At 45.6% G+C, this 62,276-nt stretch overlaps 1 protein-coding gene across 2 annotated transcripts; it reads right to left on the bottom strand.

The window, feature by feature from the left end:
• Window positions 1-38,185: 38,185 nt before the first annotated feature.
• On the bottom strand, window positions 38,186-60,417 carry ahr1a (aryl hydrocarbon receptor 1a). 2 transcript variants are annotated; one of them, XM_080540322.1, is made up of 12 exons: window positions 60,344-60,417; window positions 59,626-59,813; window positions 49,971-50,062; window positions 49,626-49,715; window positions 48,295-48,418; window positions 44,257-44,387; window positions 43,641-43,751; window positions 41,791-41,993; window positions 41,591-41,700; window positions 41,047-41,188; window positions 38,631-40,185; window positions 38,186-38,443 (listed from the first exon to the last, which is right to left on the bottom strand). In XM_080540322.1, the coding sequence occupies exons 1-12, from the start codon at window positions 60,394-60,396 to the stop codon at window positions 38,327-38,329; spliced, it is 2,916 nt and encodes a 971-aa protein (XP_080396448.1). In that variant the 5' UTR covers window positions 60,397-60,417; the 3' UTR covers window positions 38,186-38,326. The 2 variants fall into 2 exon arrangements, with proteins under 2 accessions (XP_080396448.1, XP_080396449.1); XM_080540323.1 differs by lacking the exon at window positions 43,641-43,751.
• Window positions 60,418-62,276: the final 1,859 nt, after the last annotated feature.

A 62,276-nucleotide genomic window follows, 5' to 3' on the forward strand; every position in this document is an offset into this window, starting at 1 on the left:
TACTATGCTAGCCGTGTGGATGTCTGTGTGGATGTCTCTAGATGCAGAGAGCTCAGACGACCTGCAGAGGAGGGCAGTGGGTAAAGACCGGTGCGATTTCAAAAATGATCTTTTTTTTGCCCCGGCCCTTACCGGTCAAACGTCGTAAAAGCACAAAGGCATTAGAACTGTTGATTTGATGTCAAAATCCAATTAGTGTGTACATCTGGACGCGTTATGGGAGTGGGTTTCCTTACTAATGATTGGGGGCGCTCTCACTTTTATTAGGTTACCCTGTCTGGCGTCCTGTGGTATTTCCTGTCGGACTTTCTGGGTGATAGAGTGCACTTTACAGGTTGGATCAAATAACGCACAAAAAGCTTTTTTAAAGGCAGTAATGTTTGGGTTCTTAAATCTAAAACAATATTTGGCAATGCAGCTAATTCTAATGCAATAAAGAGGAAACCCCGGGGATACAACCATTAGTGAAGTAACCGTTTAGTGTGGGATTTTTTTGTTTGTTTTTTTTGTTTTTTGTGTGTCTGTGTATATGCGAAAGAGAGAAAGAGAGTGTACAAATCCAAGTTATTATTATTATTATTATTAGAGAAAGAGGGAGAGAGAGAAAGAGAGAGAGAAAGAGAGAGGGAGAGAGGGAAAGAAAGAAAGAAAGAGAGAGAGAAAGGAAGAGAGAGAGAGTGAGAGAGAGAGAAGGAGATTGTAGGAATAATGTCGAAAAAAAGCTACAGTGCATCCTTTTTGGGAGGGGTGAGGGCTTGCTGGCTTGAGTCCCACATGCAATAATCAGCTCTTCTGTATTGCAAGTTTAAGAGGCTTTGTCTGAACCAATATTCAAATTCGAAAACAATCTCAATACATTTTAAAAGCACTGTGTGTTGTAGGCTGACCTTGGGGGTCAGTTCTCTATCTGTGAATAGGTCCCTGATGCTGTGCTTTCATCTGCTGCATAGGCATTCTATAAATAGCCGCAGAGCACAGAGGGACAGTGGAAACAGAGGCGGGCGCTCTCAGAACTCTAACTGATCAATGTGTTCATCTCTGTTGGAAACCATTGATCCACTGCTTCCATCAAATTGACCAGGCTGTTGCAACAACTACCCTACATTCAATTATCACTATTACTCTCTCTAACTCTACATTGTGTTGGGATCTAAGCTGGGCTTTGAATCCAGGATCTTAAGCAACAAGACTCAATTGTCCAATAGATCGACGGCATTCAAGAAATAGTGATGTCAAGTGCTATGGGGTATTAAACCACAGGCCAAAGATTGACACATGTGACCTTGTTCAACCCAAACCCAGCTTTTCTGAACTGTTATCAACCCACAAGGGATTAGTAACGACGCGTCTCATCTGGACAGCACAGCTCTGATCTCCTTTGACCGCTGACCTAAGCCTTTTATCAGTGGATAATCTCAATATCCCAAGGAAATCATGCCCAGACCTAAGCTATCACATCATTTGATAAATAAATAAAAACTATTTTTATGTGTTCTCCACATTGGCTGGCATGTTGGTATGAAAACAGATCATACAAAAATGTGGCCACTCACTTTCAATAAGAGCAAAATGTTTCTTAGTGCAAAGCTTTTTCGAAAGACAATTTTTTTCTTTTTTTTATAAATAAATAAATATATTTTTTATTAGAATTCATAGAATCAACATACACAGTGATACCGGAGTGACAATTCCCATGACATATACTGCAAAGTAAAACTGCACTGACCAGTTAATCTCTCAATGACATTTAAAGGGGCAAAAATTCCATTCATGGATTTCAAAGGTCGACTAAAAAAAAAAAAACGGCTGAGGAAATCAAATTGACCATCGGAAGGGCAGGCTGACGGTCATTGTCCTGGCCACTTCCACCTACGCCACTGCTTCTTTTCTTGACCATGGCTTGCGTGCCCCGTCTCCTCCTGTGATGTCTCAAAGGTCTCAGACACAACAATGCCACAGAAAAACAGCTCTTCCTCTGACTATTCAAACAGTGCAGACTCCACGTTACATGGGGAATATCCTTCTGCAGACCAGCCTCCACTCAAATAGTGTTCATGTCCAACCGGTTTATTGTAATGTAAAAACCTAGAGGGGCTTCTGAATGTGTTCACATACAGAGCTTTGCTGAGGGGACCTTGCAGAGGTTTCTGGATGTGTTTTGCAGTATCAAATATCGTGGTTACAAATGTAATCAATGTTGATGTTGAGCAACAGGCCCATATGAACTCTGTGTATAGTCGATTGCCAGGATAGCTTTCTGACATGACCCATATAGTTTCCTACTTCCTCTTCTCTTCAGAGAGGCTGAGACGCAGGTCGAAGGTCATCCCCACTGGTCTGGTAGAAGAACACAGCTGCTGCTCTTCCAGAACATTGGCTTCCACCACTGATGATGATCCCTGGTGCTCCTTCAGTCTCCATCCACCATCCCTCTCTCCCTCCATCACCATCCCTCTCTCCCTACATCACCATCCCTCTCTCCCTACATCACCATCCCTCTCTCCCTCCATCACCATCCCTCTCTCCCTACATCACCATCCCTCTCTCCCTCCATCACCATCCCTCTCTCCCTACATCACCATCCCTCTCTCCCTCCATCACCATCCCTCTCAGTACTCATCTCCTACAGCACAGAGACTGAGACCAAAGACAGGATTTTACAGGATTACATCCAATCTGGCAACACTCTGGCCTACAAACACTGATAGGCACTGTTGATAGGCAACATGAAGTACATGTATGTAACATGTATGTCATTCTAGGTCATTTCACTGTGCCCAATCTAAATTGTTTATATATTTAAGGCATGTGTTCTTTGTGGTGGACAAGACAGCATGACTTGTCATGGTAGGACTCCATTTGAGGTGCAAGCCCTGATGGATCTCACTGCAACAGTGCCCCCTGGAGGCAGACCAGGAACTGCAAGCAAAAAACAGAAACACACGAAACTGCAGAAAAGAACACATCCTCCGTTAGGTCTGTGTAAAAGCCTCGTGCTGTGAGGAGCACATTATAAATGGAGTTATTGGAGGACTATGAAGAAATCTGAATATGTTTCTTAAATATATACTGGTAGTTGGATTTAAGGGAAATCTTTTTTTTTAATAATCAATTATATCAACTATATCAGAGTAATGTCTCATATGACAAAAAATGCATACAGAAACACAGATACACACGCGCACGCACACACACACACACACACACACACACACACACAAACCACACACTACAAACACTACTACACGCACAGAAACAGCCCAACCCATACTGTGTCGGGGTGGGGCTAGAGGGCTCCTGACCTCTCCTTTCATCTGGGATCCAGTAACCACAGTGCTGCCTTCTAACCCAGCCCAGCAATAACACAGAGACTCACCAGCCTCAGCCTGATCTCCCTACTACAACATGCCAACACCAGGAGAAGAGGAATCATGACACTCATTTCAAACCTAAGGAGCTTTCTACAACGCATTAGTGACACATTACGTACTGCCTGAATCACATGTAACACATACATACCTGTTGGCCCGACGAAAAAGAAAAAGGACAACATCAAATACGGTAGGCCTGTTGATCTTATCTGAACACAGTTTCTTCTACATAACAAAGCCTTCAGGAAGGAGTAAGTCAGTGTACCTTTAAACATTCTTAAAATAGCTCTGAGAAATCAGACACAGACGAGGAGAAAGGCAAGACATCAAAAGGGCCGTGGGTCTTATCATGTTTCTCCTCCGCCTGCTGACGCTAACCGAGGTTGAAACACCGCATACCTGCCGTTTACGCAAAACCTTTATTCTGTCCATCCTAATCTGTTTGAGGTCTAGAAACAAAAACACTTTGCTTCTCCGACGTGATTGATTGACATTTTCCTTTGCCTTAATGCGAACATGCTGTACCCCCCCCCCCCCCCCCCAATAGGGTAGTAATCCGTTTCTGAGAATCATTCGGTTCTGTCAACAGCCATGTCCAGATAAGGCCCATTTCAAACGCACCATTTCAAGCTGAAAGGGAGAATTCAGAGTATGCTCCGAGGTTGTCACCTCAAAGAGGGAGTATGATTCTGTTGTGGAACCCAGATGGGCCTGGTAACCCGTTTCACACCTAATCTGGAGACAGAGGACTCCCTGTCCTTGGATCTCCAGTACAGTGTGTCCAATCCCTGTGTAATTCCCGGGCCGGTTTGTTCGGCACATTTCACGCTAGGTAGGGGAGGGGGGAGGGCGGAGGGGGGTACGGCTGTGTGCCCCCCCCTCCAGCCGATAACTCACAGGACGGGGGCTGGGGTGAGGTGGCAGGTACCCCCGCAGATGAAAGACCACAACAAAGAGGAGCTTTGGACGCGGAGCGTGGGGGCCGTGGGGGGGGGCAGTGGGATGGAGGGAGTGACACCTTGTCGGTCTGTGAAGTCTGTCTGTTTCTGCCATCAGGGAGCTGAGAGGCCTGCCCCTGTGACAGCTCTGTCAGCCCCGTCAGGGAGGAGACACCAGGAGACTGGAGCTCACAGCTCGTCCCTCACCAGGCCTGCGTTCACCATGCAGGAGGGACAGAGCAGGGTCTGACTGAGGCAGACAGACAGACAAGCAGGGTCTGACTGAGGCAGACAGACAGACAGACAAGCAGGGTCTGACTGAGGCAGACAGACAGACAGACAAGCAGGGTCTGACTGAGGCAGACAGACAGACAGACAAGCAGGTTCTGACTGAGGCAGGCAGACAGACAGACAAGCAGGGTCTGACTGAGGCAGACAGACAGACAGACAGACAGACAAGCAGGGTCTGACTGAGGCAGACAGACAGACAGACAAGCAGGGTCTGACTGAGGCAGACAGACAGACAGACAGACAAGCAGGGTCTGACTGAGGCAGACAGACAGACAGACAGACAGACAAGCAGGGAGGCGAGCCTACAGACATTACAACACATGACTTAGAAGAAATAAAGAATAATCAATGTGGAAAAAAACAGAACCAAAAAACCAAAACGTTCTTTTTTCTTTTCTAAGGTTTTAGTTGAATCAGACACACAGAAAAAAATGACACATGATTCATATCACTTCAAACTGTCAAGATAGACTTGTCATGAAGTAAATTAGCATGATTCATTCACACAGTGAGGGCCTCTCAGAGACGTGGGTGATTCATGAACAGCCCCAGCGTACACTTGCACAGGAAGTGGAAACAAATGGAGGCTGGCCTCCCCTCGGGGCCCTGGGGTCTGGTGTGGACCGGGCTGGGAGCAGCAGGCTCGGCCCAGAAGGCCCCAGCCCCCCGCCCCCTGAGGCTGTGCTCCCCCCCCTCCCCCCTCTGAGGCTGCCCCCCCCCCCCCTCTGAGGCTGGGCTCTCCCCAGTACAGCAGCACAGCAGTATCAACATTCCTCCTGCCTACAGCACTGCCCACTCCTTTATAAAGACAGCCGAGGTAGGAGCAATGTTCTCTTCTGTGAGGACCACTCTTACCTTGTCAGCCTACACTGTAGTTATAATAATAATAATAATAATAATAATAATAATAATACATTACACTTATATAGCGCTTTTCTAGACACTCAAAGACGCTTTACAAACTGAAAAGAGTTGTGTGTCCTGTACTGTGTGTACAGTAGTTGTGTGTCCTGTACTGTGTGTAGTTGTGTGTCCTGTACTGTGTGTAGCTGTGTGTCCTGTACTGTGTGTAGTTGTGTGTAGTTGTGAGTAAAATGGGGAAAACTGAAAGTGAGGAACAAGACTACCCTCTTTACAATGCTAAGCTGCTATTTACACACAACGACCACTAGTTGTTCACCACAAAAATGCAACAAGAATGTGTATTTTGTAAATATGTGTGGTATATATATTTCAAGTTTTAATGTTGAGCAGAGATCTCTCTAACAGAGCCAACAACCTGTTAGAAAACACTTTGTTGAGTGTGAGTGGAGAAAGGCTTACATAACGCAGACTATTTCTGTGGTACCAAGGGTATGTTCAGGTTGTCTGTACAGTGTTTCCAGTTTTCTCTGTTCCACGCAAGAAGCCAAGAGCAGCAGAATAAATAAAGGTGTGAACATGCCTCTGGTGTTCTTTTTCATGACAACACGCTGAGACAGAGTCCAGCGCTGGCCTCCACAGGGCTCTGTTCAGAATCACAATCACAATCACAATTCTTTTTATTGCCACGTATAATTTGCACATACAGGAAATTTACTTGGTAAGGTTGGTACATAGGACATGAAAATAATATATATATAAGCAACAATGGCAATAGATGTTGAGTTTATCTCATTCCTTGTGAGAGTAATCCGAGTGGAAGTGCAATAAACGTTAAAAGCTAAAAACAAACAAACAAACACGCACCAACACACCGAAGCAGCCATAGTAGGAGCCTCGCACACACGCACACGCACACACATATGCACATATGCACACACATGTACACCCACGCTCATGCAAACATACACACACACAGAGTAAAATGTCCAGTACTGAGCAGACCACGTTGCCAGCACAAGACGTAACGGGGGGGGGGGACTATTTTTATTTGCTAACACACTAAAATTACACATAAAGCACAATTGTTGAAACTGACACAGAGAGAGCAAAACCTCAGCCTCCAAAAATCTAAACAGACTTTCTGCTTTGCCCCCAAATTTGCAATTCAACATGACACTTTTTGCAACACACTGCACACGGTTCTCTACATAAGACACAAGAATCTGACATAAAGTCACTTGTTTGCCATTTCAAAACACTGCCAATCAAAATGCCACACCCAACTGGCCAATACACGGACCACCTGGCCAAACGCCTCATTGCTTCATTGTCGACTCATCAATCAGGATGTAAACTATAAAAAAGACCACAGGTGAGTACCTTTCTACAACCACAATGGAAGCCAACATAGCAGCGAGAGGTAAAGGTAGAAGTAGAGGTAGCGTTAGGTAGAGGTAGAGGTAGGTAGAGGTAGGTAGAGGTAGGTAGAGGTAGAGGTAGGTAGAGGTAGAGGTAGGTAGAGGTAGGTAGAGGTAGGTAGAGGTAGAGGTAGGTAGAGGTAGGTAGAGGTAGGTAGAGGTAGAGGTAGGTAGAGGTAGGTAGAGGTAGGTAGAGGTAGGTAGAGGTAGGTAGAGGTAGGTAGAGGTAGGTAGAGGTAGAGGTAGGTAGAGGTAGAGGTAGGTAGAGGCAGGTAGAGGCAGAGGTAGAGGTAGGTAGAGGTAGAGGTAGGTAGAGGCAGAGGTAGAGGTAGGTAGAGGTAGAGGTAGGTAGAGGTAGAGGTAGGTAGAGGCAGAGGTAGAGGTAGGTAGAGGTAGAGGTAGAGGTAGAGGTAGAGGTAGAGGTAGGTAGGGGTAGAGGTAGGTAGAGGTAGGTAGAGGTAGAGGTAGGTAGAGGCAGAGGTAGAGGTAGGTAGAGGTAGAGGTAGAGGTAGAGGTAGGGGTAGAGGTAGGTAGAGGTAGGTAGAGGTAGGTAGAGGTAGGTAGAGGTAGGTAGAGGTAGAGGTAGAGGTAGAGGTAGAGGTAGGTAGAGGTAGAGGTAGAGGTAGAGGTAGAGGTAGAGGTAGGTAGAGGTAGAGGTAGAGGTAGAGGTAGAGGTAGAGGTAGGTAGAGGTAGAGGTAGAGGTAGAGGTAGGTAGAGGTAGGTAGAGGTAGGTAGAGGTAGAGGTAGGTAGAGGTAGGTAGAGGTAGGTAGAGGCAGAGGTAGAGGTAGGTAGAGGTAGAGGTAGGTAGAGGTAGAGGTAGGTAGAGGTAGAGGTAGAGGTAGGTAGAGGTAGAGGTAGAGGTAGAGGTAGAGGTAGAGGTAGGTAGAGGTAGGTAGAGGTAGAGGTAGAGGTAGAGGTAGGTAGAGGTAGAGGTAGAGGTAGAGGTAGGTAGAGGTAGAGGTAGAGGTAGGTAGAGGTAGGTAGAGGTAGGTAGAGGTAGAGGTAGGTAGAGGTAGAGGTAGGTAGAGGTAGAGGTAGGTAGAGGTAGAGGTAGAGGTAGGTAGAGGTAGAGGTAGAGGTAGGTAGAGGTAGAGGTAGGTAGAGGTAGAGGTAGAGGTAGGTAGAGGTAGAGGTAGGTAGAGGTAGAGGTAGAGGTAGAGGTAGGTAGAGGTAGGTAGAGGTAGAGGTAGGTAGAGGTAGAGGTAGGTAGAGGTAGAGGTAGGTAGAGGTAGGTAGAGGTAGAGGTAGAGGTAGGTAGAGGTAGGTAGAGGTAGAGGTAGGTAGAGGTAGAGGTAGAGGTAGAGGTAGAGGTAGAGGTAGGTAGAGGTAGAGGTAGGTAGAGGTAGAGGTAGGTAGAGGTAGAGGTAGAGGTAGAGGTAGAGGTAGAGGTAGGTAGAGGTAGAGGTAGGTAGAGGTAGGTAGAGGTAGAGGTAGGTAGAGGTAGGTAGAGGTAGGTAGAGGTAGAGGTAGAGGTAGAGGTAGAGGTAGAGGTAGGTAGAGGTAGGTAGAGGTAGAGGTAGAGGTAGAGGTAGGTAGAGGTAGGTAGAGGTAGGTAGAGGTAGAGGTAGAGGTAGAGGTAGAGGTAGAGGTAGGTAGAGGTAGGTAGAGGTAGAGGTAGAGGTAGAGGTAGAGGTAGGTAGAGGTAGGTAGAGGTAGGTAGAGGTAGGTAGAGGTAGGTAGAGGTAGAGGTAGGTAGAGGTAGAGGTAGGTAGAGGTAGGTAGAGGTAGAGGTAGGTAGAGGTAGAGGTAGAGGTAGAGGTAGGTAGAGGTAGAGGTAGAGGTAGGTAGAGGTAGGTAGAGGTAGAGGTAGGTAGAGGTAGGTAGAGGTAGAGGTAGAGGTAGAGGTAGGTAGAGGTAGGTAGAGGTAGAGGTAGAGGTAGAGGTAGAGGTAGGTAGAGGTAGGTAGAGGTAGGTAGAGGTAGGTAGAGGTAGAGGTAGAGGTAGGTAGAGGTAGGTAGAGGTAGAGGTAGAGGTAGGTAGAGGTAGAGGTAGAGGTAGGTAGAGGTAGAGGTAGAGGTAGAGGTAGAGGTAGAGGTAGGTAGAGGTAGGTAGAGGTAGGTAGAGGTAGGTAGAGGTAGAGGTAGAGGTAGGTAGAGGTAGAGGTAGAGGTAGAGGTAGAGGTAGGTAGAGGTAGAGGTAGGTAGAGGTAGAGGTAGAGGTAGGTAGAGGTAGGTAGAGGTAGAGGTAGAGGTAGGTAGAGGTAGGTAGAGGTAGAGGTAGAGGTAGGTAGAGGTAGGTAGAGGTAGGTAGAGGTAGAGGTAGGTAGAGGTAGAGGTAGGTAGAGGTAGAGGTAGGTAGAGGTAGGTAGAGGTAGGTAGAGAGGTAGAGGTAGAGGTAGAGGTAGAGGTAGGTAGAGGTAGAGGTAGAGGTAGAGGTAGAGGTAGGTAGAGGTAGAGGTAGGTAGAGAGGTAGAGGTAGAGGTAGAGGTAGGTAGAGGTAGGATGTTCCTGGCCAATGTGGCGGCATCATCTTAATGTGTGCCATCATCACACATACTAATGGAGTCCTCCATCACCATGCCAACCTTGGTCCATACAACACAGCCCACGTAGTAACAGTTTTGGACAGACTGCTCAACGTTTTGATAGCGGCAGACCATGGATGAGGCAGAGCACAGCTGACAACATCAGTTTCCATGGTGCAGCCCTGGTCCAGAAAATCCCTACATTTTTTTCCTCAATGTTTTCTTTTCTGTTTACTGTATTCGATAGAGAACATGTTTTTTGTTCACACGACTGTAATGTACACTGTATGTGTCGTGCATATGTGCCATTGAGAAAAATAAAAAGATCTGAATGAATCATGACCGTTACAAATGATTCCTTTGGCGACAGCGCTGAAGTAGCAACGCATCAGGTATCCAGGCTCCATGCTAACCACCTGTAGTAGTAGTAGCATGCTAACCACCTGTAGTAGCATGCTAACCACCTGTAGTAGCATGCTAACCACCTGTAGTAGCATGCTAACCACCTGTAGTAGCATGCTAACCACCTGTAGTAGCATGCTGACCACCTGTGGTCTGGTGCTGGAGGTCCTACAGTATGCTCACCACATGGAGATCATGTGCAGAACATGAGTGAATATGCAGCATGTTTGAGTGGCATATGATAATGCATGACCACTAAATATGGCGCCATAAAACTGAGACTAGTTGAAGTACTAAACAAACTTGGAATCCTAACACAGATTCGGTCGTCTCACTCTCAAGATGAGCAGTAACAAGACAACACAGGCTTAGAACAGAGGCAGGAAACTTCAGAGAAAATAAAAATCAATCCACTGAAATATCCCTTCATCAATAACAGTGTTGTCTTCTCTAGTGCGCTGACTTTTACTGGGCCGTAGTGCGTTCTGGGCCGGTCCTCTGTGGATTTCCTCCAGCTTGTCAGTGTGGAGGCAGAGTAAGAGGATGGATGGGTTCTGAGGCATGTGTCAGGTCCAGACCTTGAAGACATCCCTCAGACGCAGCCTCTACAAAGCTACGCTGTCAGAACAGGGCAGCCAAATATAGCCAGGCCCAGTGCTCAGTGCTGCTGAGCTGTCTCAGCCTCCTGACACAGAGCATCTGTCTCCACCCAGCTCCCCCCTCCACAGCCCTGACCTGCCAAACACACACATCAAGAGTCTGAAGCCCCACCGCCATGCATACCTTCAATTGTAAACAGCCTCCATAAATAATTGACTATCACATTGTTTTCCAAAGTAGGTTAAATGAAACGGCAATGCAAGGTACCAATAACCAATACTGAGAGGTACATATATCAAGTTTAGATTCTCCTCAGGGTAGAATGGATGAGGAGATATTGTCTAAAGTACATAGACCACTAGCACGCTAAATTAAATAACTAGTAACTTGCTTTTTTGTGTATTTTTTGTGTATTAAGTATTTATATATATATGTATATTGCTGTTTCCAGTCTTTTCATTTTGGCTCTGTCCAGCCACATCACAACACAGGTTAATGCATGGAAATGGAATTGATGTACTTGGGTGCACACTGTTGCCTGGTAATGTCATGCTGAAAATTCATCTTGATATAGAACACAAAACACTAGTTGCCAGAGCCACAAATAGATATACTTCCAACAGCATTTAACTTGCTGACTTTACCATACATTCCTCCTCACACAATGTCAATTACAAACCTAACCCTACACACAATAAAATATAAACGTTTGATAGGAATTATAATGATCCAGCTTTGAACCTGTTAAATGTTGTTATTCCATTATTATGGACAACAGATACAAAATACATTGGTATTACGCAAACTGGTATAAATATGCATTGTCAAATTAGTCATTGTGAAAACTGAGATGCTAGAGAAATTGCCACACATTTTCAAAGTGAGATATATCTCAGATTTTGTCATGTGAGTTAACACTTCCCACATTCTCCATTAGTAAATTGTCTTTTGAGCGTTATTTGTTTCTAAATCAGGTTGTCTGAAGAATTCAGTTGTCTGAAGAATTCAGTTGTCTGGGGGATTCAGTTGTCTGAGGGATTCAGTGTGATTCCTGAGGTCTCTTTTGCAGATGCGCCCTTGCCTTTTTACAATACAAATATGACAAAACACCTTAAAAACACAAAAGTAGCAAACTCTGAGAGCATGTCTGATCATCACTAGGTCACTATAAAAGCAATGAGGTGTGAGGTAAAATGGGAGTTTTAAAAGAACTGCTTTATACAAATCCAATCCAATGATACCTTCTCAAAGAATGCCAACCCAGTGAACCCACAGACTGATACAAAATACATTGATGAGTGCAAACATATCTCTAGAAATAGTCTAGTGGTTTAAGAACCGAGAGGCTGCTGTGTGAATGTAAAGTGTGTCATCACCATAGTCGAGGACAGGGAGGAGTGTTGCCTGAGCTATCTTCTTCACAAAGGTGAAGCAGGACTTTCTATACAAAAAAAGAGTTAACTCTCAAATTCTTGATACATTTGTCACCATGCATTTTATAGGACAGTTTATCATCAATCCAAATACCCAGGTCCTATTACTGTAGTGAAGGACGTCAGACTACCAATATATAGATCACTGTAAACAATATTACAGGATTGGAGAACAGTATCATCAGCATAAAGATGTCATTTATAATTGTTCAAGGACATTATATATGTACTGTAAATGGTAAACAGCAATGGACTTACGGTTAAAACACACATCCAGCGTTACCTCATAGGTACGCGTTCCGGTTCGCGTTCGAGAACCAAGTCTGGCGTTCCGACCGGAAACAAATTGGTTCGGAGCCTGAAAAGTTGGTTCGCAGCGGGAACCAGAAAATAGTGGTTCTCAAGCGGGAACCAAAATGTAGAACAGTCACGTCGTCAGTGGGTGTGTCCTATTCTAGGCCGCAAAGACCAGCAAGAAGGAAGGAGACAAAATGTAATCTAATCTACATCTAATCATTAGTGATCAAAAGAATTATCAAAAAGTAAGCCATTTCTATTCCAGAAATGGAGCAGCTGGTTAGTAAGAGAATGCGTGTAGAAAGTGTCTTTTGTTTTATTTTATTTTAAAATTAATTAAAATTATTGTTTTGTTTCCTAGAAAATAGTGTTTATTTCAGATAGTGGAAGATATTATCCTCATTTCCAGTGAAGTAGCTGCACAACATCTAGTTGTGACATTTTAGTTTATCCCTATACACGTATACAGTGTTCTTCAGTGGCCTTCCCAGACACCAGATCTGAATCCAATAGTAGAACACCTTTGGGATGTGGTAGAACAGGAGATTCACAGCTTGAAAGTGCCCCTGAAAAATCTACAGGAATTGCATGATGCAATCATAACATCATGGACCAGAATCTCAAAGGAATGTTTCCAACATCTTGTGGAATCAATGCCACCAATAATTGAGACTGTTTTGAGAGCGATGGGAGGCCCTACCAGTATTAGTATAGTGTTCCTAATAAAGTGTTCAGTGAGTGTACATGGTTCTTGCTGTGTAATATAGAAATACAAATGATTAGTGTTGACTATCGTATACTTAGATAGGACTTGCTTTTGTTATGAATAATACATCATCTACAGAAGACGAACAATACTTGTAAAATACATTTGTGTCTTCCAGCATGTCTTTCCATGTCTTAAAACTTAAAGGAAGGAAAATCAGACATAATTTACATCTAATTAACACGCTAGCACAATGACAAGATGTGTCAACTCAAGTGCTATGAGTTGTTCATATGACTCTCTCCCTCCATGACACCATTCAGATGGTACCTGCCCCCTCAAGCCATCTGAGCAGTGTGGAGATATGTGAGCATTAACCTGCCAAGAAGTCTGATGTGAAAAATATCACAAATATCCTGGGGAAAAGACTTGAGAGGTCATTTGCACATTGCTGAGAGGGGCTTTCATGTCAAAACATTCCAACGTTTCCTTGTTTTGCTGTCACAGTCAAGATCTGGCATGGCTCTGGTTCCTGTATTTTCCCCATTACCTCGCTCAAGTTTGAAACTGTCAACATCTGACACCTCTGGACAGACATTGGCGTATATATCAAAGCCTAGCAATCGAGAATATAAAAGGTTACATTGGGGAACATGGCAACTAACTCAAGAACAGCGGTTGGTATGACGTGTCGAATACAGTCCTCTCAGCGACACCACTGCCATCACATCCCCACCACAGGTGTCACTTTTGATTGTCTGATTTTGATTGGCATCTGATTGCCGATGTGATCTCAGTCGAAATCTGAAGTAAGAACGCTGTGAGCGCAGCACATTGACGCATTTTGCATGGATACTCCACATGGAGTGCAACAACTTCAATCTGTTACACTTACCTAGTTCTTAGTTCCTTTTGAAGCTTTCTTTGTTGTGTTGTGGATCCCGCTTCGGCTCCACTCGCTTCCACCTCGGCGCCGCTCGGGGAGACCAATCAGGGGCAATCGGAGACAGCTGCGCCGGCTCCAGCAGGTGTCTACAATCTCCGGAGGAGAGACCTGCATAAAAGGCCCCGCAACCTGCCGTCTGATGCTTGATCAATCTGATCCTATGTGGTTAGTCGTCTCGCTCCCTCGTCTGTCTCCTGTGAACTCTAGATCCGAAATTACTTGTTTACTTTTCCCAGTCGTTTTATTTATTTTGTTTGTTTGTTTTCTCTCCTCCACCAGTCCACTCCTGCCTGCCCTGCCTACCCTCCTGCCTGCCTATCGACTACTCCTCCTGCCTAAGCCCCTGCCTGCCTATCGACTACTCCTCCTGCCTAACCCCCTGCCTGCCTATCGACTACTCCTCCTGCCTAAGCCCCTGCCTGCCTGCCGACTACCCCCTCCTGCCTAAAGCCCCTGCCTAACGACTACCCCTCCTGCCTAAGCCCCTGCCTGCCTAACGACTACTCCTCCTGCCTAACCCCCTGCCTGCCTATCGACTACTCCTCCTGCCTAAGCCCCTGCCTGCCTGCCGACTATCCCCTCCTGCCTAAGCCCCTGCCTGCCTATCGACTACTCCTCCTGCCTAAGCCCCTGCCTGCCTGCCGACTACCCCTCCTGCCTAAGCCCCTGCCTGCCTGCCGACTACTCCTCCTGCCTAAGCCCCTGCCTGCCTAACGACTACTCCTCCTGCCTAAGCCCCTGCCTGCCTAACGACTACCCTTCCTGCCTAAGCCCCTGCCTGCCTGCCGACTACCCCCTCCTGCCTAAAGCCCCTGCCTGCCTGCCGACTATCCCCTCCTGCCTAAGTACCCCTGCCTACCTGCCGACTACTCCCCCCTGCCTGACCCCCGCTTGCCCTACGACCATTCTCTGCCTAGCCCCTTTTAATAAATATTATTATTATTACCCAAGTCTCTGTGTCTGTCTGTTCTGGGGTACTGCCACATTTGACCGCTTGATTCAGGCCGTAACATTGTGGGTGTTTCACCACTGCAGAAAGGCCACTGCAACAGCAGATGAAACACTGTACAGTATGATGCATTTCTAGCTGTCTCACACACATACCATTTTTTTAAATGACACATTCAGGATTGGATAACAGCCTCATGAATTAAAATGATCCTTTACACCCACTTGTAAAGTCATTGTCTTAATACGATGTCTATCTGTGAAGAAGAGACAAGAAAGCAACTCATCGTTACTTCAGTCACGTCTGGTGAGCTCATACATGTGGGCAAGAGTCTATTTATACTGTAGATGGTAGTGGAACAGCTCGGAGGCAAAATCAATGAGCATTCAGTTGTGTCTGTCTCACACATAGGCTACTGGTAAAACAATAAGAATGATATAGGATAGTTAATGCGTAAGTAACTGTATCGGATGTGAAAAGGCAGAGTTGAAATACAGTAGGCCTACTTGGTTATGTCAATAATCTCACAATCTCTTGTAAAAGGCAGCTGAGAGACAGGTAGGCAATGACTGAAATGGAAGTCGGGCATGAGTTGTGATGAACACAATAACACTTTGAGTATAGTCTACACATCTCTTTAGAACAGGAATACAACTTGTTTATAACATTAGATGGATCTACTTCTAATGTGAGTTGTCCACTTTTTTTTTACTGGATTTACAGTAGCAGTTACCGTATCTCATGGCAACATCTTTGTTACTAACTTACCTTCTTTACAACAAACCCACGTTGAGAAAACTCAGTTCACCGGGGTGGCACTGTTGAGAGGATTGGTACCCTGCTGGAAGGCAGAGAGATGGGAGAGGACTTCTGATCAGTGTCTGGAGCGGTGTGACGAATGGTCTAAAAATAGCTTCGAGGGGAGCAGGAGCAACAGCATGAGAACCGTTAACCCGACACGGTGCAGCCGCAAGACACAGCAACAGTGTTCATTCTGCCATGTCTGTGTTCAAGGTGATGTTCTCCACAAACACGGGAATACTGATGTTCTCAAAATATCGTGTTCTTAAGTGATATCCGAGTCTGCCGTTCACAGGTGCACTGTAGAGGAAAACATATTTAAATATCATGCAGTGATGCATTGCATACACTTCCCTTCCATTCACCGAAGAAATGCCAGTGTAACCTATGGGTAACCTGGCAACCTAGGTAAGCATATTATAATATTAGCATATATTAAATTATATTCAAGCAATATTGTTTTTACCACTGGGGAGTTTTTTATTTTATTTTTTTATTCCAATCCATTTGCCATAAATAAGGACTATATTTTCACACTCTTACTGGTGATGTTTGGTGACTAAAACCAAGTGCAGTGAGAATGATGAAAGACTGCAAGCAGTCCTGTTACCTCTGGCTCTCTGAGAGTGTGGGGTTCACCCTGGGGCTCTGAGAGTGTGGGGTTCACCCCGGGGCTCTGAGAGTGTGGGGTTCACCCCGGGGCTCTGAGAGTGTGGGGTTCACCCCGGGGCTCTGAGAGTGTGGGGTTCACCCCGGGGCTCTGAGAGTGTGGGGTTCACCCCGGGGCTCTGAGTGCAGCCTGCAGAGCAGAGGGGATGAGAGGGGAGGAAGAATGAACATTACTCAGGAATCTGTATGATTTAGGACTCAAGTAAGTGTCAGTGTATACTGTATGTATGTGTGTGTAGTAAGTGTGTACTGTATGTATGTGTGTGTAGTAAGTGTATACTGTATGTATGTGTAGTAAGTGTATACTGTATGTATGTGTAGTAGGTGTGTACTGTATGTGTGTGTAGTAAGTGTATACTGTATGTGTGTGTAGTAAGTGTGTACTGTATGTGTGTGTAGTAAGTGTGTACTGTATGTGTGTGTAGTAAGTGTATACTGTATGTATGTGTAGTAAGTGTATACTGTATGTATGTGTAGTAGGTGTGTACTGTATGTGTGTGTAGTAAGTGTATACTGTATGTGTGTGTAGTAAGTGTGTACTGTATGTGTGTGTAGTAAGTGTGTACTGTATGTGTGTGTGGTAAGTGTATACTGTATGTATGTGTAGTAAGTGTCTACTGTATGTGTGTGTAGTAAGTGTGTACTGTATGTGTGTGTAGTAAGTGTGTACTGTATGTGTGTGTAGTAAGTGTGTACTGTATGTGTGTGTAGTAAGTGTGTACTGTATGTGTGTGTAGTAAGTGTGTACTGTATGTATGTGTAGTAAGTGTGTACTGTATGTGTGTGTAGTAAGTGTGTACTGTATGTATGTATGTGTAGTAAGTGTGTACTGTATGTATGTGTAGTAAGTGTATACTGTATGTGTGTGTAGTAAGTGTGTACTGTATGTGTGTGTAGTAAGTGTGTACTGTATGTGTGTGTAGTAAGTGTGTACTGTATGTGTGTGTAGTAAGTGTGTACTGTATGTGTGTGTAGTAAGTGTGTACTGTATGTGTGTGTAGTAAGTGTGTACTGTATGTGTGTGTAGTAAGTGTATACTGTATGTGTGTGTAGTAAGTGTATACTGTATGTGTGTGTAGTAAGTGTATACTGTATGTGTGTGTAGTAAGTGTATACTGTATGTGTGTGTAGTAAGTGTGTACTGTATGTGTGTGTAGTAAGTGTGTACTGTATGTGTGTGTAGTAAGTGTATACTGTATGTGTGTGTAGTAAGTGTGTACTGTATGTGTGTGTAGTAAGTGTATACTGTATGTTTGTGTAGTAAGTGTATACTGTATGTGTGTGTAGTAAGTGTATACTGTATGTGTGTGTAGTAAGTGTGTACTGTATGTATGTGTAGTAAGTGTATACTGTATGTGTGTGTAGTAAGTGTATACTGTATGTGTGTGTAGTAAGTGTATACTGTATGTATGTGTAGTAAGTGTGTACTGTATGTGTGTGTAGTAAGTGTGTACTGTATGTGTGTAGTAAGTGTGTACTGTATGTGTGTGTAGTAAGTGTATACTGTATGTATGTGTAGTAAGTGTGTACTGTATGTGTGTGTAGTAAGTGTGTACTGTATGTGTGTGTAGTAAGTGTGTACTGTATGTATGTGTAGTAAGTGTATACTGTATGTGTGTGTAGTAAGTGTATACTGTATGTGTGTGTAGTAAGTGTATACTGTATGTGTGTGTAGTAAGTGTATACTGTATGTGTGTGTAGTAAGTGTATACTGTATGTGTGTGTAGTAAGTGTGTACTGTATGTATGTGTAGTAAGTGTGTACTGTATGTATGTGTAGTAAGTGTGTACTGTATATGTGTGTAGTAAGTGTGTACTGTATGAATGTGTAGTAAGTGTATACTGTATGTATGTGTAGTAAGTGTGTACTGTATGTATGTGTAGTAAGTGTGTACTGTATGTGTATATGTAGTAAGTGTGTACTGTATGTATGTGTAGTAAGTGTATACTGTATATGTGTGTTGTAAGTGTATACTGTATGTATGTGTAGTAAGTGTATACTGTATATGTGTGTAGTAAGTGTGTACTGTATGTGTGTGTAGTAAGTGTGTACTGTATGTGTGTGTAGTAAGTGTATACTGTATGTATGTGTAGTAAGTGTATACTGTATGTGTGTGTAGTAAGTGTATACTGTATGTGTGTGTAGTAAGTGTATACTGTATGTGTAGCATCATATGTCAGAATCCACAGGGGTGTCATGATAAAAGAGTGTCTGAGAGGATTCCATTAATGTAACTTAGTGTGTCACACTGTGCATTAAACATATGCTTTGTGAGTGAAGAGGAAATGCATAACATAATGGTCATCAATACAATCTAGGGCTGGGTATGGGCTACGACTTCATGAGACAATGTCAACTGTACCATGTCACAATACTTGAGTCACAATTGACACAATAGTGTCACAATACTTGAGACACTATTGAGATCCATTGCGATACAATACATATGGTGATACATTGTGATACTCTACATATATTGCAACAATCAGATGAATAGATGTTATTGTACAGCCCAATCTATCACATATAATACATTATTTTTCCGTTATGTACATTTTGTTTGTATGAGAAGAGTTAGTGTCGGAATACACAGAGAAGTGCTTAAACACTTTTGCTGTTTTTCTGTCAGGTAATCTCAGCTAGATTTAGGGATAGTTTGAACCCCATAGCTAAACCCTCACTTGTGTCCACACTTAGAATAAACACATGGAAATAGCGCCACCTAGAGCTCATGGTTTAAGTTGCTCTGACGTTGAAGGTATGTCAGACCATTCTGACATTTAAAACCAGTATCTTTCACTACAATTTCCATAGTTGTAGTATGCTACTTTGCACTGGAGATGCCCCAGTTCATTCATGAATGTGTACATGTAAGTGAAGTGGTGGATGTGTGCAGTGAATCACAGATTACACTCTGTCTAATAAACTATGGGTCTCAATTTGCATGTGCAAAAATGTGTGGAAAATAAGGGTGAAATCAGTAATTTTTACCTTGATATTTCAAATAAACGCAATGAGTTGAATACTATGGCGTATTGCCATAAGATGCAATGTATTTTCAGACTGTTTAATTAATTAGTATTTTTTCCCAACACGATAGTTGAAATCAAGCTACAATAAAAAATAAATAAAAATAAGTCATGCTCTAGAGTTAGAAGCTATTTTTGGCTCTACTCAGCACTGTTTGCTGAATGAAATTGCGGCCCAAAGTCTTTGTATATTGAGTTGTTTCTGCTCTTCTATAGTGGCAGGTATCAGTGGTGAGTATCTCCTCTTATTCCCATGGGAGAATGGCTGGTGTGTAACTCCATAACAACGGCAGCCGGTAGCGTACTTCAAAGCCAGGAGGCAACCAGAAGCCCTGAGCCCTCAGACGCTGTTGCACTTTCCCACTCTCCTGGTTACATCACTGGTCATCGCTGGGAATGTTGGAGTGGGGGGAGATGCTTTTATCTTAACCAGGAGCAAAGGCATGTGCGATTAGCACAGATTATATGCAGATTTGTCATCGTCATAAATCCACAGCTGTCTAGGGCCTCACATTTTTATTTGTCACTTCAAAGCATTCTTCACTGTCTCTCCTTGGTTTATTGTTTGGCCCGGTGGACAAATGTCTTTTCAGTGTGAAAGGGACAAGGCACATTCTTCCTTCATTTCACTTAACTCTATTTCAATAATATCTTCTCTGAGAACATTGTTTTTGTTATCAGACATGACCATGGTTGGCCATAAATGATAGTTGTAAGGGTTGAATGAGAGTTGAATGTTTCATGGTGGTGTCTATCATACAGGTCCCTGCTGCAACGTGAGGTACATGACTGACGACTCCAAACCAACACGGGGGGAAGGCAGCGTCAGGCAAGATGAGATTTACCGAAGCACTGCACATTAAATATACTTTCTCTTCTCCAATACTCATAGGGCCGGTTTCAGAGACAAGGCTTAAGCCTAGTCCTGGACTAAATCACACTTTCAATGTAAAATCTCCATTGAAGATGTTTTTTAGTCTAGGATTAGGCTTAAGCCTTGTCTGTGAAACCGGCCCATAGTCTTTGGATTGGGTTTAACTTCGATGACACAGTCAAACTAAAGTCCTTCAAGACAACACACACAAAAAAACATCTTGAGGACAAAACCTAGTTCAAGAACCAGTGGATGAACCAGGTGTTTCAGTCTGGTGATTTGTAAACTCTTATACTGTTCTGCATCACCGCTAGCATGGCCGTGCTAGCCTAGCCCAGAGAACATCTGCGGCGGTGGGAAACGGTGAGACACTGCTGCGGCTCCTGTTCCTCTCTCCCCTCCTCACCATCGTCCTCCTCCGACAGCTGGGAATGACCCACCGGGTGACACCTCTTTCATCCTGGGATCTCAGCTGGCCAGCTGTTTGCTATTCCTCATTCTGACGGCCTGAGAGACAGAGACGTGGCCAACCCCAAACCCCCCCGCCCCCCCGCTGCGCCCATGGATGGAGGATCATACATGCATGTCACTGTGGCCCTAGTACCGGCACCCCCCTGGACACTGTGTCTAGTACTGGCACCCCCCTGGACACTGTGTCTAGTACTGGCACACCCCCCTGGACACTGTGTCTAGTACTGGCACCCCCCTGGACACTGTGTCTATTACTGGCACCCCCTGGACACTGTGTCTAGTACTGGCACCCCCCCCCCCCCCCCCCCTGGACACTGTGTCTAGTACTGGCACCCCCTGGAGACTGTGTCTAGTACTGGCACCCCCCCCTGGACACTGTGTCTAGTACTGGCACCACCCCCTGGACACTGTGTCTAGTACTGGCACCCCCCTGGACACTGTGTCTAGTACTGGCACCCCCCCCTGGAGACTGTGTCTAGTACTGGCACCCCCCCCTGGACACTGTGTCTAGTACTGGCACCCCCCTGGACACTGTGTCTAGTACCGGCACCCCCCCCTGGAGACTGTGTCTAGTACTGGCACCCCCCCCTGGACACTGTGTCTAGTACTGGCACCCCCCTGGACACTGTGTCTAGTACTGGCACCCCCCTGGACACTGTGTCTAGTACTGGCACCCCCCCCTGGACACTGTGTCTAGTACTGGCACCCCCCTGGACACTGTGTCTAGTACTGGCACCCCCCCCTGGACACTGTGTCTATTACTGGCACCCCTCCCCTGGACACTGTGTCTAGTACTGGCACCCCCCTGGACTCCTGGAGAGAGGCACTGCTCCTCAGTCAGTGAACCCCAATCGATAAAAAGAAGAAAGCTGTGCTGTGTGTATTCCATCACTCCCACTGTGTTGTATTCTATCAGCTATTTCCATGATGTAATATATATGTGAGAGGGTGGGGTGGTGTGGGGGGGGGGGCATCTGTTTTCTCCATCTATGTGTTTACTCCCTTCTCCCTCTGTTTTTTCCCCTCCTATTAATTCAATTTGTGGGAACCCCCCTCCCAGCCCAGCTGCCCAGGGAGAGTGCATTCCAGCTGGGGTTACGGGGGCCTTAGGGAGGCTTAGGGACAGAGCCTGGAGGATTACCTCCAGCTAAGGGGACCAACCCACCCAAAACCATCAGCACATAATGGCTGCCACTACCTTTCCTATCTGCCCCATCCCCCCCCCCCCCCTCTCTGCTTTCTCTCTCTCTGCTCTTTCTCTCTGCCTCTATCTCTCTCTCTCTCTCTCTCTCTCTGTGTGTCTCTCTCTCTGCCTCTATCTCTCTCTCTCTCTCTCTCTCTCTGCCTCTCTCTCTCTCTTTCTCTCTCTGTCTGCTCTCTCTCTCTCTCTCCCTTTCCTCCCCTTGAAATGTGAGACTTCCAGGCAAAGCTGTGGTGGGCATAATCCACATTCTTTCACAAGGGCTCTGCTAACCCTCGCTCTCTCTCTGTGTTACTCCTCTGTCCTGCCCTCGCCACCACTGTCTACTGGAACAGTTGCACATTCATTCATCAGAGTGATAATCACTTGTTTTCACTGTTTCCTCTCCTCAGATGGTGTAGGGTTAACAGCACTGGATGAGATAGCTGTTCATATTTCACATATTTGTGGAGGGAGGAGGAGAGTCAATGGCAATGACCACCCCAATGGAATCAGGGTGTAAGGGCAGGGCGTAAGGGCAGGGTGTAAGGGCAGGGCGTAAGGGCAGGGTGTAAGGGCAGGGCGTAAGGGCAGGGCGTAAGGGCAGGGTGTAAGGGCAGGGCGTAAGGGCAGGGTGTAAGGGCAGGGTGTAAGGGCAGGGTGTAAGGGCAGGGTGTAAGGGCAGGGTGTAAGGGCAGGGTGTAAGGGCAGGGTGTAAGGACAGGGTGTTAGGGCAGGGTGTAAGGGCAGGGTGCAGGGTGTAAGGGCAGGGTGTAAGGGCAGGGTGTAAGAGCAGGGTGTAAGGGCAGGGTGTAAGGGCAGGGTGTAAGGTGTAAGGGCAGGGCGTAAGGGCAGGGTGTAAGGGCAGGGTGTAAGGGCAGGGTGTAAGGGCAGAGGGCAGGGCGTAAGGGCAGAGTGTAAGGGCAGGGTGTAAGGGCAGGGTGTAAGGGCAGAGGGCAGGGTGTAAGGGCAGGGCGTAAGGGCAGGGTGTAAGGGCAGGGCGTAAGGGCAGGGTGTAAGGGCAGGGTGTAAGGGCAGGGTGTAAGGGCAGGGCGTAAGGGCAGGGTGTAAGGGCAGGGTGTAAGGGCAGGGTGTAAGGGCAGGGTGTAAGGGCAGAGGGCAGGGCGTAAGGGCAGGGTGTAAGGGCAGGGTGTAAGGGCAGGGTGTAAGGGCAGGGCGTAAGGGCTGGGTGTAAGGGCAGGGTGTAAGGGCTGGGTGTAAGGGCAGGGTGTAAGGGCTGGGTGTAAGGGCAGAGGGCAGGGCGTAAGGGCAGGGTGTAAGGGCAGGGTGTAAGGGCAGGGTGTAAGGGCAGGGTGTAAGGGCAGGGTGTAAGGGCTGGGTGTAAGGGCAGAGGGCAGGGCGTAAGGGCAGGGTGTAAGGGCAGGGTGTAAGGGCAGGGTGTAAGGGCAGGGTGTAAGGGCAGAGGGCAGGGCGTAAGGGCAGGGTGTAAGGGCAGGGTGTAAGGGCTGGGTGTAAGGGCAGAGGGCAGGGTGTAAGGGCAGGGTGTAAGGGCAGGGTGTAAGGGCAGGGTGTAAGGGCAGGGTGTAAGGTCAGGGTGTAAGGGCAGGATGTAAGGGCAGGGTGTAAGGGCAGGGTGTAAGGGCAGGGTGTAAGGGCTGGGTGTAAGGGCAGAGGGCAGGGTGTAAGGGCAGGGTGTAAGGGCAGGGTGTAAGGGCAGGGTGTAAGGGCTGGGTGTAAGGGCAGAGGGCAGGGTGTAAGGGCAGGGTGTAAGGGCAGGGTGTAAGGGCAGGGTGTAAGGGCTGGGTGTAAGGGCAGAGGGCAGGGCGTAAGGGCAGGGTGTAAGGGCAGGGTGTAAGGGCTGGGTGTAAGGGCAGAGGGCAGGGTGTAAGGGCAGGGTGTAAGGGCAGGGTGTAAGGGCAGGGTGTAAGGGCAGAGGGCAGGGCGTAAGGGCAGGGTGTAAGGGCAGGGTGTAAGGGCAGGGTGTAAGGGCTGGGTGTAAGGGCAGAGGGCAGGGTGTAAGGGCAGGGTGTAAGGGCAGGGTGTAAGGGCAGGGTGTAAGGGCAGGGTGTAAGGGCAGGGGCAGGGCGTAAGGGCAGGGTGTAAGGGCAGGGTGTAAGGGCAGGGTGTAAGGGCAGGGTGTAAGGGCAGGGCGTAAGGGCTGGGTGTAAGGGCAGGGTGTAAGGGCTGGGTGTAAGGGCAGGGTGTAAGGGCAGGGTGTAAGGGTAGGGTGTAAGGGCAGGGTGTAAGGGCAGGGTGTAAGGGCAGGGTGTAAGGGCAGGGCGTAAGGGCTGGGTGTAAGGGCAGGGTGTAAGGGCTGGGTGTAAGGGCAGGGTGTAAGGGCAGGGTGTAAGGGCAGGGTGTAAGGGCAGGGTGTAAGGGCAGGGTTTAAGGGCAGGGTGTAAGGGCAGGGTGTAAGGGCAGGGTGTATGGGCAGGGTGTAAGGGCAGGGTGTAAGGGCAGGGTGTAAGGGCAGGGCGTAAGGGCTGGGTGTAAGGGCAGGGTGTAAGGGCAGGGTGTAAGGGCAGGGTGTAAGGGCAGGGTGTAAGGGCAGGGTGTAAGGGCAGGGTGTAAGGGCAGGGTGCAGGGCGTAAGGGCAGGGTGTAGGGTGTAAGGGCAGGGTGTAAGGGCAGGGTGTAAGGGCAGGGTGTAAGGGCAGGGTGTAAGGGCAGGGTGTAAGGGCAGGGTGTAAGGGCAGGGTGTAAGGGCAGGGTGTAAGGGCAGGGTGTAAGGGCAGGGTGTAAGGGCAGGGCGTAAGGGCAGGGTGTAAGGGCAGGGTGTAAGGGCAGGGTGTAAGGGCAGGGTGTAAGGGCAGGGTGTAAGGGCAGGGTGCAGGGCGTAAGGGCAGGGTGTAGGGTGTAAGGGTAGGGTGTAAGGGCAGGGTGTAAGGGCAGGGTGTAAGGGCAGGGTGTAAGGGCAGGGTGTAAGGGCAGGGTGTAAGGGCAGGGTGTAAGGGCAGGGCGTAAGGGCAGGGTGTAAGGGCAGGGTGTAAGGGCTGGGTGTAAGGGCAGGGTGTAAGGGCAGGGTGTAAGGGCAGGGTGCAGGGTGTAAGGGCAGGGTGTAAGGGCAGGGTGCAGGGTGTAAGGGCAGGGTGTAAGGGCAGGGTGTAAGGGCTGGGTGTAAGGGCTGGGTGTAAGGGCAGGGTGCAGGGTGTAAGGGCAGGGTGTAAGGGCAGGGTGTAAGGGCAGGGTGTAAGGGCAGGGTGTAAGGGCAGGGTGCAGGGTGTAAGGGCAGGGTGTAAGGGCAGGGTGTAAGGGCAGGGTGTAAGGGCAGGGTGTAAGGGCAGGGTGCAGGGTGTAAGGGCAGGGTGTAAGGGCAGGGTGTAAGGGCAGGGTGCAGGGTGTAAGGGCAGAGGGCAGGGCGTAAGGGTGTGGTGCAGGGTGTAAGGGCAGGGTGTAAGGGCGTGGTGCAGGGCGTAAGGGCAGAGGGCAGGGCGTAAGGGTGTGGTGCAGGGTGTAAGGGCAGGGCGTAAGGGCAGGGTGTAAGGGCAGGGTGTAAGGGCAGGGTGTAAGGGCAGGGTGTAAGGGCAGGGTGTAAGGGCAGGGTGTAAGGGCTGGGTGTAAGGGCAGGGTGCAGGGTGTAAGGGCAGGGTGTAAGGGCAGGGTGTAAGGGCAGGGTGTAAGGGCAGGGTGTAAGGGCAGGGTGTAAGGGCAGGGTGCAGGGTGTAAGGGCAGAGGGCAGGGCGTAAGGGTGTGGTGCAGGGTGTAAGGGCAGGGTGTAAGGGCGTGGTGCAGGGCGTAAGGGCAGAGGGCAGGGCGTAAGGGTGTGGTGCAGGGTGTAAGGGCAGGGCGTAAGGGCAGGGTGTAAGGGCAGGGTGTAAGGGCAGGGTGTAAGGGCAGGGTGTAAGGGCAGGGTGTAAGGGCTGGGTGTAAGGGCAGGGTGTAAGGGCTGGGTGTAAGGGCAGGGTGCAGGGTGTAAGGGCATGGTGTAAGGGCAGGGTGTAAGGGCAGGGTGTAAGGGCAGGGTGTAAGGGCAGGGTGCAGGGTGTAAGGGCAGGGTGTAAGGGCAGGGTGTAAGGGCAGGGTGTAAGGGCAGGGTGCAGGGTGTAAGGGCAGAGGGCAGGGCGTAAGGGTGTGGTGCAGGGTGTAAGGGCAGGGTGTAAGGGCGTGGTGCAGGGCGTAAGGGCAGAGGGCAGGGCGTAAGGGTGTGGTGCAGGGTGTAAGGGCAGGGTGTAAGGGCGTGGTGCAGGGCGTAAGGGCAGAGGGCAGGGCGTAAGGGTGTGGTGCAGGGTGTAAGGGCAGGGTGTAAGGGCAGGGTGTAAGGGCAGGGTGTAAGGGCAGAGGGCAGGGTGTAAGGGCAGGGTGTAAGGGCAGGGTGTAAGGGCAGAGGGCAGGGTGTAAGGGCAGAGGGCAGGGTGTAAGGGCAGGGTGTAAGGGCAGGGTGTAAGGGCAGGGTGTAAGGGCAGAGGGCAGGGTGTAAGGGCAGGGTGTAAGGGCAGGGTGTAAGGGCAGGGTGTAAGGGCAGGGCGTAAGGGCAGGGTGTAAGGGCAGGGCGTAAGGGCAGGGTGCAGGGCATAAGGGCAGGGTGTAGGGTGTAAGGGCAGGGTGTAAGGGCAGGGTGTAGGGTGTAAGGGCAGGGTGTAAGGGCAGAGTGTAAGGGCAGGGTGTAGGGTGTAAGGGCAGGGTGTAAGGGCAGGGCGTAAGGGCAGGGTGTAGGGTGTAAGGGCAGGGTGTAAGGGCAGGGTGTAGGGTGTAAGGGCAGGGTGTAAGGGCAGGGCGTAAGGGCAGAGGGCAGGGTGTAAGGGCAGAGGGTAGGGTGTAAGGGTAGGGTGTAAGGGCAGGGTGTAAGGGCAGGGTGTAAGGGCAGGGTGTAAGGGCAGGGTGTAGGGTGTAAGGGCAGAGGGCAGGGTGTAAGGGCAGGGCGTAAGGGCAGGGTGCAGGGCGTAAGGGCAGGGTGTAAGGGCAGGATGTAAGGGCAGAGGGCAAGGTGTAAGGGCAGGGTGTAGGGTGTAAGGGCAGGGTGTAAGGGCAGGGTGTAAGGGCAGGGTGTAAGGGCAGGGCGTAAGGGCAGGGTGTAAGGGCAGGGTGTAAGGGCAGGGTGTAAGGGCAGGGTGTAAGGGCAGGGCGTAAGGGCAGGGTGTAAGGGCAGGATGTGCAGGGCAGGATGTAAGGGCAGGGTGTAAGGGCAGAGGGCAGGGTGTAAGGGCAGGGTGTAAGGGCAGGGTGTAAGGGCAGGGTGTAGGGTGTAAGGGCAGAGGGCAGGGTGTAAGGGCAGGGCGTAAGGGCAGGGTGCAGGGCGTAAGGGCAGGGTGTAAGGGCAGGGTGTAAGGGCAGAGGGCAAGGTGTAAGGGCAGGGTGTAGGGTGTAAGGGCAGGGTGTAAGGGCAGGGTGTAAGGGCAGGGCGTAAGGGCAGGGTGTAAGGGCAGGTTGTAAGGGCAAGGTGTAAGGGCAGGGTGTAAGGGCAGGGTGCAGGGCGTAAGGGCAGGGTGTAAGGGCAGGGTGTAAGGGCAAGGTGTAAGGGCAGGGTGTAAAAGCAGGGTGTAAGGGCAGGGTGTAAGGGCAGGGTGTAAGGGCAGGGTGTAGGGTGTAAGGGCAGGGCGTAGGGTGTAAGGGCAGGGTGTAAGGGCAGGGTGTAAGGGCAGGGTGTAGGGCAGGGTGTAAGGGCAGGGTGTAAGGGCAGGGCGTAAGGGCAGGGCGTAAGTGACATTTTCCAGATGTTCCAGGCGAGCCAAAAACCAAACATTGATTATAAGGATTGTATTGTGATGAGTCTTAATTCATACACTCTGATTGTTGTGATTAAGGATTTCAGTTCCTTTCACCCCTTGATATATAGTATCTCATCAAGACATTGATTGATCATGATATATTCACTCATTTTGGCCAAAAATGTAATTGAAGGCCTTTCCAAAGTATGTCTGTACTTGCTGTACCATTCGTGTAGGCTGAGTGTTATAGTTGTGTAACTAATAAACTATAGAAATGAATGATGACATCACTCATGCTTTCATGAGTTATTCAAGCAATATGAATTAGTTATTATTATGTACATTTTCATAATCAAGTATTATTTTCATAAAAGCATTCTTTGTCAGTCTTGAAAAGAAAAATCGAAATCACTACTTACAACATCATTAACCACTTATGACCGACGTTTTAAAAACATAGAACTGTCTAGTTCTGGAGCAACTGCAAATTTCCACAAAGCCAAATATGCCAAAGACATCTATGACAGGGATTTGGTTTTTTCTTCTTCTTCATTCTGGGAATGTGCCTTGGCCGTCGGGATCTCTGGGTATATTGGGGTTTGTGTCCGTGTGTGAGAACTGGCTCATTGTGTGTGAGAACTGGCTCATTGTGTGTTGCACAGACGGCCCGTCTTGTGGACAAGCCTTTGGCCCTGGTCCAGCCTGGCATCCCCGCCGGTCTGCTCTGAGGTATTTCCACCATCCAGGGAAGATTTAGTCTCCTGCATCATCAGCTGTTGTGGGTCACATTCCACCTCAGATATCTACTCACTGTGCTCCTCTTATCACCCTTCATATCATCATTAGCACCTTAATCTGCCTTCTTCCTGTTTATCAACATACATGTCCTCATTCTTGAGAGTATTATTATATATTATTATATATTAATATTATATATTAATATATTATATTACTGGATATTAAGGGGTAACCAGGCCCCGGTTGAAATACCCTGCGAACCGAGTGAGAAGGGGAGGACATTGCGGGGGGGGGTAGCGTGCACGTCAGGACTGCCAACCCAGGCCAGGGGGAGTCCGGTGCAGGTCCCACGTTAGCGTGCCTCCACTCACAAGGGGCGCTAAAAGAATGGTGTTACGAAATATTGTATGAAAATAATAGTGTCAGAAAAGGGATAGTTGAGTAAAGCGCCCCAGAGCAGCTGGTCTAGGCCGAGTGCTGCCTGGCATGGTATCACTCAAATATCACCTGCAAACTTTGTAATTTTTATTTTCTTACTATGCTCCTCTTGCTGTATTTTTAAATGTGCACTTTGAATTGCCCCTGTTGTATGAAATGTGCTATACAAATAAACTGTTGTATGAAATGTGCTATACAAATAAACTGTTGTATGAAATGTGCTATACAAATAAACTGTTGTATGAAATGTGCTGTACTAATAAACTTGCCTTGCCTTATAGGATGGGGGCCTAAACTAAGGTGATGCATATTTCAAAATTATTTTGGGGGCCTTTTAAATGGAATAAACTATACCCTTCTGTCTCAATCTGTTGGATAATTCCCATCGTCTTACCAAAGGAAGTGATATGACAGGACCATACCTGTTTCTGACATTCAACAGACCGTAAGTCATTACTCTATGACAGTATAGCTTTTGGAAAGTAGCTCAAAGACTTCCAAGGCTGTATCTGGATATTTTAAGGCCTTTCCATCACCACTGGATAGGGGACATGGTGCATGTATCTTTGATAACAGTCCTTTTACCACACACAACAAAACTGTCCAGTTGAGACTGTTCAGCAATATACATTACATTAAAAACATTTTGGCATTTAGCGACTGAAAACAAACACATTTGTCTAAGTAAGTGACGGGCGTAGCTCAGGTAGAGGTAGAGCTGGCGTCTAGCGATCGCAAGCTCGGTGGTTTGATCCCCGGCTGGCCACGTGTCGAAGTGAATGAGAGGCCATTGTAAAGCACTTTGGAATAAGGCGCTACATAAGTGCAGATCATTTGCCATTTTATCCAAGTCATCTAACTATCAGCCATCGCAAGAAGAGGTAATCTATGGCCAGGGGCCAGAGGCAGCCATAATGCTAGAAGAATTTATGTGATTTGATTATTTACTGTAGGGAAACTGTATAGCGGGGTAGAGGGGAGGGAGAGGTCTCGTTAAGGTGTAGTCTGAAGAGAAGGGTCTTCAGTCTACCACAGAAGATATAGTAACAGGCCTAGTTCCATTATCAGCAGTAGAACTCATTCGTTTGAAGTAGCTCTTCAGAACACAGAGAGAACACAGAGAGAACACAGAGAGAACGCAGAGAGAACGCAGAGAGAACGCAGAGAGAACGCAGAGAGAACACAGAGAGAACACAGAGAGAACACAGAGAGAACACAGAGAGAACACAGAGAGATACAGAGAGGACACAGAGAGAACACAGAGAGAACACAGAGAGAACACAGAGAGAACACAGAGAGATACAGAGAGGACACAGAGAGAACACAGAGAGAACGCAGAGAGAACACAGAGAGAACACAGAGAGAACGCAGAGAGAACGCAGAGAGAACACAGAGAGAACACAGAGAGAACACAGAGAGAACACAACAACACAAATGGAGCTCTACTGACACCAGTATACTGTCCATTCAGAAACTCTCTTGTTATGGGACAGCCATCACTAGAGGGCGCTGTTACACCACAGATCAGAGACATACATCCAAGGGAACATAAAAGAAAAGGATACACACGATGGACAAGAGTATTGGGACGCCCGAACATCACACCCGGTTTAAATACCATATACAGGTGCAACTCAAAAAAATGGAATATCGTGCAAAAGTTCATTTATTTCAGTAATTCAACTTAAAGGGTTAATTACTCATTACATGCAAAGCGAGATACTTGTTTTGTTATACAAAGCGAGATACCTTTATTTGTTATACATTTGATGATTATGGCTTACAGCTTATGAAAAATTAAATATCTCAGAATTTTTAAACATTACATGAAATCAATAAGAAAAGGATTTTAAATACAGAAATGTCAGCCCTCTGAAAAGTATAATCATGCATATGTACAATGCAATGAGTCTATATAATATTTAAGTTTAACCCTTTAAGTTGAATTACTGAAATGAATGAACTTTTGCACGATATTCTATTTTTTTTTGCACTTGTAGTGTATCTTGTTATTGTGATGAAAATACATTTTCGAGGGGCCATATAGAGGTGCGCTGTAATCAGTGTGGGAATGCCCTTGATCTAAGAACTAGGCTCAGTATCTTGTTGAAATGTTTCCATCATCATAAAAACAAATCCCAGGGCTGAGTTGTAAACATCATCTTATGCAGCAGGCAATGTAAGACACCGTCAGGAGTTTGATACTGTGTTAACACTAGAACAGCCATTTGACCCCTGTGACTAAAGAAACATGTTATATCTTTGCACTCAATCAAATTTCAGGACCCTCCTTTCATGACTTGTCCTAGATATGTGCGTTCTACCACCCAGTGTCCTTACATTTTCTAAATCAGAATAAGCTAGTATAAAGCTATTTTGCTGTTTTTCTGTGTAGGAAGCAGGCTAATTTACAAGCGGCCAACTAGTGTTCGTTGTGTGTAAGTAGCAGCGTGAGCATTGTAAAGAGGTGGCTCTTTTAGTAGGTCAAAAAGGCACGGCTGTTTTAAGGCCTGAGTCTCCTTCTCTCTGACACACTGAATTCATGATGGATGAGGAGGGCTTCACCCCTGTGCGATGCCTCATGTTACTTACCTTGTTACGAACAGTTACTCCAGGATGAAATCTATTTGACTAAGTATTCATATGTACATAAGTACAAATGACTGAATCAAGAACAGCAATATGTTTGATTGTTTCATCGGCCTTCGGAGGGAAACTATCCATGGAGAGAGTGGAGACCTGACAGGACTGGTAAATGAAACACAGAACTCTACCATGGGTCACGTTCTGGCCTCTAAAGCTGCTGTAATGTACTGTACTGAGCTACCTTCGTCTCTCTCTATGGAGTCTATTCAGCAGCATTCACCCTCCTGGCCGTGTGGCTGCGGGTCACACATCAGCGTGCGGGACAGAACACAACTTTCTTCTCTTGCAGTGTCATGAGTTTTGTTTATGATCAAGTTCATAACTCAATGAGTTATGCTCGTTGCATAAATTGTCATTAAAAAACATACAAAGAAATATAGTGAACACAATATGTTCATAAATTGTTCACAAAGGCTACGTGATCCAGCGCGATCACAGACATGAGCGGTCGCATCTCTCAACGCTCCTCCTGCTGCAACAATGCAACAGCAAGGATTATTCCACACTTTCTCCTGTTCCTTCTGTGGATTACGGATTTATACATTAAATCACCACAGAACTTACATCTTATGGAGAAGGAGACAAACTTTATTGGAAAAAATGAGACCCATAGCGACTTTTATCTCCACGCCGCAAAGAAGTATATAAACTTCGGAACGGCAGCTATTCACACAACGTTGACTGCTGACCTGACGCGGAAAAACAAGCCCCCTGCAGGTAGAATGGACCGAAGGACCATGATCTGTCTCTATCTACTTCTCTCGGGAGACATTCAGCTGAATCCCGGACCAGTCTCAACCAGGCAGGCTACACGTTTGGCCAGAGAACAGCTATGCCTTTCCCAGGCAAATGTTACTAGCGAAGCCATTGACGCCATTGTCGACAAACCGGTCAAACCGGCATCAGCAGCGGACTTCCTGGATTCAGACGAGGCTAACAAAACAATGGGTAGCTATGCTAATAACATTACCCCCCCACCTAACTTCCACCAGCTATCTAGTGAACACAGAGGCCTCCCCCACCCGGCGACGACCCCCCCCCCCCCCCCCCCTTCTCCACCCGGAGACTCTCTAACGAAACCGTTGAACAATGGGCGACCCCCCCCATCCCCCAATCCTCAACTTGACGATGACCTGAATGGTGGTGACTATTTCCAAGTCAAGGACATGAACTCTCTATTTGGACACAGCAGTAAGGGCCTGCATATTGTTCACCTTAATGTGAACAGTCTTGTGCCTAAAATGGACCAAATCAGAGAAATGTTCCATGACAGCAAGGTTCACATTTTGAGCTTCTCTGAGACCAAGTTTGATGAATCAATCAAAGACCCAGAGATTGAAATAGTTAACTACACAGTCATCAGAAACGACAGGAACAGGTATGGGGGTGGTGTCTGCATGTACATTCACAACGATATTATCTTTAACACCCGGTATGACCTGAATCGTGACAAATTAGAATCTGTTTGGGTTGAAATTATCTTTAACAAAGCAAAACCGGTGCTGGTTGGTACTATCTACAGACCTCCCGATCAGAATGATTTCTATGATATTCTTGAGGGGTGCTTGGATGACGTTGACTGTGTGGAAAAGATTCTTATTGGGGATTTGAACACGGACATGCTCAGAAATGAAGCATCCGTTTTCAAATCCTTCACTAGGTTTTCTGAATTACACGGTCTCCGTCAACAAATTACCAAACCCACTAGGGTGTGTATTTCTACTCAAACCACCATAGATCTCATTCTAACATCGGATGAGTCCAAAATCTCCAAGAGTGGGGTTATTGTATGTGGGCTAAGTGATCATTACATGATCTTTTGCACTCGTAAAAAACATAAACCCAAGGCTGGCGGTCATAAAACTGTAACCACTAGATCCCTTAAATCCTATTCTAGTGAGGCCTTAAACCATAAACTGGAGAATCAAGACTGGTTAGATGAACTAAAATGCACACAGGTTGAAGAGGCATGGCTAGGTTTCAAAACCAAATTCCTAAATATTATTGACAATATAGCCCCCATGAGAACCACCAGGGTTAAAGCCCGATCGGAACCATGGATGAATTCGGACATTCTAAATGCTATGAAAGTCAGAGACCTAAAATGCTCTGAAGTTCAAAAATGCAAATCAAAATTTGTGAAACACTTAAACGAAGATCACAAAACCCACTTTGAGAAAATTAAAAAACAATGCAACAAACTATGCAATCAGGTAATTACCATGACCAAATCTGCTAAGAAAGAATACCTCGATAACAAAATCGAAGAAAACTTAAACAAACCACGTGACCTTTGGAAGCTACTTAATAGCCAACTAGGTTGCAGTCAAAAACTCAAAACCAGGTCTACAAACATCAGCATAAAATCTGGAGATTCTCTCCTTACAGACAAGCTGGATGTGGCTAAGTGCTTAAACACTTTCTTTACAACCATAGCCACTAAATTAGTTAACAATCTACCACCCCACTCAGGGCGTTATGGTGTAGAGCACATCCGTGCGTTCTACAATAAACTGGGTGTACGCAAAGATGATTTTAAACTCTCCATGGTGTCAAACGATGAGGTGTTTAAAAAGCTGGGCGCTCTACACTCAGAAAAGGCCACGGGCCATGACAATATTCCAGCCAGATTTCTAAAAGACTCAGCTGCCTCCATTACCCCAATCATCACCCACATAATAAACCTCTCCATCAAACAGGGACACGTCCCCCTTGACTTTAAAATAGCAAGGGTAACCCCACTGTATGAAAAAGGAAGCAAATTAGACCCAGGCAACTACCGACCTGTTTCTATTCTTAATTCCATCTCGAAACTTATGGAAAAAATAGTTTATGAACAGGTTGATAGGTACCTTACCGAAAAAAATCTGATGTATGAATTTCAATCAGGATTCAGAACATCCCATTCCACTGACACATGCCTTCTCTATTTGAACGACCACATCAACCATGAGGTGGACTCGGGCAAGTACTGCGGCATGGTCATGCTGGACCTCCAGAAGGCCTTCGACACAGCAGATCACCACATATTGTTAGATAAACTGAAAGCAATTGGGTTCGATAGAACATCGGTGAGCTGGATGCAATCCTACTTAGAGGGGAGGGAACAGGTGGTTAGTGTGAACGGAACACTGTCCCCCCCCCTCCCAGTGACCTGCGGCGTTCCACAAGGAAGCATATTGGGACCTTTACTGTTCCTAATATATGTGAATGACATGTCATCAGCATGTGATTGCAATTTGTTCCTGTTCGCGGATGACTCGGCTCTGCTGGTCTCTGACAGGGACATATTGCAGGTGGAAAAAGCGCTAAGCACTGAACTGAGTAGAATCTGCATCTGGCTAGCTGACAATAAACTATCAATACACCTAGGTAAAACTGAAACCATCCTATACGGATCCCCATCTAAACTCAGAAAGGCTGAAAATTTTAAAATAAAAGTGGGTAACATTAATATCACAAGAAAAGAGGATATTACATACCTGGGCTCCATCTTAGAGGCAAATCTTTCCGGAGATAAAATGGCAGCAAAAGTAATCAAAAAAGTGAACCATAGAACTAGATTCTTGTACAGGATATCCTCACTTGTCAGTAAAAACACACTGAGGACCCTATCAGGAGCTCTCATTCAATGTCACTTCGACTATGCCGTAACATCATGGTACTATAGAACCACAAAGGCCCATAAAACAAGACTCCAGACAGCCCAAAATAAACTGGTTAGGCTTCTGCTAGGCCTCAACCCTAGGACACATCTAACCGCTGCTCATTTTTTGAGCCTTGATTGGCTACGAGTAGTTGACAGAGTGCAGCAGCTTGCACTGGGCCTGGTCTTCAAGATACGCTACACCACAAAGACACCCAAGTACCTGTCAACATACTTCCCAAAAGTGAACAACGTCCACACATACAACACCAGAGGAAGCTCCACGAACCACGTTCAACCGCGTTGCACCACAAACAAGGGGTTAAACTCGTTTGCAAACTATGCAGTAAAAATGTGGAACGCCCTTCCTATAATCTTAAAGGAGTGCAAAACACTGCCCACCTTCAAAACCACTCTCAAAAAACATTTACAGGAGGCTGCAATCCGTAACTGGACCCTCTAAATCAAAAATCAGATTAAAAGACCCGAACTACCCACTGTACATACTTTGTGTTTTGTCCCCCGCCCCCACCTGTGGTGTATGTCCCCACCTGTCCTACCCGCTGTACATACCTGATGTTTTGTTGTATTGTTCTTCCCATGATGGATGTATTTTTATCTTGTAGATAGTAATAGTTATTTGTCTGTATTATCTTGTAGATAGTACTAGTTTTTTTGTCTGTCTTACATGTAACGATGAATTGAGAATCAAGGACCCCAATTGAAATAAGCCAGTGGCTTTCTTGGGTTTTTATCCTGTTAGTTGACCTTGTATGTAATATGTACTTTCATGTACCTACTTCTGCAAATCTTCTAATAAATGTTTTCAATCAATCAATCAATCAATCAAGTTCACACTGCAGTGAAATGTGACCCAAATCCGATTTTTTTTGCCGGCACGCGACTCAGGTCTGATTTATGCATGACCGTGGGAACAGCGCAAGCCACATGAAATCGGACCTTTTTAAATCCGACCTGGGTCGTGTTCAGAGGTGGCATTACATCGGATACATGTCTGATATTTAGCAACGCGCCCCCGTCTGAACTGTCAAGTCGCTTTTAATGCGACTTTTATGTCACTCTAGCAGTGTTGGGATGGGATTGACAATTTACTGCCTAACCAGTCTATAACCGATAAATCCAGTAGCCCATTCGGCGGTACCCCTGCACGCACTTGCTCATATCTTGCTCATATCTTGCCGGCTTCCGCTGCACAAAAACTTGAAAATGAATCCGGTTGTAACGTTATCATGTTATCCTATATATGTTATCCTATATATTATATATCATAAATCTAGATATACTTGCAGAAAGCATACAGAGTAGACCTGTATCCTACAAAGACACTTAGATCTTTTCAGTTTGTAAAGCGTCTTTGAGTGTCTAGAAAAGCGCTTTATAAGTCTAATGTATTATTATCATTGTAAACAGTGCGCTGTCCTTCTGCACATGCGGGTCTGTTCAGGGCCATGGAATGTTCACACGGGAATCAATGTAGGCCTAGGTCAAATATAGGTCACATTTTAAAAGTAATGTGAACTGCCAAACAAAGAAATCGGATCTGTGTAAAAATTCGGAATTGAGCATCAAGACCTGCCGTGTGAACGAAGCCTTAACCATAAGTTTTACTGATTGATGTCAATGTTATTGTTAAAACAGGTTGTATACGCTGCTTTATTAAACAGGTTGTATACGCTGCTTTATTAAACGGGTTGTATACGCTGCTTTATTAAACAGGTTGTATACGCTGCTTTATTAAACAGGTTGTATACGCTGCTTTATTAAACAGGTTGTATACGCTGCTTTATTAAACAGGTTGTATACGCTGCTTTATTAAACAGGTTGTATACGCTGCTTTATTAAACGGGTTGTATACGCTGCTTTATTAAACAGGTTGTATACGCTGCTTTATTAAACAGGTTGTATACGCTGCTTTATTAAACAGGTTGTATACGCTGCTTTATTAAACAGGTTGTATACGCTGCTTTATTAAACAGGTTGTATACGCTGCTTTATTAAACAGGTTGTATACGCTGCTTTATTAAACAGGTTGTATACGCTGCTTTATTAAACAGGTTGTATACGCTGCTTTATTAAACAGGTTGTATACGCTGCTTTATTAAACAGGTTGTATACGCTGCTTTATTCTGCAGCAGAGGACTTGGTTGGCTCAGTTAAACAACATTTCCTTGACATACATTAGATTGCCTTCTAATTAAATTAAATTGCAATATTATTATGCTATAAATAAGTTCATACATTAAAGGTGCAATCTGGCATTCAAACAATAAAGCATCCCCCCCCCCCCCCCCCCCCATGTTGTTTTGGTAAACAGCTGAGGGATGGGGTAGAGAAATGTTACCAGTCTCAAATTCATAGACAGAGTTATGGATGCAAGGACTGAACATCCATGAGATGAAAACAATACTTTTAATTGTGTTGAGTGTTTACAGTGTTTGTTTTGCAATTATATTGTTTACAAACAAAATAAACTTATGTTGGGGTTCTGATGGGGTAAGACAGTTGAACTAAGTGTGTGAAGTTATATTCTTCAATAACCAATGGCTAGATATAATTTCTTTATAAGTCAAAAAATGTATGTACAAATCTCAGATCGCCCCTTTACCTTCATGTGAGATACGTATTAAACACACATTTGAACTCAACATTATTTAGTCATCTATTACTATCTTAGGTGTGACGATCATTACCTCAACTGCCTTAAAAATGCAAGAAAATAAGCTGTAGATGACCAGCTTAATAATGCTCTTTGTATATTGACCTCCAAGTAAATGAATATGGCTTCAAATAATCTGTTTGTAAAATGTCTTAGAAAAACAGTTCACATTTTGTGGAAATTTTGCATCTGGGAAAACTGACGCAAATTCAACAAGAATAAAAAGTTAGATAACTGCATAATGTTCAAAACCGAATGTTCAAAGCACAATTATAGAGTATATCAAATAGGCGTATGGATATTCCTGGTATCTCTGGTTTTGCTGCACCTTGTGAGAACTGATACACTTGTTACAAGTGTGACTTCATAAAGCTAACATTTTTCAATTATTTATTTATATATATATACTTTTTACAATTATATATATATATATGATTGCTTAGACATAAGCAAACAATGGCTTTTAATATTCACATAAATGCTGTCATACAGTAAATGTTATAGCGACTTGAAATGCTGGGGTTTGGGAACAATTCATTTCTGCTGATCACCTGGTTTCATCTTACTTATGGACCTGCTCATTCAGAATCCCCAAGTCAACCCGCCTGGCCACGACTGTCTAGGCCCCTCCTCCCTCCCATCCTCCTCCCTCCCATCCTCCCATCCTCCCATCCTCCCATCCTCCCATCCTCCTATCCTCCCAGTCCTAGCTACTGGGAGCAGCCCCCAGTCCCAGCCCAGCTGCCCAGGGGGACGGGAGGCTAGGGTTAGGGTTAGGTTCCCTCAGCTCTGCTGTGTGTGGTCGGGGGCCGTGGGCTGGGGGCCAGGCTGGCCTTTGGACATCTGGCTCCGGCGTTGGGGGGGTCCGGTCTCACATGAACCCCCTCAGAGACAGGTCAGGGTAGGGCCAGCTCTCAGAGGGGGGGCCTGCCTCCCTAGAGGCCTCTGGGCCGGCCTCCTTCACGCTCCCGCGGCTGCCGTTCTGGAACTGGAGAAAAGAGAGAAACAGGTGAACCTCTTCTCTTCTTCTTCTGAAGTCCTAAAATCCCTGTTTCCCTTGCATGTTAATAACCATTTTTGGAGTTCAAGTACACCATGACCCTCAAGGCGGACAAACGTTGCTTATGAAAGCACAAACACTTCTCAGAGGGGTTCAGGATCAGAGGAACGCTTACCTGCGCTACGGACGGCTGCTCTGTGCTGCCGACCCGACCGAGCGGAGCAGGGTTAACGAGCTGGGTCGACCCCAGGGCCATGGACTGAGGGTCGATGTGGTGCTGCTGCTGCTCGTACATGCTCATCATGGTTCCTATGCCCCACTGGGGCTCCCCCCCTCCTCCGCTGTTCTGGGGGGGGCCAGAGTCTAGACCAGAGTCCAGCAGCTCCTCCAGGTCCTGGGCTAGATGAGTGAGGGGGTCGCCCCCCCCAAACGCACCGCCGTGGCTCTGAAGGCACGCAGGGACGTAGGCCAGCTCCTGGCCCGGGGGGGCGCGGCGCGGGGGGGGGACGGACACGGTGTTCAGCTGGTTCCTGTAGGCGTGGAGGTGGAGGAGTCGCGAGGAGGGGGGGTCCCCCACACCGTACTGGGGGGGGTGGCTGCTTGCATCCACCTGGAACAGAGGAGGGATCCGTCGGTAGCCGTTGGTGACGGCTTGCTGGCCGCCGCTCTCGTCGACCTGCATGTGCTTCAGTCTGCGACACAGCTGCTGCTGCTGCTGCTGGTGTGGAGGAGGAGGGGGCACGGGCTGGGACTGTAGGCGGGCGTGTTGTTGCCATGGGTGACTGGTCAATCCCTGTCCCTTTAGAGGAAACTGCTGCTGCTGCTGCATTGCAGGTTGCGAAAGGTGTTGTTGATGCCGTGACTCGAACACTGTCAGCGGCGGGGGGGGCTGTGAGTATGAGTGTAAACATTGCTGAGGGTAATGAGACAGAGGCTGATACTGGTGAACGGATTGGGGGCGGTGTACTACAGGAAGCTGTGGTCGCTGCCATTGAGGAGCTATGTGTGAGTGTTGGTGTAAGGCAGTTGGTGGGTGTCGATCCACAGGTGGCGGGTGTAGCTGCGTACTGTTCTGCCAGTGCTCCGGCGCGGTACAGCTCGGATCCCGATCCCCTAACTTGGCACCGAAGGAGAACACACAGTCCGGTCTCTTCCGTAAAGACTCCTGAACGTAAGAGAGGATCTCCTCCGTGAGGTCCGGGAGGAGGCCGTCCCTCCCGTCTCCCGAATCCACGTTCAGGAACGTCTCGTCCCGCTGGAAGAGCTCCAGGTCCTCCCTGCCCACGCCCAGGTCGCTCATGAACGTCCACAGGTCGACATCTCCGTCCTCCGCCGCCAAGCTACCCAGAGGCTCCTGCTTGAGGAGGGAGTTCTCCGACAGAGAGAGGACACCCTCCTGCCAACTACTGGAGAAGATTCCCCCCCACTCCTCCTCCTCCGGCAGGGCGGGGGCGCCCAGCGGGACACGGAGAGGAGGAGGCCGTTCCTTCCGAGGCGGGACGCAGACGTAGATGGACTCGTCCTGTTTCAGAAGGGAGCCCAGCAGGGAGTCGGGGTCCACAGTTCCAGCCCGATTGTTGTCATGACGTCCTGTGGCGAGGGCAGGGTCACCTCTCGTAGAGTCCCCCAGTGCCTTAGGCGTGGTGTCGTACAGCACAGCCTCCCCGGTGGTGAAACTGAAAGGAAGTTCCAGGTTCCGTTTCCTTAAGTGTTCCTCTCCCTCCTTATCCCTATAATACACCCCAAAAATGGCATGATGGTGTGAGAAAAAAACATGTGCTTAAATTACACACTTTACAACTCAAGATAATGTGTTTCACTGTGACCTCTTATTACCACAGAAATATTTAAGAAAAGGGATGTAATGATGCATCGCGAGAGTAAATTATCGATACACGAGCGAGCATATTTTAGTGGTGTTTTACGAGCTGTGTTTTTATACTTTTGTGTGTTTGTGTACATATTGTGACATATATGTCACATGTGTGAAATGTCATGAAGATCGTCTAGGGTTACCAAACCACCTAAAAGGCGAAACACAGAGAGCGAGCATGGGGCGATAACAGTGCCCTCTCTGCAAAAGGAGCACTCCCTGGCAGTGTGAGGAGGGTAATGTGGGCCTGTGTCTGCAGCTAGAGAGAAACATTATAGCCTATCGTAGTTATACCCTACCTCAGAAATAAAAAGGGATTCTTTAAGAAAATACAGTATTTTGTCGGTTTTTTTTTAAGCCATTTTTTATGAGTGGGGTATCCCACCCACATTCCCCATCCCTATTTGACAGATACAGTGAAGATCTAGACAGGAAGGATGGGTGAGAGAGAGGAGGGACGACATGCAGGACATGTCCCCGGCCGGACTCGAACCGGGGACCCTGCGGCTACATGGCCAGCGCCCAACCCACCACGCCACCCAAACGCCCCGTATTTTGTAGTTTTTGTCTGAGAAATAAATGTAAAAAAGTATTTTCTGTCAGAATTTTGTTAAGAAATCGTGAGAAAATTGTATTGTGAAGCCGGTATTGTGAGTTGTATGGAATGGTGAGTTGAGTGTATCGTTCCATCCCTGTTTGAGAAGCGTATCAGACGTACGTGAGGACTCTTTGTGAGACGATGATGCAGTCTGGCCGCCCACTCCTGTAGACCAGCCTGGCGTTGGCCTGCACCCACACCCAGCCCCTCTGCTTGGTCAACAGCCTGAACACCGTCAGACCACTCTCACCTGTCTTTATCACTGGGCAGGGAAACACACACACACTCAGATAACAGTCAGTCCACTCTCAGCCCACAAACACACACTCAGATAACAGTCACAACATTCTTGTGTTGTGGTGATTTCCAAATATTTGGGGGCGGGGAAAATAGTATAAATAACTGTACTGTTCTTCTCATGTCACCGAAAACACAGAGCATTTATCAGTGGCTTTTGTTTACTAAATCTTCATCCAATCCGAGTCCGTGGAACCACGGTGGGTGAAAGGAACATGTTTCACCTCAGGACACGCGCTAGCTGGGCGCTACTGGGATGTTGAACATACAAGTAGATGTACTCTATGTCATGTGACCTGAATGTCTCTGATCTCGTGTCTTTTACGGGGTACATGATGGGACTGCAACAAGAAAGCCTGGAGCTTACTTCGCACGTGGCTCTCAGCGCAGTACAGCATGTCTGCGGCGTGGATGAACTGGTAGCCCGAGCCGCGGTCGCACAGCTCCGCCTCTGTGTATCCCAGCACCATCTTCCCTCTGGACAGGGGGACAAATTCAAATAGCACAATAAAAAAAAAACTAAAAACGTTTGGCTCCCAAGTATCACCGGTCTTGTTTGTTACCCACTTGGTGTCACAGGCCGTGGGGGTGAAGTCCAGCTTGTGCTTGGTTCTGAAGATGGAGTTCTTGGTTCGGATCTCCAGGATGAAGGGCGGCTGCAGAGGGGAGGCCAGGGCGAACAGGGCCAGCTGGGGAGGGACGGGGCGGCCCTCCTTGGTGCGCTGGTTCTGACCGCGCAGGAGCTTCAAACGACCCTGGAGGTTAAGGGCCTGGAGGACGGAAGACGTCAGGCAGAGTCAACACACAACCGGGGGGACGGGACAGCACTGGTGGTTTAAAGGGAAGGTCAGAGCAGGATATACAGCATCTCCACCAGCGAGACCGTCAAACACTGCGGTGATTCAATGGTATTAAGAATCTTTCTGATCAGGTCAGATCAAAATGGTGTCGTACGAAACAGAATTTGTTGTCTACTTTTCTCTAGCACCGTGACTAGCGGTCGCACTTGTTCTTATCAAAGGTTTTACTGTGATGTATAGTTGATTCACTGAGATAGACAAATGTGACACGGTCGGGTGAAAAGGTCCACATTGTCAGCAATTCTCAAGTCGTGTAAATTACCAAAAAGCAATTTTTTTAATATTATGAAAGTTTCTGCGTTGAAAAGCCCATTCAATATAACAAACAACAGTTTTAGGATCACACAATATTTATAATGTATTAATTGGATTCACTGCATCATCTGCCGTCCTGCTTCGTAGGCTACTGGGTAAGTGATACATGGCTTGTAAACAAACTTACGTTTTAGGACGTGTTCAAAAGCAAGGACTGTGATCATCTAGTTATGTGTAGTTGTGTTTTTAGCATGTTGATGTTCTATCAGCATGTTGTGATGTGCTAAACATGCAGTTAGATGTTCATAGCGATGTTCTTCTTAGCTGCTAGCTAGCTACCAACACGATGGTAGCAAACGGGCCTGTTGTGATTCAGAGCGAGTTTCTCCGGTATTTGGTTTGAGGTGTAACAAACAGTCAAATAAGCATCTTCTTCAACTATTTTGAGATTTCAATATGACATCATTTGAAAGCTTACAATCTGCACTTCCACAATCTGTAAATCTGGTGACTTTTTCACCAGACCCTGTCACATCTTATTGTCATTGATAAAAGCGGTCTGCTAAATTGCTCAAATTATATGTATTTACAATTCAAGCCAATGATCAAGTGATTCACAATGATAATGACTTAATGTCCACAAAACTGTACAGAAAAGGAGGTTCTGGAAGGTTGCACACAAAGCTATCTGCAGGATCATGTCCTAGTCTGAATAAGCAGTCTGTGGCCCTTTCCTGAACCCAAAGGAGATTAGTGAAACCTCACACTGAACCCACACCGCACCCACTTCACAGCAACAAGGATTTAGCCCAATGATATAATTTAACCGCTTCTTACACTCTGCCTCTACTCACTAATCCTCAGATCTTAACATGGAGTCACTGGCCTCCAGTAGCTGTCAAAACAAAACCCACAAACACACGTGACAAAATCTCCAGGAATTCAGGCTACCCAAGAGCTACTTCCCATAGGCGAGCAGGCTAATGAACAAGTCTACTGCAGACAACTGACTATCATCCCCAAACACACCCCATGTACACAGACTACCTAAACCTTAAGCTCACAGCTACTTTACTACTTGACCCATCTATTTTATTTACTACTTGTACTGCTAATTGTATCCTGCCTTATTTGTCATTTATGTCATGTACTATTGTCACATTTGTATCTTAAATCATGCCTATTGCCTTATTGTCTTGTGCTGCAATGTCAGGAACTGAAGCCTAAGAATTGTACACTTTTTACACTTGTGTAATGTGACATAACGTTCATTATTTACTAAATGCTCCCCCAAGAACTCACGTAGGTCGTAGCGAATTTAAGAGGGTAGGTCTGCTGCCAGTGCAGCTCAGGGTAGACCAGCTGAAACTCCACCACATGTACAACATAATTAATTGTACTGCCCCCGGATACCTAGGCTCACAGATAGTCATAGTCCACACTCAGCACAGTCACCTAACCCTAACTCTAACCAACACTCAGCACAGTCACAGCACCAGGGCGAGTGTGCGTTCCTGTAAGGTTCCAGAGTGAAAAGTGTAGCTCACAGTTCCTTCTTCTATACTGGAACATTACTGTGGAGTAAGGTGAACAGATAGGAAAGCCTACTTTTATTTTTACTCTTTTATTCTCTTATTCTTTTATTTTATTTTATTTTCTCAGCCTACTTTTATTCTTTTTATCTTGTTATTCCTAGAAGTTCCTATTCCTTTTGTTTGGGGGGAGGGGTTGTTAGATTGTTTGATGTTATTGTTGTCTTGTATGTTAATATCAAAGGACCATGTTGGAAATAAGTGTTCACACCTTCAGATGTCATCCCTTGGATTACTGTTTTTACTCGATCCATTAATAAACCCAATCAATCAATCAATCAATAACAATAAAAACTTGAAACTCAAGATTATTCCAATTCACTTACAAGGAAGCCAGAGGAGTTGTCCAAGAGACATCGAAATCTACAGACAAAGTTGCGCTCCAGGAAGGTGGAGTTCTCCGGAGGGAGGAGCTCGGGGTCATAGTAGGGTTGTGGAGATGTGGAATCTTCGGTGGCTAAAGCAGGAATAAAATAGCCTGTTCAAGTATGTTTTTATACAGTAACTATTAGCAGCAAATGTTCCCGGTAACATTATTTACCACACTAGGCGTTATGTCACTATTACAATGTCAACCGTTAATGTTCCCATCTTCTAATGGTGGAACCCGTCTGCACCTTCTTCCTACTAGGAACCGTCCATATAGACGTTGCTATACAGTGGGGTGCAGAGATGTGGTTTAAGTGTCTGTTACCAAACATCTCCAAGTGATTGAAGGCAAACCTGAACACTAAATGCTACAAAGTTAAACATGACACCTTTCTGCACATTTTAAAGCAAGGCTTCTTTTTATTTTCATTTATCATAGTTTTTAAATGATAGAAAAGGAAAAGGGCCCTGTGCAAAAGTTTGGGAACCCTTTTGGATTATTCTTTGTTACATTTTGAGAAGATGATTAAGGCCGAGACCAAGGTGATTTACTTAGGGCTTCAATGAGTCAGGTGAATATAATTCCAGGGTTGAACTATATATTCTGAAGTAACTCCATGCCTTCTAAAGTATCCGACTGCGGAGGCTGTTGTGTCTGGTGTTAAAAACCATGGGTTCCTCTTAACAGTTGTCCAAGGATGTTAGAATCAAGATATTTTACTTCCACCATCAAGGAGAAGGCTACAAAAAACTCCCAATGTTTCAAACGACTACTACCAATTTCCACTGTCAGAATCATCAGAAAATGGAAAATAAATGAAACAATTGAAGTAGGGATGTCCCGATCCGATATCGATATCGCTGCGATATTGGTCCTGAATGCTGGATCGCAGATCGCACCAGAAGAAAAATAGGCTTCGATCTGCGTGGCCGATCTGGCGTGTCACTCACGTGATGACAACAGTAGAGTTGGCTAGTTGCTACCTGTTTGTAATGAGTCTGACAATGTCAGGATGCTAGCTGGTGAAATCATAAACCATTTGCTTTAGTAATTTTTCGGTTATTTACATAGTCTGAAACTACAGATGGTAAGCTTTCAAATGATGCGTCATACATTGAAATCGGAGAAAAATTCAAGGTGACACGAGTATTTGAATGTTGGTGCACCGAATGGGAATGCGACAGGAGAAAAGTGACTGACCAAACCACAACAACAAACGCTGCTAGCGGCTAACAGCTAACAGTGGTACATCGCTACAAACGTCTAACTGCGTTTTTATAACATCACAACATACTGAGAGAACATGGACATGCTAAAAACACATAACTACACAACTAGATGAACACAGTCCTTGCTTTTGAACACGTCCTAAAACGAGAGTATGTTTACAAGTCATTATCACTTACTGGTAGCCTCCGAAAAACGAGAATAGTTAATCCAATCCACAGATTATAACTGTTTTTTATTATATGGACTGGGTACTTAAAACTTGAGTTGAAAAAAAAGAAAACCAGATAGACACCCCTTCGATTTCTGGTCTCACCAGCAGCGTCACTAGGCTACACTTTTAAAAAGGGTCCTATAATTGATTTGCCATTTGTAAGAGAAGATAAATAGAATAAAAACCTGAAGGCACTAAAACCAGAAATCAGACAGTAACTCTTTTTTTCTACAATGCTGAATGCTGCTGTCTAAATTGTTTTAACCAGTTGGTCACTGAGTACTGCAGAGTACTGTTTTTGTTGCTTGAATAAAGGCTGGCAGTCTTTAATAGCCAACTGTTGTTGTGGACTATATACTGGGGAAGTATTTGTTATTATTCAGGAGTAAAACAATAAATACAAATATCGGATTGGTATCGGTATCGCAGATACCTGAAGCCCAGGTATCGGTATCGGTAGTGAAAAAATGGGATTGGGACATCCCTAAATTGAAGTCAAGGCAAGATCTGGAAGACCAGATAACCCAAGACAATTTTCAGATAGAATTGCCTGAGATCTGATGAGAAATGCTCAGAAGAACCCACACATCACTGCAAAAGAGCTGCAAAAAAGAGTAGCCGACACCGAGACAACAATACAGCGTACCTTAAACAACAAAGACCTACATGGCCAGAAAGAAGCCTTTCCTACGACCTCAACACAAACTTAAGCGTCTGAAGTCTGCAAAAGAACACCTTGAGAAACCTGAAGCCTATTGGAACAATGTGCTTTGGACTGAATCAAAATTGAACTTTTTGGCCACAACCAAAGAAGGTAAGTTTGGAGAAGAAAGGGTGAAGCATTTGTAGAGAAGAACACCTTGCCAACTGTTAAGCATGGAGGTGGATCCATTATGCTTTGGGGTTGTGTAGCAGCTGGGGGCAGACATTCTAGAGGCTAATGTTCGAAGGTCAGTCCAGAAGTTGAAGAGAGGTTGGGTATTCCAGCAAGACAATGACCCGAAGCATACCTCAAAATCAACCATGAAGTACCTCCAGGAAAGACGGATGAAGGTTTTCGAATGGCCATCACAGTCCCCAGACTTGAATATTATTGAAAATCTGTGGGAAGATTTCAAGCATGCCGTGCATGCAAGAAGGCCGAAGAATATATCTGAGCTAGAGGTGTTCTGCAAGGAAGAATTGGGGAAAATTCCCAAAACAAGAACGTAAAGACTCTTAGCTGGCTACAGGAAGCGTTTGCAAGCTGTTATAGTTGCCCGAGGAGGAGTAACAAAGAACTAACTGAGAGGGTTCCCGAACTTTTGCAATAGTTTTATTATTACAAATTAACAATATAATTGTTTCACTGTTATGTGACCCAGATAATGTAATAACACAGCAACCATGCCTCTTTATTATCATAAAACGTATTTTTGAACATAACATTTAACATGTATCCTCATCAATAAAAAGGGACTGTGTCATCTAGTTATGTGTAGTTATGTGTTTTTAGCATGTTCATGTTCCATCAGCATGTTGTGATGTACTTAACATGCAGAGCAGCTAGCTAGCTAACGCAATGTTCTTTGTTGTTAGCCAGCCAGCTACCTAGCATGTTGGAGCACAGTCAATATTGCCATTAGACAATTATTTCAGAATTGTTACAGGCCTAATCATTGCTAATCTACATTGTTGTCTGGCACAGCAGGTATACATGTTAGACAAGCGTTGGGCTCTTCCTATCCTGCTATGTCTACTCTGTACCCATCTCTGTCTGCAGACTGCTGCATGAGCATGGAGCTGCTGCTATGTCTACTCTGTACCCATCTCTGTCTGCAGACTGCTGCATGAGCATGGAGCTGCTGCTATGTCTACTCTGTACCCATCTCTGTCTGCAGACTGCTGCATGAGCATGGAGCTGCTGCTATGTCTACTCTGTACCCATCTCTGTCTGCAGACTGCTGCATGAGCATGGAGCTGCTGCTATGTCTACTCTGTACCCATCTCTGTCTGCAGACTGCTGCATGAGCATGGAGCTGCTGCTATGTCTACTCTGTACCCATCTCTGTCTGCAGACTGCTGCATGAGCATGGAGCTGCATGATCCCCATGGAGGAACAAACTCACGGCAGTTCTATAACCTGCATTTAAAGCTCTGGGGCGAAATGTTTATCATAAGAAAACCCCAAAACTACTGAGGGACCTTATCCTTTCTAGCAAAAGAAAACTGCCATGTCTATGAATGGTTAAAGACGGATAATAGACTTTCAATAATCCAATGACATGGCACTGTACAACCTGGATCTGATCCAAAATGGCCACCAGTCCAGTTCTTTGTTCGTGAATTCGTTGTTTGTGAGCTCAGAATTTAAATGTGTATAATATTCATATCGTCTGTTGTCCCTTGTCTGTTTTTATTGTGTTTTATTCTCCAATGTTGTAACCTTGTACTTGTACTGGTGTGCTATCTTGGCCAGTTCTCCCTGGAACAAGAGACTTTAATAGCAAAGGACCTCCTGGTTAAATAAATGTTAAATAACAGAAATGTGATGCACAGCTGGGAGGTGTTCACCTGTGAGCAGCTGTCCGGTGTCTGGGGAGGGGGTGGGATTGAGCGCCCAGTGGAGCTGTCTCTGGAACTCAGCGCGGTCCTCTGTGTGGATGAGCTCATAGACGTTCTGATGGATGACATCAGACTGGGCAGAAAATGCAAGTATGTGACAGTGAATAACTTATATAGAAGAATAGCCAGTTGACAAACAAACCGAGTGTTCCTCAGTTGATGTGTACAGACACCTGTTCAAATGACTTTCATAGACATTGCTATTTTCAAATAGCACAAAAAAAATCATTATCATAACTTATGTCAGGCCTGTCAGGATGCACCTCTGTTGAGGCAGATACTAGGGATGCACCCAAATGAAAATTATCGTCCAAAGCCGAAACCGAATTTAAGGAAACACTTGGCCTAATACCGAATGCGTACAGTCAGTTTTTCATTTAGCTTTTGTACCATTGCATAAATTAAATGTAGCTTTTTATTCATGCTTGTATGCTTATTCATGTAAAATGATAATTATCAAAATGATGTGTTTGAAATTGTATATACTTTATGTTACGTAATATTTCCTAATTTCATGAAATATGTACAAATTGTGACAGCGGCTGGTGAAAGGGGGATAAAGTCACCAATCAAAATGATGGCACTTCATGGGATTTATTTTGAAAACGGAAATACATTTCAACATTGTTGAAAATCACATCACACACTCGGTCGTCAAGCCAAAATACTGCAATGCATTGGATTGGGTGAGTAATACCCACTGCTACCTAGTTAACTAGAACACTACTTTACATTGTTAGCAGGCTCACAAAACAAGCTGTGTTAGTTGACTAGCGATGTGTCATTGATTTTCAACAACACTTAGCTTGCACTTTTATTTTTAAATTGCGAAAACGAAAGTCAATGTCGGAATGTGCCTCTCGTTGTCATTCAGAGACATGCCGACATGTTTGCTGTAATTCTATGACTTGGCAGTAGGCAGTCATCACTCAATGCTCGTCTCATTCACTGAACAGCATGGGTTGCTTGCACTGTTTGATCGTGTTATTAAAAAAAAAAGTCAAGTATTCAGTAAACATTCAGTGTCAACAAACCTATTAAACTTGGCATCTGTTTAGGTCCTGGCTTCCGTTCAAGTAAAGGAAATACCAGAGCAATCAAGTTGTGTCTAACGGGACCAGGATTTTACCGGCAAAATGTTACAAGGTAACAGAAACAATGAGATGGACAACAGTGAAAATGTCTACATGCAGAGCTTAAATGTGAAGAGTCTTAAAGAAGGCATTTACCTGGTAAAAGCCCAGACCTTAAATGTGGAGAGTCTTAAAGAAGGTATTTACCTGGTGAAAGCCCAAGTACTCCTGGATGTTGGTGGATACATAGAACATTGTGCCACCAGCTTGCACTACGAGTATAAAACCATTCAGCACCTGAGAAGAAAGGGTACATTTACTGAGTGAAGTCTCTGTTGAGGTGCAGTGACTGTATAAAAACAGCAAAGCCTCCAACAAAGAGCAATGTAGTTGCGTTCATTTGGTAAATGAAAAGCTAACGTGATATCTGGGTCAGCACATCTCTTCAGCTCAACTGAGCCCCTAAATCCATATGCATACAAACAGAATTGGTGCAAAGTCATTATAAGATATAACAATTTCGACCAAAGTGGCAACAGGATGGACACTAACTTGGAGTAGAAGCTCTCCCTCTGGAAGGTCTGGGCCGTGCTTTTTCAAGCCCTGGTTCTCTGGGAGCTGCAGGTCCGTAGATTTTAGGGTCACTGCAATAAGAAGAAGAAGAAGAAGAAGATTTTATTTGACAGTCAATTGTTTGAATTTGGTATTTTTTGCTCTAGGCACAGGGTCAGCCATAGTCAGCACCCCTGGAGCAATTAGGGGGTTAAGTGCCTTGCTCAAGGGCACATGCAGCTCCCTCCTGAGGCGGGGATCGAAACAGGGACCATGCGATTGCTAATCGGTCTCTCAAGATCAAGGTTACTGTGCCACAGAGAATTCCACTACATAATGACGGAATGCAGGAAAACAAGTTACCAGTCACAAGAGAGGACCATTCGTAAGAATTGGAGAGAGTATATAAAAACCCTTTGAACAACACATCCAACAATGACAGCAATGTTATCAATCAAACAAAAAGCTATATTGCTGCTCTGGTGTCAAGCCATTTAGGCAATGGAATTAGAATAAGATAAGGCAGACACAGCCTACAATACTAGACCCAACAATTCCAAGCTAGCCTATGTAAACTCATAGCAGTGTTCCTAAAAAAAGGAACGTCTTAATTACGCTATATTGACTTCACATCAAGACTGGGCCTTGTTGGATGACGGGTCCAAACAGAGGCATTGACCTAACAGATCCCCAGAGTTGGGAAAGCCGAGCCAGCAAAACCATAAGATCATATCTCAGCCAGGGTCTCTGGGTCACTCCTCTCATGCAATGCTTGTCAACCATGCGTCCACACTGGTAAGAGCTCCACACAACAGGTCAAAGTTTGTTTGTGTGAGCCAACAACCATACAACCCCCCCCCCCCCCCCCTCCTCCATAGTCAAGAGTTCAACAAGTCTGTTGTAGATTACTCACGCAAACCCCCTGCCTCGCCCCTCCCCCCCCAGGAGTCTGTGTAATCATCAGAGTTCCTAGTACACCAAACACAGCCATTGGCAGAACTCAACACAAAGGCCAAGAATTCAGGTCTCTACGGATATGCTATAAAATGCGCAGACCATTTTTTTTTATTCTGCTGGCTTTTTCTCATGTAAATCAAGCAAATTAAATTGACATCTCAGTCTTACTCTAAATGACAACTGCTTTCCAATCCAGAAATGCTGCATGTGTAGGCAAAACAGATCTTACAGTTACAATTTCTACCAGCAATAGCCCAAAAACTATGATAAGAGTCCTCCTATATAGTACTATTGTAGTACTACTTACTATACTATAGTAAGTTAATTAGGGGGTAGTAGTCTGTGGCTCTCGTATTACATTTCATGGTTATCCTCTTGTTGAATTTAACAGGGTTGTCTTCATAATCTATGATGACGTCTGTATTATACACAGGCAAATCCTTTTGGCTTTACCAAAGGAGATAAGCCTGTGTGATGAAGCCTAACTAACTGACTTATCAGGGGTCAGTTTCCCAAAAGCTTTGCAGCTTAAAGGTGCAATATGTAGCTTTGCCCCCTTGAGAATATCACTAAATAAACATGCTGAATCATTACTTACGATGCACTGGCAGTTTGTGACCTGCCAAGACCCTGCCATTCTGTCTGAATTTGCTTTTCCCAAAATGTTTGGGATGTTTCTGGGCGTCTCACACTTCATGTAACCTTGGTGTGTGTCTGACTTTTAAGACTTTGTGTGCAAATAAGTTCGTGACATGTATTCTGATGATTTTAAAGACGATTTAATAGTAAGTCCTGTTTGATGGTACAACCCTATCTGAGGTTTGTTTGGGGAACGGGGGGTTTGGTTTGAAACTTTAGGTTTAGGTAGTGTTCTCACCAGAACATTTGCTTCACTTGAAACAGAGTTTAGGATAAAATTAACTTTGCTCTGCGTCGTTTGGAACGGTGAGAACGCTCATTCGAAGTCGCTCCCGGAGCAAACAACCAACGGATGCTCCGCTTGAAAAGGGTGGTTTCACTACGGTTACAAACGACGCATCCATCACTTTGCTTCACTACGCTTTTGGTGAGAACGCTGCTCGAGGCAGTCCATAGGAAAACAACAGCGCATCCGTGTTGATCTGGATAAGAGAGGGAGGAACTGGCAATTCTAAATTTTTCTGACCAATCAACTACCACGTCTGTTGCTTCGATTGCGTATGTTACTTCGTTTACATGAAGGGCTGTGAGAACGCAAATCAGAGAAATAATTTATGCAACAATGTTGCGAACTCATCCACTTGCTCCGGGTCTCGATTCGGACTTTCATGTGAGAACATGACCCGAGTTTACTTTGGGTTTAGTGAATGCGAGTGTCTCCGCTGGCTGGCTAATTTCCGTGTTCATGTTTCTCTACCGACTTTTCCAAACTAGACAACGGCTGCAAAAGACATTAGCTCGATAAATACATGACAATAATTGAGGTTAATCGTTTCAGTTAGAAGTAGTCTGAGCAAGGGGAGGGGAGAGAGGAGACCAGGAGCAAGAGGGCACAATCCTGCTCAGGGCGCCTTTAATCAGAACTCGTTTCGTCCGACGACCCTACCACAAAGCCGCAAGAGTGTAACAATTGTAAAAATGTATGTTTGCTGGTCAATCTTCTGTGCATGAAGGAACAACGTTTGTTAAGTTCTGGTCTAGAAGAGGAGAGGAGGGGGCCGGGATTTTCAAAGGAGATCAAGTGCATCTTTAGCTACAAGGCTTTCACAAAACTGACCTCAGATCTGGTCTGGAGAACGTCACTGAGTGCACTGTGATGTCTTGGCCCATGAATTCAGCTTCCATACTGGCATGATATTTCCAGCACAATTGTGAAATTGTGTTTACCCAAAATGTAAGCTTTCTTCAGTCATTTGCTTGTCAAATTGAGGTTTTGAAACAAACTAAGTGGAACATTGTCTTCACAGGACACTTGAACACAAGACATAAAAAACACAAAAACCTGAACATCCAAGCCAGGGCCGCATGTGGCTCTTTGCCTGTCTGTGTGCGGCTCTTTAATCCATTCATTAAAAGTGTGTGGCTCACTCTCTGTGTCTCGATAGACATTGTTTTGGTATGGCAATCTATGGCACTCGCCATACCTGGATTCAAAACATTTAAAAAATCCCCAGAAAATGTAATCTGAATCACGTTGTGTCATTTTGGTGATTTTATCCACTCCACACAACGGTAACTCAAAATCCTCCCGGCTCCATCTCACCCCACCAGCCAGGCGATGTAGTGGAGCGCAGGGTTGCCAGACGGGATTTGACAATTTCCAGCCCAACCAGTCTAAAAGCTGCCAAATTCACCCGTCCAGTGTGACCAAAAGTAGCCCAATCTGGCAACACTGGTGGAGCGACATCGGTTCCTCAATAAACAAGCCATGAGTAACGTTAATGTTAAAATCTTGTCCATGATTCTCGTTCATTCAGGTGGGTTAAACAAACTGTATAAACGCCATAATACTGTTGGTTCAAATGTAATATATTAATGAACAAGTTCATGTCATGTTCTGTCAAACATGTTATAATGTTATTTTAGTGAAAAAACGGACCTAACGTCACTCGCGATTGTGAAGCTAACTCTAACAAGCTAGTTAGCGAACATTAAAGATTACAACAGCTAGTTTACGTATGTCAACAATGTCTCTATTCTCAATAATTTCAGTAATAATTGTACCAAATTGGGGCCAGTAAAACTAACTTGTGTGTAAGTTATATGTGTGTGCAAGCAAGTTTTGATATTGTCAATCGTCTCACTTTTAGTAGGTGAGCTGTAACACAAATATGCCAGGGAAAAAAAGGAAAATGGACAGACCTTTTTTGGTCAAAGGGCAGCAGAGACAAGTACAGGGACACAGGTGAGGTCTCACAATACTAGTGTTTTAACAGTGCAGTTAATTTAGAGTTGAGAATAGCTAAATCTGTAATGTTTTGTTTCTAAGGAGATTGAACCAGTCTGCCTGCTAGGAAAGATGTAGATTACCACCTCCATACTGTAGTTGTCTCCTTTATTCATTACCTTAATGTCAAATTGACTATTGCACAACTGATTTGGCTAAAAAAAAATCCACCCTCAACCCCCCCACTCTGTACCTTGCCATACCTTGGCCTTTGCTGAAATGACAACACTGGTCTCATAGCCTATTGGAAATGTATTGCGTGTGAGTGTGTGTGAGAGTGAGAGCTTTTGTGAGCCCGCATGTATGATGTGGCTCTTTCTGGTACCCCAACCATTTTTTTGGGCTCTTAGTCTCCGACTGGTTGGCAACCCCTGATCCAAGCTGACATGCAATTCATATAGCTGTCAAAGCTGGAGTCCACACAGATCTGTCATTGCATGACAGTTCCACTCCGCAACACCTGCCCCTGCATCTTCTGAACGTGCTATATAACTAGCTACATAAAATAATCATTGCATGCATTGAATGTCCTTGTAATAACATGAGACATTAGAAATGAGTGTGCATGTCATGAACAATGTTTTTCTCTCTCGGATGCAAAGTGCATAGAGCCACTTAAAATTCTTCGCAAATCCTGTCTCAAACTACCGTCTGGGCAAGGATACAGTTGGCTAGATGCCATATATCAGGACTAGATGCTGGGCTAGATGCCATATATCAGGACTAGATGCTGGGCTAGATGCCATATATCAGGACTAGATGCTGGGCTGGATGCCATATATCAGGACTTTGTGATAGCAGAGTACTACATTTCTCTTATCTTAGTGGGTCAATTTACAGTTGTTGGAGGACTCACGCAAACTTGACAATGCGTGCTTGTTCCCCTTGTTAAACTGAGGTCGGATAAGGAGCCAAGTCATTTGGGATTTTTTGGCTGCCTTATTAGAGTCACGCAATGCAAATATTACAAGAAAGCAGCAATTGCATATCAATTCCAGACTTTTTGGGAGGTCAAATATAACTGTTGGGAGACAGAGAGGATGTGGTCTGTGACCACAAAGTGGCATCGGTTACAAGGTTATACGTATACCACCATGAATCTTTTTCTCTCAGAAATATATTTTACCCAATAGCAGGAGAGTAAGGTAATGCCTATGATAAATGGTTGTGCACAGTATCACACTGTGCATCTCTCTCCTCATCCATCTATCCCACTGTGTATCTCTCCCCTCATCCATCTATCCCACTGTGTATCTCTCCTCATCCATCTATCACACTGTGTATCTCTCCTCATCCATCTATCACACTGTGTATCTCTCCTCATCCATCTATCACACTGTGTATCTCTCCCCTCATCCATGTATCCCACTGTGCATCTCTCTCCTCATCCATCTATCACACTGTGTATCTCTCCTCATCCATCTATCCCACTGTGTATCTCTCCCCTCATCCATCTATCCCACTGTGTATCTCTCTCCTCATCCATCTATCCCACTGTGTATCTCTCCTCATCCATCTATCCCACTGTGTATCTCTCCCCTCATCCATCTATCACACTGTGCATCTCTCTCCTCATCCATCTATCACACTGTGCATCTCTCCTCATCCATCTATCACACTGTGTATCTCTCTCCTCATCCATCTATGACACTGTGTATCTCTCCCCTCATCCATCTATCACACTGTGTATCTCTCCCCTCATCCATCTATCACACTGTGTATCTCTCTCCTCATCCATCTATCCCACTGTGTATCTCTCTCCTCATCCATCTATCACACTGTGCATCTCTCTCCTCATCCATCTATCCCACTGTGCATCTCTCTCCTCATCCATCTATCACACTGTGTATCTCCCCTCATCCATCTATCCCACTGTGTATCTCTCCCCTCATCCATCTATCACACTGTGTATCTCTCTCCTCATCCATCTATCCCACTGTGTATCTCTCCCCTCATCCATCTATCCCACTGTGTATCTCTCCCCTCATCCATCTATCACACTGTGTATCTCTCCCCTCATCCATCTATCACACTGTGTATCTCTCCTCATCCATCTATCACACTGTGCATCTCTCCCCTCATCCATCTATCACACTGTGTATCTCTCCCCTCATCCATCTATCCCACTGTGTATCTCTCCCCTCATCCATCTATCACACTGTGTATCTCTCCCCTCATCCATCTATCACACTGTGTATCTCTCCCCTCATCCATCTATCACACTGTGTATCTCTCCTCATCCATCTATCACACTGTGCATCTCTCCCCTCATCCATCTATCACACTGTGTATCTCTCCCCTCATCCATCTATCCCACTGTGTATCTCTCCCCTCATCCATCTATCACACTGTGTATCTCTCCTCATCCATCTATCACACTGTATCTCTCCCCTCATCCATCTATCCCACTGTGCATCTCTCCCCTCATCCATCTATCACACTGTGCATCTCTCTCCTCATCCATCTATCACACTGTGTATCTCTCTCCTCATCCATCTATCACACTGTGTATCTCTCTCCTCATCCATCTATCACACTGTGCATCTCTCTCCTCATCCATCTATCACACTGTGCATCTCTCTCTCCTCATCCATCTATCCCACTGTGTATCTCTCCCCTCATCCATCTATCACACTGTGTATCTCTCCCCTCATCCATCTATCACACTGTGTATCTCTCCCCTCATCCATCTATCCCACTGTGTATCTCTCTCCTCATCCATCTATCACACTGTGCATCTCTCTCCTCATCCATCTATCCCACTGTGTATCTCTCCCCTCATCCATCTATCACACTGTGTATCTCTCCTCATCCATCTATCACACTGTGTATCTCTCTCCTCATCCATCTATCACACTGTGTATCTCTCCTCATCCATCTATCACACTGTGTATCTCTCCTCATCCATCTATCACACTGTGCATCTCTCCTCATCCATCTATCACACTGTGTATCTCTCCTCATCCATCTATCACACTGTGTATCTCTCTCCTCATCCATCTATCACACTGTGTATCTCTCCTCATCCATCTATCACACTGTGCATCTCTCTCCTCATCCATCTATCCCACTGTGTATCTCTCCCCTCATCCATCTATCACACTGTGTATCTCTCCCCTCATCCATCTATCACACTGTGTATCTCTCCTCATCCATCTATCACACTGTGTATCTCTCCTCATCCATCTATCACACTGTGTATCTCTCCTCATCCATCTATCACACTGTGTATCTCTCCTCATCCATCTATCACACTGTGTATCTCTCCTCATCCATCTATCACACTGTGTATCTCTCCTCATCCATCTATCACACTGTGTATCTCTCCTCATCCATCTATCACACTGTGTATCTCTCCCCTCATCCATCTATCACACTGTGTATCTCTCTCCTCATCCATCTATCACACTGTGTATCTCTCTCCTCATCCATCTATCACACTGTGTATCTCTCCCCTCATCCATCTATCACACTGTGTATCTCTCCTCATCCATCTATCCCACTGTGCATCTCTCTCTCCTCATCCATCTATCCCACTGTGCATCTCTCTCCTCATCCATCTATCACACTGTGTATCTCTCCCCTCATCCATCTATCACACTGTGTATCTCTCCCCTCATCCATCTATCACACTGTGCATCTCTCCCCTCATCCATCTATCCCACTGTGTATCTCTCCTCATCCATCTATCCCACTGTGTATCTCTCCTCATCCATCTATCCCACTGTGTATCTCTCCCCTCATCCATCTATCCCACTGTGTATCTCTCCCCTCATCCATCTATCACACTGTGCATCTCTCCTCATCCATCTATCCCACTGTGTATCTCTCTCCTCTTCCATCTATCCCACTGTGTATCTCTCCTCATCCATCTATCCCACTGTGTATCTCTCTCCTCTTCCATCTATCACACTGTGTATCTCTCCCCTCATCCATCTATCCCACTGTGTATCTCTCCCCTCATCCATCTATCACACTGTGCATCTCTCCTCATCCATCTATCCCACTGTGTATCTCTCTCCTCTTCCATCTATCCCACTGTGTATCTCTCCTCATCCATCTATCCCACTGTGTATCTCTCTCCTCTTCCATCTATCACACTGTGTATCTCTCCCCTCATCCATCTATCCCACTGTGTATCTCTCTCCTCATCCATCTATCCCACTGTGTATCTCTCCTCATCCATCTATCCCACTGTGTATCTCTCTCCTCATCCATCTATCCCACTGTGTATCTCTCCTCATCCATCTATCCCACTGTGCATCTCTCTCCTCATCCATCTATCCCACTGTGCATCTCTCCCCTCATCCATCTATCACACTGTGCATCTCTCCCCTCATCCATCTATCCCACTGTGCATCTCTCCCCTCATCCATCTATCACACTGTGTATCTCTCCCCTCATCCATCTATCACACTGTGTATCTCTCCTCATCCATCTATCACACTGTGCATCTCTCCCCTCATCCATCTATCCCACTGTGTATCTCTCTCCTCATCCATCTATCCCACTGTGTATCTCTCTCCTCATCCATCTATCCCACTGTGTATCTCTCCTCATCCATCTATCCATCTATCCCACTGTGTATCTCTCCCCTCATCCATCTATCACACTGTGTATCTCTCCTCATCCATCTATCCCACTGTGTATCTCTCCCCTCATCCATCTATCCCACTGTGTATCTCTCCCCTCATCCATCTATCCCACTGTGTATCTCTCCTCATCCATCTATCACACTGTGTATCTCTCTCCTCATCCATCTATCCCACTGTGTATCTCTCTATCTCTCCTCATCCATCTATCCCACTGTGTATCTCTCTATCTCTCCTCATCCATCTATCCATGTATCACAGTGTGCATCTCTCCTCCCAAAGGGAGCACATAACTGCTACTTTTACTTCCACCTTCACATCACGTCACAGTCTAATGTGTGCACTGCATTTTAACTCAGATGTTGTTGCTGTCTGTTGAATAAATACATAGATCTTCCTTTTAAAATGTGTAAGCCTATATTAGTTATTCAGTAATAATCTGAAAAGGTACAACACAAATAAATAATTTTCCAGCTATGTTAGGGTCAGTTTTCTTTTTTTCATGGGGTATAACAATTATTTGCATGGCAATCGACCAACACCCCAAATCCCATGACCGTCACTGCCCTACATGGGTTGTTTCCTTGGGCAAAGCCATCAAGAGACTCACCACCAATAGCCTTACTAATAAATGCATACAAAATAAACTGTCCAAAGTTAATATTATAAAACAAATTTGTATACTGTACTATTGAGCCACAACAATACCATGTTAATATAGACCTATTTTCTGACAGAGAATGATGAGAACTATCTATTGTTGCAGCAGCACTCAGGCTTCCGCTAAGAAAGAGATCACATGATTACATTTATATTTGACTTTCCGCAGGATTTCACACACCCTGATGACATCCTGTTATTTCAGAGTTTCCCCTCCTCTTGCTACACTGAGAACATTATTGTCAAGTCATGCCACCGCCCCCCAGCCAGGAGACAGTGACGCCAGGGAGGGAGCACGTCATCCTTCACATGAAACATGAAATCACACAGATGTAGCAGAATCAGGAATGTTGGGATGTTCATAGAGGAGTGGGTGAAGGCTTTGGCTGCTGTCTGTTCTGGCTGACAGTGTTCCCTGTTGAACACCAGTAATCATCACCCGTCGGGCTAAAGCTAGACAAACCAGTACTGTATTATGGTTTATCAACCAAATGAGTTCCATCATGATTCATGGTCTTACCATTGAAAAAACTCTTTGCTCGCAGGTAGCTGACACAGAGCCTTAGTATTGTCAATTTGTCCAGTTTAGATGTGACATCGTGGGGGAAAGGAAGCTGGTTGGAAAGTCTCTCCAACTCCCCATTTAAGCGTTCCCGGTGTCTTTTTGAAGGATTCGATTTGGCACCTTCTGTCGGAGCTGGCTTCACACTGCAGGGGAGAAAGAGGACATTTACATTTACATTTTTGGCATTTAGCAGACGCCTTATTCCAAAGCGACTTACAATCAATACATTTGAATACTAAGCATGTGAATCATCAATCCACCAGTCGTAGCAGGAAGAGTAATCTCGCTCAGGCCCGGGGCCATTGATAGAAGGAAAAACCTTCTTCTAAAACTTTTTTTTTTTTTACTGGAGAAACAGAGAAACAGTACAAGGGGGGCAATAGAAGTTCTTAGGGACACAGTAGAGGGGAAAGCGGGTGTCTTTAGGAGACGTAGTGGTGAGGGTCAGAAGATCTCAGGTCTCAGGAGGAGCAGCAGGACAGGGAAGAGACCTTCTGTCATCCACATCAGACACATCGAGCTGGACAGTGTTGAAAGTGTGCGGCTAAGCAACCCGTGAACACAGCAGGGGACTTGAACATAAACACACCCAAGACCCTGCCATTGATTGTGCAAGAAGTAGCTATTTAGAAAAAATACGCTGATGTAGCGAGATAAATATAAACGTAATCACCTTTTTTGGGGCTTCTTCCTCTTCCGACTTGCATACATGCTGGTGGTGCTCATCCTCTCGCAGAGGAGAGGAGAGGAGAGGGGGAGAGGAGAGGAGAGAGGAGAGAGGAGAGAGGAGAGAGGAGAGAGGAGAGAGGAGAGGAGAGGAGAGGAGAGGAGAGAGGGGCGCGAGACACAGGACCTCTGACTGTTAGGATGTCACGTGCTGCTGTCAGAGCCTAGTTAGCACGGTTAGCTCAGCTAGTTAGCATGGTTAGCTCAGCTAGCAAAGACTAGAGATAGTTAGCTAGCTATCTGGCTTTCCACATAAAAGCAAATGCTAAAGGATACCAATAACAACACTATGCACGTGTCTGTGCTGACTTGAAAAAGCAGTCCGGGCGGATTCTCTAACACCATCTAACGTTCATTAAGTCCAAAGTACGTCCAGAGTCAGTCCCCAGCCAGGGTTAGGGCTGGGTGGCGAGGCAGACAGCAGATCAGTCCATAGATCTGACCATAGATTTGCTAGAATGGAATCTGCTTGCCAGACGAGGACGGTCCATAATAATCCAATCGGGTTTCATTCTTAAAATATCCCAAAGACATGACATTTTAGCTCCAACGTCCAGCTACAGCGTCATACCGCTTGTTCGTCAGCGACGTCCCCCTTGATCACGCGTGAGTTTCTTATCATCCCACCCAGTGACTCCGCTGCGACCTTCGCCCGGGCTGTGGACAGGTCTGGTCTGGTCTGGACCGTGCTGTGGACAGGTCTGGTCTGGGACCCTGGCTGGTTATCCAGCTCTGACTGGCTCATTTCTGGACTGCATACTTCTGATACTTTTTTTTTTTACTTTTTTTTTAAAGACCGAGCATAGGTAATAATCACATTGGTTTGATTGTTATTTTGTCTAAAAACCATAGGAGGATGAGGACCAATCTCCTGGCTATTGGACAACCCGTCCCGTCCCCTACATACATGACACTGGCAGAGACCGTGGTAAAGTTGTTTTTATATTCGACATTCAACAGACATTCACATTCGGCATTTTAGGGACCGTGGTAAAAGTGTGGTAAAAGTAGTGTTGTTCCGATACCATTTTTTGATCCCGATACCGATACCGATACCTGACCGTGCAGTACTTGCCGATACCGAGTACCGATCCGATACCGGTTTTTGAAAAGTAAAAAAAAAAAAAAAAAAAAAAAAAAAATGTGGAGCCGCATACTCACCTCGATGTAAAATTATTGCTAACACTTAGTCTGGCACTGCTCAAAACCTTTGTAAAACAGGAAAAAATACCAACAGAGAGTGAATACTATAGAACTTTTTTTTATTGTCTACCTGGTATGGTGACAAGAAAATCAACCCCTTATAAAACCTGAAATGTGGCTCTCACAGATGCCAATCAGTGCAATATCCATTTAAGATATAAAACAGTCGTAGTAGTAGTGCAACAGCAAGTGAACATTTACAAACAAAATAACTTTAGTACTTTAAAAAAAAAAAAAAATATCGGATTTTTTGTTTGTTAGTACTCGCCGATACCGATACCAGCATTTTTGTGCGTATCGGTGGCCATGCCGATACTAGTATCGGTATCGGAACAACACTAGGTAAAAGTAGTGAAAACCCCAATGGAGATATGGCTGTCCTGATCAATAACTCTGCCAATATTGGGCCAATGCACCTCAAACCAAATGTAGATTGTTCTGGGAGTGCCCCTCTAAAAATGGCAACCTTTGGATTTCGCAATCAATTGATTAGGAATTTATTAAAATTCAAGAACTCAAAAACCCTATGGAGATATGGCTGTCCTGATCAATAACTCTGCCAATATTGGGTCGAAACACCTCAAACCAATTGTAGATTGTTCTGGGAGTGCCCATCAAAAAATGGCAAACTTTGGATTTCGCAATCAATTGATTAGGAATTTATTACAATTCAAGAA

The sequence above is a fragment of the Nansenia antarctica genome, assembly GCF_963989245.1.
Source record: "Nansenia antarctica genome assembly, chromosome: 10".
NCBI lineage: Eukaryota > Metazoa > Chordata > Actinopteri > Argentiniformes > Microstomatidae > Nansenia > Nansenia antarctica.

Excerpts from the sequence above, each read along its gene's own strand:
- ahr1a (XM_080540322.1), bottom strand. The coding sequence starts at position 60,396 with ATGAGCACCACCAGCATGTATGCAAGTCGGAAGAGGAAGAAGCCCCAA. Across the intron at positions 41,701-41,790 it reads CCCACGGCCTGTGACACCAA|AGGGAAGATGGTGCTGGGAT; the intron begins GTGGGTAACAAA and ends CCCCCTGTCCAG. Across the intron at positions 40,186-41,046 it reads GTCTCACAAAGAGTCCTCAC|GGATAAGGAGGGAGAGGAAC; the intron begins GTACGTCTGATA and ends GGTGTATTATAG.